This window comes from Camelus ferus, chromosome 9 (assembly GCF_009834535.1).
Source record: "Camelus ferus isolate YT-003-E chromosome 9, BCGSAC_Cfer_1.0, whole genome shotgun sequence".
In the NCBI taxonomy this organism is placed as follows: domain Eukaryota; kingdom Metazoa; phylum Chordata; class Mammalia; order Artiodactyla; family Camelidae; genus Camelus; species Camelus ferus.
The window spans coordinates 27,008,833-27,080,921 of record NC_045704.1 but is presented as its reverse complement, the minus strand read 5'-3'; the positions used below and the strand labels follow the sequence as shown (position 1 = coordinate 27,080,921).

General features: G+C 39.5%; 1 long non-coding RNA gene and 1 other non-coding gene across 2 annotated transcripts; one reads left to right on the top strand and one right to left on the bottom strand.

Moving 5' to 3' along the window:
• Positions 1-34,184: 34,184 nt before the first annotated feature.
• LOC116665727 lies at positions 34,185-54,172 on the top strand. The gene is made up of 3 exons (XR_004322380.1): positions 34,185-34,367; positions 46,145-46,146; positions 54,161-54,172. It is a non-coding gene; the product is annotated as an uncharacterized LOC116665727 (long non-coding RNA).
• Positions 54,173-65,915: 11,743 nt separating this feature from the next.
• On the bottom strand, positions 65,916-65,988 carry TRNAG-ACC. Its single transcript has one exon. It is a non-coding gene; the product is annotated as a tRNA-Gly (tRNA).
• Between the last annotated feature and the right edge of the window lie 6,101 nt (positions 65,989-72,089).

Sequence of the window (72,089 nt, the reverse complement as noted above, 5' to 3'; positions counted from 1 at the left end):
GATTGGGTTATTTGCTTTTTTTCTTATTACTGACATTTATTCATATGAACATTTTTAGTGATTGAATGTTCTTTACTTGAAAAGAATTTTTTTTTTACATTAAGTAGATTCAACTTTTAAAGTTTTAAAATAAATATTATAAATTGTTATAATTAATGCAATATAAGAAGCTTTTCATGAAAATTGAGAAAATTCTGTTTGTCATACTGTAAGATTTTTCTTAAAAAAATTATAACTGTGAAATTAAGATGCCTTGAGGAATCAGTACAGTAACTTCCACTAGCTTTGGAAAACCCAGAAATCAAGTACTACCCCAGACTAGATATGAAAGATTACTAGATTTTTATAGTAACTTTTCTTCTTGAAAATTTATGGTATACATATATGTTTAATACTTAGGTCCTGAAACACCAGTAATCATAAATTGTTCAATTTTATTTGAATCATATTTTCCAAAAATATTTGATCACAGGTGAAAATGAAACCTCAACTAAAATTACTTTAAACAATATAGAGCTTTTTATCTTAACAAGTGAGCAAAATATAGGGCAGTTTCAGAGTTAATTCAGTGGCTCAACAATGACTTCAAGGATCCAGGCTTATTTCATCTTTTGTTATGCCATTGTTATGCCATTCAGAGCCCATTAATTCATTCCATATGTTTTCCCCCTCATAGACACAAAACAGCTGCTACAGTTCCAGACGTTACACATAGACACAATACATTTTTGTTGCAACAACAATAACAACAAAAAGGGATTTAAAAATGTATTTATTTCACCAGAAAAGAAAATTTTCCATATTAGCATAGCAAACCTCTCACATCTTATTGATAAGAGCTGGGTCCCATGCTTCTCCATCATTTATTTTTTTGGGGGGACATGTGACTTAGTTCTGGCCAGTCCCTGAAAAGGTGAATGACATAGTTATGATTGGCTGGTACTAATCAAAGAATCTAAAAAAGAAAAAAAAAACAAGCAAAATATAAATACAAAACAGAAACAGACTCATAGACATAGAATAGAAACTTGTGGTTGCCAAGGGGTGGAGGTTGGGAAAGGCTAGACTGGGATTTCAAAATGTAGAATAGATAAACAAGACTATACTGTATAACACAGGGAAATATATACAAGATCTTATGGTAGCTCACAGAGAAAAAAAACTGACAATGAATTATATATATATTCATGTATAACTGAACAATTGTGCTCTACACTGAAATTTGACACAACATTGTAAAATGATTAAAAATCAATAAAAAATGTTTAAAGAAAAAAAGAACATTCCCCTACCCTACACTGTGAATCCTAGGAGCCATTTGTCATTCATCATTTCCTCTTGTATCTCTACAGTAATTTTTAAATGGAAATGCAGGAAAACCTTGCTAATCCAGTATAGACAGAGCCCCTGGGAACCATCAGAACTCCCAGCTTTCTACAGATTCTGTTTCAGTTAGTGATGAAGCCACATGGAAAACCTAGGCACCTATAGGTTGAAATGGAGACTTCTGGAGTCTCATTCATGTTGTGGGCTCTGGACAGGAGATGATAAAGAGAAATGGAAAATGTAATCAACTTTTGCAGTGATGTCCATTGACTTGCCTGCTTCACCAAAATCTCTTCCATCCAGATTTACCTGGAGGATGTGGAGGATGTCCTCATATCCCCTCTTGATTGCATACATGCAGACACAGGTGGCCCAGCTCAACATGGTCACAGTCATTTGTGAAAGTGGAGTCAGGGCAGGCACTCCAGGATTTCACTAAAGACAAACTGTCCATTTGGCCCTGCATGGGCCAGATGAGCAGAAACACCCTTTTCTCTTGTTGCTGGTAATTTTCCATGTGTGCAATAAATGCAACTTTGTCTATTTTTTTTATAACTGAACTTAATTTTTTTTGTGTGAGTCCTCATTCTTGCAGATGATGGAAATTCCAGTCAGTCAGGGTTTTTGCACTTTTTTGGAATTGAGTCAAGTCCTGAGGGGCTTCTATAGTGTTGAAGGATCAGGTCCTAGCTGTGATCCTTGTCCACTTGGCCTCTTTTGAGCATCTGTCTTCACCTGGGTCCCCTGGAAGCAGACCTGAGACAAAGCCTTGTATGCAGGTTGTTTATTTGGGAGCTGACCCCAGGCCTACCACCAGAAGAGGCAGCCCAGGTCACCTTGCTATTGGAGATCCCTAATTCTGTGGAGTTTCTGTTTTTTTGTTTGTTTGTTTTTTTGTTTTGGAATTTGTCTCATAACAGGGGGGATGGAGGTAGTGATAGATGTTGGACATCACTTTCTTAGGTACCCCAGGATCCAGGTTATCTTGGTGCTTTCTTTTCTCAAAATCAAAAGATCTTTGTTAAGTTTTCAGAGTCAAAAACTGCCCTTTCTGTTTGCTATTATTCTATGCTTTGACTACCTTAGGGTCTAAACTTTAAGATTAAAAAAAAAAGAATTGACTCTTGCTTTGGGCTGGTTTCCTCCTAGGAGCAGACTCTGAGACAAGGATTTAAGTGTGTGTGATTCCAGAAAGTACCATAGAAAAGTGGGGAAGTGTGATTGGGAAGCCAACAAAGTTTGTTATCAAACCAGGAACCACTGTGGGCAACTGGGGTTTACTCCTACTAGAGAATGCTGGAGCCAGTGTAGAACATCAGTCTCGGAGTTACTGAACTTGAGAAGGACAGAAGCTGGGGTATTTATCTACCAGCTCTATTAGTTACTGGAAAAAAAGATACTCCCCCTGCACTTTGAGTCTTCCCTGGTAGACAGCTCTCAGGTAAAGAAATAGAGAGATAGCAGCTGGATGTAGGGCAGGGAGCCCAGGAACAGAAAGGCCTGAAGGGACAAGTGTGCAGCATCTACAGCAACTGCCTCAACAATCTTGTTCTTTCTCATTCATCTGTCCATCCTTCCCTCAGGAAGTTAGCAGAAAATGATCTTCTGTTTGGAAAGGGATACAAGGAAGTTATGTGGGGAAAAAACCCTAGTTAGAATGTCAAAATATTACCCCAGTAATCTTACTTTTTGGGTAGACAAATGTCTTCTTCCATGGACAGAGGCAATGTTTTCATTTGTCTGATTTTAAGGTCTAGAAAGATTTCAGAGTGTTCATGATGCATGAAGGATCAGGATTTTGTCAGGTAGCATGTGGGTAGGTGTGTTCTTAGTTAAGGATAGGTTTACAAGTTAATCTTTCAAGTTTACAAAGGCAGTTCAGCACTGTGGTTGAGAATGAGGCTCAATTCAGTAGGGCCTTCATTTAAGCCCTGGCTTAACTACTCACTTGCCTTTTGAACTTGAGCAAGATACACAGTCCCTCAGAGATTCATATTTTCCTTCTTTAACATGAGAATAATAAAGTGTTTTGAGAATTAAATGAAATTTGATTTGGATAATGCAATGACACAATATCAAGCCCATAGTAGATATTTCAGCAATATTGGATATCAGGGCCCATTTTCAGCTGGAATGTGCTGGTTTTTTATGGTCAGTGTCTCTCCTGATTATTGTTATTAAGGGAGATAAGGGTATGCTATTGACTGCATTCAGTCAATAATTCATATGTTGAAATCCTAGCCCCCAAGGTGATGGTATTACAAGTGGGCCTTTGGGAGGTAATTAGGTCATCAGGTCATGAAGGTAGAGCACTCCTGGATAGGATAAGTGTCTTCATAAGAATAGATAGGAGATAAGAGAGAGTTTGATTGTTCTCTGCTCTCTTTCCATCATGTGAGGATGCAACAAGTGGTCTGCAGTCTGCAACCAGAAGGCAGGACCTCACTGGAGCCTGACCATGCTGGCATCCTTATCTTGAACTTACAGTCCCCATAAATGCGAAAAATAAATTTCCATCATTTATAAGTCACTTGATTTCTGACATTTTATAATATCAGCCTGAAAAGACTAAGACAAGGTAGATTTGACATGGGAGGTCCATCACCCTCGACCTGCTAGCACACTCATTGCCTTGCTTACATTTGTCATCCTGACTTTGTGTTTGTGATAGCTGGACCTCTGGTCCACACAGAGGAAAATTTCCATCCTTTTCACCTGGACCATAGTTGGTGGACTGTATTTGTGTAGAGAGTGGACCTGGAGAGGAAGACTGTTCCTGCTCCCACTTCCTTGACAGCTTGGAGAGAGGTGATTCCTGCCTCTTTTGGTATGGCTGGTACCACTGGACTGTCACAATCCCTGCTGCTGAACTTACCAGCCCATGGGATCATTACTTCTTTGATAAACCCAGGAGCTTGGTCTCTGACATATAGAAGGGTGAGTATTGAAGTTTCTCCATGCTTATTGGTAATGGGTTGTTTCCTTGAGCTACCAGAGTGCTGCCTCCTTTTCTTGTCCAGATTATACCTACTCCTTCCTAAGAAACTCTCCCAAATCCACTATTGGGTAATGATGGCCACGCAGGGGTCTCTGGACCCTGCCCCAACCCCTTGATCAGCATCCATTCCTGGAGATGGTGGGAGCGCATATCTGGTTAAATGTTTTGAACATATTTCCTACATATGTAGTAGGTACCCAGGAAGCTACTGCTGAATTAAATGTTCTATAGATAGTGATCAGCAAGGGTGATTTTTCTAACTTAAGAATACTCTCTTCTAGTCTCCACTGGGAATATCCTTCCCTCTATCTTCTCAAGTTTTCATAGCTCTGCAAATCTTACTCATTTTTTTCATGACCCTGATCAAAAAATAGAAAATAAGAGCTGGATGGGGTCAACTCTAAACTAACTTCCTTACCTGAAAAAAAAAAAAAAGAGGAAGCAGAGTTCTAGGCTCAAGAAGTGACTCACTCAAAGCTACAGGTGCCCACAAAGAATTTCTGACCTTTCTCACCAGTTGTGTGACCATGCGTGTCTGGAAACACTCCTTCTCCCCACACTGAACCCTCCTAGTTCCCAGTTTATTAGGTATTCACTATAGTGAGGACACATCCTGAAGCATTTATGTGGATTATAGCATCCCTAAGTGGTAGGTTCTGCTATCACCCTCATTTTATAGATGAAGAAACTGAGACTTAGAGAGTTTAAGTGCAGTAGCTAATAGGTGATGCTCTTAACTGCTATGCTTTAATTTTTTTTCAGTCATACTCTTCTTTGTGCTATAACCTCTCCAGACTTTGAGAGCAGGGTATCATTTCAGTATCAACTCCCTCCTCTGGCTCAGTAATAGGTGGGCACTTAGTAGGTAATAGCAAATATTTGTTGGATGAAACAATAAACACATGAATACTAAAAGCAGCTGAACTGTGATGTGAAGGTGGGATGTACTCAGAGTTTATATTTTTGGGGGGTGGCAGAGGATAAGCAGATGCCATAGTTTTGTAGGTAAGATAAAAGGCAACTTATGCATGTTCACAGTGAAGCCAGAATGGCTGTCTTTGGGTAAAAGGATATGCTTCTCCAGCCCTGAGCCTATAAATATCATCTTTGCATATTTGCATCAATTTTCCCAAACCTCTACTAAAAACTGCTTGGTATCAATTCTAAATGAGTTTTCTCTTAGTTACTGGACACTTTAGAAGGAGGCTTTCACCAAAATTTGCTGCACAATTCACGGCCAAAAAACGCCATCATCTTTATCTGCATCAGAGGACAAAATTTCCCATTTAATTATCTGAAACTGCAGCTGAGGATCTAGGTAGAGGCTTGAGGGTTTCCACACAGTTGCCACAGACTACCTGCTTGTCTTTTTAAGGTAGTGGTATGACAATTTGAGCAGTCACTGCAGAACTCCTTAGCAATATCACCTCCACTGTGACCTGCCAAAGCTATTTATATGTGAATGAGGGCATAATTCAACATCAACAGTAGCTTAATTTTAGTTCTCTTGGAGAGAAAATCTCTCCCCTTTCAGCCCCCTGCAAAACACCAACTTTGCCAGCAGGTTTTGATTTTACTTAAATAGATGCTCATTGTTAACAGGGTACTTTGATGAGCCCATATCTGCAAGTTCAGCCCATAGACATAAAACATCAGCAAACTATTGTGAGGGAGACCTTTGATTCTAAGAAATTGCCATATTCAGTAGGCAATTGTGCATTTTTTTTCTGTTGCCAGAGATCCTCTATATTTCAGCACAAGTGCTCTCAATTTATACAGAAAAGAATCACTTAAGGACTTCTTGTGTCAACAGCAGCTTTATGAGCATAGAAGGAGTTTAAAGGAAATCACAGCCTGTGTACAATACCTGGGGTAACTCTGCATCTTAGTAGAATATGTGAGTGTTTTTTTTTAAAGCCAAATTAACTGATTGCAGGTGTTCTCTAAATAAGAATGGGTAATACAGGCTGCCTTTGCATTCAAAGTCACTGAATCTTGAAAAACAGAATCCAAATGTTGACCATGGATTTACTAATGGAGACAGTATTACTTGGTTCTCTAATGTAAAACACTGGCCTTTTTCTTCCCGTGTTTGTCTGTCCTTCCTTCCCTCCACCCATCCATTCATCCACTCACCCATTTGTGCACCTATTCATCTACCATCAATTTATCCATCTATCCTTCCTTCCCTCCATTCATCTGTCCTTCCATCCATCCATCCATCCATCCATCATCCAAGCAGTGTGTGTTATGCTGGCGGCTCCTCTTATCCAGGCACTCTTCTGATGGTGGGATGGTGAATTGGACAGACAAGACTCTACTCTCATGAAATCTCATTCTGGGGCATGTGGGTGTGAGGCAGACAAGAAGCAAGTAAATAAATGCATAAATAAGGCAATTTCAGAATGTTAAGAGGTCCATGAATAATAATTAAACTTGTGTGTTAGAGTGAATTGTGAGGTGGGGTGGCTGCTTTAGACGGATTGATGGAGTTTTCAGAGGTGGTAGCCTTTCATCCAATATCAGAATGACAAGAATGACGCATTATTTAAACAAAGAGCTGAGAAAGTATATTCCAAGTAGAGGACAAGCAAATAGTAAGGCCCTGAGGTGATATTGAGTGTAGCTTCTTGAGGAAGACTTACTGAAAGAGTGATCTGAGAAAGGAAGAGTTAAAAATGTGAGTTTAGATATGTCTTCCTGGATAGAGAGGACAACTGAAATAATATGAAAGATTCTCATCTAAGCACTTTCACCCTGAAATTCACTCTTGGAAATGGTTTCTTCTGGCTTTGGCTATTTTACCTCTTGGCCACTTGGTGGCACTGTTGCATCATGTAATTTTGCCATGTCCCCATTCAGATTTCTGTCCGAGAGAGTAGGAATAAAATCCTGCCTTCTGGAGACTGAGGGAACACCATTTCTTGCCATGTTAAGCAACGCTTTGCTACTGTGAAAATTCTTTTCTAATGGGAAAGATTACTTTCATTCCACACCTAGAACTGAGTTGCCATGTCTGCAGGGGACCCAAGACTCTTTGTGATTCTTGGAATCCAAGAGCTTCAAACTTTCTATCTCGGTGAAGCTGCCAAGTGGCTCACCTCACCCCTGAGGCACAGTTGGGTATTTACATTGGTTTTGAGGAGAGAGAAAGGCTGAAAATCTCTCTTCTGGAAAAGCAGGAACAATGGCCACACAGTTAATGACACACCTCCACTTCAGTAACTGTGAGACACTGGGAAATTCCTTCCACTTCCTGGATTTGATAATTATCAATTCATCTTAATATACAGTTTAACATTATGCCACTGTTGCCTTGGAAGGTCTAGAACCACATTCCTGGCACAATCTGCTGTGCTTTGAAAAGCAACTTAATCTCTTTACTCTGCCTTATCAAAATGGGATGTTACAAGACCCCATTAGCCTATGAAGTCAGTGGGCCTGGAGAGGTCCTTACTAAGCCATTTACCAGCTGTGCGATCCTGGGCCAGTCAAGCCACAACTTTAAGCTTCTGCTCTTGGCCTTTGAAAAACGATGGTGCATCTTTTCACAGGGAGAATTAAGCTAATCAATATAGATGAAAGTACCACATTAACTGCCAAGTGCTTTGTTAATGCAAAACATAATTGCCATTATTCCTGATGTATTTCATTTGTATTCTTTCTTATAATTCTCAAGAAGACAGAATAGAAAGCAAAAACACCATGACCAACAAGAAACTAGGAATTGATCATACAAGGCTTTGTTTTTTATTTTTATTTTTTATTGGGTTATAGTCAGTTAACAATGTTTTGTCAATTTCTGGTGTACAGCACAATTCTTCAGTCATACATGAATATACATATATTCACGTTCATATTCTCTTTCACCATATGCTACTAGAAGATATTGAATATATTTTCTTGTGCTATACAGTATAAATGTGCTTATCTATTTTCTGTATAATGGTGAGACTCAGCAACCTCAAACTCCCAGTTTTTCCCTTCCCACCTCCTTCCCCTCTGGCAACCACAAGTCTGTATTCTATGTCTGTGACTCTGTTTCTGTTTTATATTTAAGTCCATTTTTCTTCTTCTTTTTTTTTAGATTTCATATATGAGTAATATCATATGGTATTTTACTTTCTCTTTCTGGCTTACTTCACTTAGAATGATATTCTCCAACACATCCATGTTGCTGCAAATGCCATTATTTTATCATTTTTATGGCTGAGTAGTATTCCATTGTATAAATATACAACAACTTCTTTATCCAGTCATCTGTCAATGGACATTTAGGCAGTTTCCATGTCTTGTCTACTGTAAAGAGTTCTGCTATGAACATTGAGGTGTAGGTGTCTTTTTGAATTAGGGTTCCCTCTGGATATATGCCCAGGAGTGGGATTTCTGGGTCATATGGTAGGTCTATTCCTACTCTTTTGAGGAATCTCCATACTGTTTTCCACAATGGCTGCAGCAAACTGCATTCCCACCAATAGTGTAGGAGGGTTCCCTTTTCTCCATACACTCTCCAGCATTTATTGTTTGTGGACTTTTGAATGATGGCCATTCTGACTTGTGTGAGGTGATACCTCATTGTAGTTTTGATGTGCGTTTCTCTGCTAATTAGTGATATTGAGCATTTTTTCATGTGCCTATTGGTCATTCATATGTCTTCACTGGATAATTGTTTGTTTAGATTTTCTGCCCATTTTGGGATTGGGTTGTTTGGTTGTTTCTTATTAAGTCATATGAGCTGTTTATATATTCTGGAGATCAAGCCTTTGTCCATTTCATCTTTTGCAAAAATGTTCTCCCATTCCGTAGGTTGCCATTTTCTTTTGCTTATGGTTTCCTTTGCTGTGCAAAAGCTTTTAAGTTTAATTAGGTTCCATTTGTATTTTTTTTTTTTTTGCTTTTATTTCTATTCCTTGAGTAGATTGCCCTAGGAGAATATTGCTGAGATTTATGTCAGAAAATGTTTTGCCTATGTTTTCTTGTAGGAGGCTTATTATGTCTTGTATTATGTTTAAGTCTTTGATTCATTTTGAGTTTATTTATGTGTATGATGTGAGGGAGTATTCTAGTTTCATTGATTTACATGCTGCTGTCCAGTTTTCCCAACACCATTTGCTGAAGAGACTGTCTTTATTCCATTGTATATTCATGCCTCCTTTTACAAAGATTAGTTGACCAAAAATTTGTAGATTCACTTCTGGACTCTCTATTCTCTTCCATTGGTCCATATGTCTGTTTTTGTGCCAATACAATGCTGTTTTGATTACTGTAGCTTAATAATATTATTGTCTGAAGTCTGGGAGGGTTATTCCTCCAGCTTCTTTCTTTTTCTACAGTAATGTTTTGGCAATTCTAGGTCTTTTCTGATTCCACAAAATTTTTAATATGATTTGTTCTAGTTCTGTGAAATATATCCTGGATAATTTGATAGGGATTACATTAAATATGTTGATTGCCTTGGGCAGTATGACCATTTTAACAATATTGATTCTTCCAATCCAGGAGCATGGGATATCTTTCCATTTTTTAAACTCTTCTTTAATTTCCTTGGTCATTGTTTTGTAGTTCTCTATGTATAAGTCTTATACCTACTTGGTTAGATTTATTCCTAGATATCTTATTACTTTAGGTACTATTTTAAAAGGGATTGCTTCTTTACTTTCTTTTCCTGTTGATTCATCATTAGTGTAAAGAAATGCAACTGATTTTTGCATGTTAATCTTGTATCCTGCTGCCATGCTGTATTCTTTTATTAGCTCTCATAGTTTTTCTGTGGAGCTTTTAGGATTTTCTATACATAGTATCATGTCACTTGTATACAGTGACAGTTTTAACTCTTCTTTTTCAATTTGGATCCATTTTATTTCTTTTTCTTGCATGATGGCTTTGGCTAAGACTTCCAAGACTATTTGAATAGAAGTGGTGAGAGTGGACAACCTTATCTTGTTCCAGAATTTAGTGGGAAGGTTTTCAGTTTTTCACCATTGGATACTATGCTAGCTGTAGGTTTGTCATAAATAGCTTTTATTATGTTGAGATATGTTCCTTCTATGCCCACTTTGGTGAGGGTTTTTTATCATAAATGGGTGTTGAATTTTATCAAATGCTTTTTCTGCATCTATTGAGATGATCACGTGGTTTTTATCCTTTCTCTTGTTGATGTGATGTATTACATTGATTGATTTGCATATGTTGAACCCTCCTAGTGTTCCTGGAATGAACTCTACTTAATCATGTTGTATGATATTTTTTATATAGTGTTGGATTCTGTTCATTAATATTTTGTTGAGGGTTTTTGCATCTATGTTCATCAGTGGTATTGCTCTGTAATTTTCATTTTTAGTAATGTCTTAGTCTGGTTTTGGTATCAGGGTGATCATGGATTCATAGAATAAGTATGGGATTACTCCCCCTTTTCAATATTCTCAAAGAGTTTGAGAAGGATTGTTATGAGTTCCTCTGTGTATATTTGGTAGAATTTCCCAGTGAAGCCATCTGGTCCTGGACTTTTGTTTGTAAGGGGGTTTTTAATTGCTAGTTTGATTTCATTTCTAGTGATTGGTTTGTTCAAGTGGTCAATTTATTGTTGATTCAGTCTTGGTGGACTGTATGCTTCCAGAAACTTGTCCATTCCTTCTAGGTTATCCATATTGTTTCCATATATTTGTTCATAGTATTCTCGAATAATATTTTGTATTTCTGTGGCATTGGTTGTAATTTCTCCATTTTCCTTTCTTATTTTGTTTATTTGTGCACTCTCGTTTCTCTTCTTTGTGATCTTCGCCAGAGGTTTGTCTATTTCATTTACTCTTTCAAAAAACAGTTCTTGATTTGATTGATTTTTTCTATATTTTTAACCTCTATTTTATTTATTTCCTCCCTGATCTGTATTATTTCCTTCCTTTTCCTGACTTTTGGGGGGGTGCTCTTCTTTTCTTTATTCTTTTACCTTTTAGGCTAGATTGTTTATTTGAGATTGTTCTCCTTTTTTGAGGAAGGCCTGTATCACTATAAATTTCCCTCTTAGGACTACCTTTGCTGCATCCCATAGATTCTGTGAGGTTGTGTTTTCAATGTCGTTTGCCTCAAAGTATTTTTTAATTTCTTCTTTGATTTCATCATTTAATCATTTTTTTTACTAACATGTTGTTTAATTTTCATGCTGTCATTTTTTTTCTCCTTTATTTTTCTGTAGTTGATTTCTAGTCTCATGGCATTGTGGTCAGAGAAGATGCTTGAAATAATTTCTATCTTCTTAAAATTGTTGAGGCTTCTTTTGTGTCCAAGTACATAATCTATCCTAGAAAATATTCCATGTGCACTTGAAAAGAATTTTTATTCTATTTTTGGGAGATGTAATGTTCTGAAAATATCAACCAAATCTAATTGTTCTATTGTATCATTTAATGTCTCTGTTGCCTTATTAGTTTTCTATCTGGAAGATCTGTCCAATGATGTTAATGGGGTGTTAATGTCTCCTACAATGATTGTATTCCCATCAATTTCCCCCTTTATCTTTGTTAGTAATTGCTTTATGTGCTTAGGTGCTCCTATATTAGGTGCCTATGTATTAACATGTGTAATATCCTCATTGTTTATTGCTCCCATAATCGTTACATAATGTCCTTCTTTATCTTTCTTTATGGCCTTTGTTTTAAAGTCTATTTTGTCTGAAATTATTATTGCTCCTTTTGCTTCCTTGTCATTTCCATTTGAATGGAATATCCTTTTCAATCCTTCCAGTCTCAATCTATTTGTGTCCTCCCTAAAGTGGGTCTCTTGTATGCAGCATATTGTAGGTTCTTGTTCAATTATCCAGTGTGCCACTCTATGTCTTTTGAATGGAGCATTTAGTTCATTGATATTTACAGTACTTATTGATAGATGTGTGTTTACTGTCATTTTGAACTTAGTTTTGCTGTTGATTTGGTATTTCCTCTTTGTTCCTTTCTTCTTCCTTTTGTGATTTGATAATTTTACTTTGTATTATCTTGGTTTCTTTTTAGTTTTTGTTACTCTGTTGCAAGCCTTTGGCTTGTGGTTATTCTATTTTGTACATATATTAACCCATTACTGTATCTGTTTGTTTTCAACAGATAATAATATAAGCTCAAACTCATCCTACCAAGAACAAAAAAAAAAAAATATATAAGAAAAGAAAAGAAAAGAAAAGAAAAGAAAAGAAAAGAAAAGAAAAGAAAAGAAAAGAAAGAAAAAGGAAATCTCTATATTTTCTTGTTCCTTCTCTGACCTTTAATGATTTAGATATACTCTTTTACAATTTCATGTTTATTCTGTTGTAATTCATTGCAGTTATTGCCTTTCCAGTTATGGTTTTCTCCTTTCTGTAGCACCCTGCTTCTTTTCTATTTAGAGTAGACCTTTCAATATTTCTTTTAGTATATGTTTAGTATTGCTAAATTCTTTTAGTTTTTGCTTGTCTGTGAAGTTCTTTATCTCTCTTTGTATTCTAAAAGATAGCCTTGCTGCATAAACTATCCTAGATTGCATCTTTTACTCACTCAGGACTTTGAATATACCTTGCCACTTCCTTCTGGCCTGTAGCGTTTGTGTAGAGGAATCAGCTGAAAGCCCTATGGGGTTCCCTTGTAACTAACTCTTTGTTTTTCTCTTACTGCCTTTAGAATCATTTCTTTATTTTAACACTGTCCATCCTGATTATAATATGTCTTGGTTTAGGTCTGCTTGGGTTCTTCTTGTCTGGGACCCTCTGTGCTTCCTATACTTGGATATCTAATTCCTTCTTTAGGTTTGGGAAGTTTTCAGTCATGATTTCTTCAAAAACATTTTCAATCCCCTTTCCTGTTTCTTCTTCTTCTGGGACCCCTATTATGTGTAGGTTGACATGCTTTATATTATCCTGTAGGTCCCTTATATTGTTTTAATTGCTTTTTATTTGTTTTCCTCTCAGCTATTCTGATTGGGTGATTTCTGTTGTCCTGTCTTGTAAGTCACTTATTCATTCCCCTGCATTACCTAGCCTACTTCTCACAGACTATATCTCAGCTCACATCTCAGCAAATAAGTTTTCCAATTTTAACTGGCTCAACTTTATAATTTCAATTTCCTTTTTGACATATTGTCTGTCTCTAAACACAATCTCTTCTAGTTCCTTCAGTACTTTGATCACTCCTTTTTTGAAATCATGATCTAGTTGACTATCAAGGTCTATTTCATTGATCATTCTTTCAGGGGATTTCTCTTATTATTTTAATTGGGAGTGGTTCCTCTGCTTTTTCATTTTGCTTTTATCTCTCTGGCACTATGGATTTTGGAGTATCAGTAATCTGCTGTGTTCCTGGAGGGGTTGGTTTGTTTGTTTATTTATCTAAGGTGAATGAAGAAATAAAATTTAAAAAGAAATTTAAAGAAGAAAAAATTGAAAACAGAGTATAATCAATAACAAAACAAAAAGAATAAAAATCAAATTGACATAAAATTTAAATAATAATAATGAAAATATTTTAAAATAAAATTTTAAAAGGCATTAAAATATTAGTGACATTAAAAATTTTAAAGATAAAAATTAAAAAAGAAAAAGAAAAAAGAGAAGAAGAAAAAAGTGGATGTGTTCCCATGGAGACTGTGTACTCTTAATAATTTTGTTGAGAGATCCTTTTTAAGTATGGGTGGTTACCAATTCTTTCCTCCATGCCTTTTGCCTGTTATCCCTTTGGTTGGGGATGTGGCTGGTGTTCTGGAAGTCAGAGCCTACCCTTGGTGTTGAATGGGGCCTCCTTTTTGTTCTGTGGTTGTTGCTGCTCCTGCCCTGTCCCTGCTGCATGAACTCCACTCGCTGGTTCCAGAGGCCCTCTGGTTGTGCCCCTGTTCAGTGCAGATCCCAGCTCCATGTCGAGTCTGTGTTCCATAGGTGGGCTCACAGAATATGGCCACACCAGCCCTCACACCTTCTCAGTCCTTGTTCCTTTGCCTTGGAGGTGCAAGTTCGTAGAGGCACTGGGGCAGATTGTCCCTATCCACTTGGGGCTATAAGTGAATCTCATTTCTGCCTCTGAGATTGCAGAGCCCCTAGGTTTTAACCTCACCTCCTCCCAGGCACCTTGCAGCAGAGAATATGGTGGCTGTGGCTGAGCCCCACCTCTCTTCTGAGAATGCATCATTAATGGTGTTGTATGTCCGTGAGGACAAAGACTATGGCACCCCTCCCCCCAAGGCACACCAGCAGTGTTACTTTGCTTTTTTTTTTTATGGGTGACTGAGGTTGTACTGCTCTGTATATCCTCCCAACAATGACACACGATGCACTACAGTCCCCTGAGGTTGTCTCTGTACAGTTGCCTGAGTCCTCCACCTAGTTCTGGCCTATCCCACCCCTGCCAGTTTATATCTAAGACTGAGCATCATGGGGACCCTTTGTGCCTACTTAACTTAGTTCTGATGATCCAGGGCTATTTAATACAGATCTGAGACTCAGAGTCTCCTCCTCCATCCCACTGACCTCTCTATTGGAGAGGGGGAGACCCAGAGCATGAGTGCTATTCCTCCTTTGCTGCTCCTTCCCTGTAGGACTGGTCCCACATAATTTTCCTTGTTCTTTCTTCATTTTTCCTTTTCTCCTACCAGATTGGTGGCATATTTTGTCTTTTTTTATGGGTGAAACTTACAAACATTTCTTTTCTTTTTCTTTAACTTTTTTTATTGTGTTATAGTCATTATGTAATGTTGTGTCAAATTCAAGTGTAGAGCACAAATTTTCAGTTATACATGAACATACATACATTCATTGTCACATTCTCTTTCATGTGAGCCAGCACAAGATTCTGTATATATTTCCTTATGCTACACAGTACAATCTTGTTTATTTATTCTACATTTTGAAACACCAGTCTCTCCCTTCCCACCCCCCACCCACATGGCAACCACAAATTTGTATTCTATGTCTATGAGTCTGTTTTTGTTTTGTATTTATTTATTTTATTTTTTAAATTTTTTAGATTCCATATATGAGTGATCTCATATGGTATTTTTCTTTCTGGCTTACTTCATTTAGAATGACATTCTCCAGTAACATGATGTTGCTGCAAATGGTGTTATGTTGTCAGTTTTTATGACTGAGCGGTATTGCATTGTAGAAATATACCACATCTTCTTTATCCAGTCATCTGTCAATGGACATTTAGGCTGTTTCCATGTCTTGGGTATTGTAAATAGTGCTTCTGTGAACATTGGGGTACAAGTGTCTTTTTGAAGTAAGGTTCCTTCTAGATATAAGCCCAGGAGTGGGATTCCTGGGTCATATGGTAAGTCTATTCCTAGTCTTTTGAGGAATCTCTGTACTGTTTTCCACAGTGGCTGCACCAAACTGCATTCCCACCAGCAGTGTAAGAAGGTTTCCTTTTCTCCACAGCCTCTCCAGCATTTGTCATTTGTGGATTTTTGAATGATGGTCATTCTGACTGGTGAGAGGTGATACCTTATTGTAGTTTTGATTTACATTTCTCTGATTATTAGTGATACTGAGCATTTTTTCATGTGCCCATTGATCATTTGTATTTCTTCCTTGGAGAATTGTTTGTTTAGGTCTTTTGCCCATTTTTGGATTGGGTTGTTTGTCTTTTTCCTTATTAAGTTGTAAGAGCTGCTTATATAATCTGGAAATCAAGCCTTTGTCAATTTCATTTGCAAAAATTTTCTCACATTCTGTATGTTTTCATTTTGTTTTACTTATGGTTTCCTTTGCTGTGCAGAAGCTTGTTAAGTTTCATTAGTTCCCATTTGTTTATTCTTCCTTTTATTTCTATTGCTTGGGTAAACTGCCCTAGGAGAGCATTTTTGAGATGTATGTCAGATAATATTTTGCCTATATTTTCTTCTAGGAGATTTATTGTGCCTTGTGTTATGTTAAGTCTTTGGTCCATTTAGAGGTTATTTTTGTGTATGGTGTACGGGAGTGTTCTAGATTCATGGATTTACATGCTGCTGTCCAATTTTCCCAACACCATTTGTTGAAGAGACTATCTTTATTCCATTGTATATTTGTGCTTCCTTTGTCGAAGATTAGTTGACCAAAAGTCTGTGGATTCGTTTCTGGGCTCTCTATTCTCTTCCATTGGTCTATATTTCTGTTTTTATACCAACACCATGCTGTCTTGATTACTGTAGCTCTATGGTATTGTCTGAGGTCTGGGAGAGTTATTCCTCCAGGCTCTTTCTTTTTCTTCAGTAATGTTTTGGCAATTCTAGGTCTTTTGTGGTTCCATATAAATTTCATTACAATTTGTTCTAGTTCTGTGAAATATGTCCTGGGTGATTTGATAGGGATTGCATTAAATCTATAAATTGCTTTTGGCAGTATGACCATTTTAACAATATTGATTCTTCCAATCAAGGAGCATGGAATATCTTTCCACTTTTTTAACTCTAATTTCCTTAATCAATGTTTTGTAATTCTCTCTGTGTATAACTCTAACCTACTTGGTTAGATTTACTCCTATGTATTTTATTACTTTGGGTGCTATTTTAAAGAGGATTGTTTCTTTACTTTCTTTTTCTGTTGATTCATCATTAGTGTAAAGATATGCAACTGATTTTTGAACGTTAATCTTGTAACCAACCACCTTGCTGAATTCTTCGATTATTTGTAGTAGTTTTTGTGTGGATCTTTTAGGGTTTTCTATATATAGTATCATGCCATCTGCATATAGTGACACTTTTACCTCTTCTTTTCCAATTTGGATCCATTTTATTTCTCTCTCTTGCCTGATTGCTGTGGCTAGGACTTCCAAGACTATGTTGAATAGGAGTAGTGATAGTGGGCATCCTTGTCTTGTCCCAGATTTTAGTGGGAAGCTTTTGAGTTTTTCACCATTGAGTACTATGCTGGCTGTAGGTTTCTCATATATAGTTTTCACTATGTTGAGATATGTTCCCTCTATACCCACTTTGGTGAGAGTTTTTATCAGAAATGGGTGTTGAATTTTATCAAATGCTTTTTCTGCATCTATTGAGATGATCATGTGGTTTTTGTCCTTTCTCTTGTTGATATGATGTATTACATTGATTGATTTGCATATGTTGAGCCACCCTTGTGTTCCTGGGGTGAACCCCACTTGGTCATGATGTATAATCTTTTTTATGTGTTGTTGGATTCCATTTGCTAATATTTTGGTGAGGATTTTGGCATCTATGTTCATCAGTGATATTGGCCTATAATTCTCTTTTTTGGTAGTGTCTTTGCCTGGTTTTGGTATCAGGGTGATGGTGGCTTTATAGAATGAGTTTTGGAGTATTCCTTCCTTTTCAATCTTCTGGAAGAGTTTGAGAAGGACTGGCATGAGTTATTCTTTGTATGTTTGGTAGAATTCCCCATCCAGTCCAGGACTTTTATTTGTAGGGAGGTTTTTTTAATTGCTATTTCTATTTCATTTCTAGTGATTGGTTTGTTCAGGTGGTCAGTTTCTTCTTGATTCAGTCTTGGTGAACAGTATGTTTCCAGAAACTTGTCCATCACCTCTAGGTTATCCAGTTTGTTTCCATATAGTTTTTCATACTATTCTCATATGATAGTCTGTATTTCTGTTTTATTTGTTGTAATTTCTCCATTTTCCTTTCTTATTTTGCTAATTTGTTCTCTATTTTCTTCTTCATGAGTTTGGCCAGAGGTTTGTTGATTTTATTTACTTTTTCAAAAAACCAGCTTTTCGGTTGACTTATTTTTTCTATTTTGTATGTCTTTTTATTTGTTTCCTCCCTGATCTTTATTATTTCCTTCCTTTTACAGACTTTTGGTTGTTTTTGCTCTTCTTTTTCTAGTTCTTTTAGTTGGTGGGTTAGATTGTTAGTTTGAGGTTGTTCTTCCTTTTGTGGAAGGCCTGTGTCCCTATAAACTTCCCTCTTAGCACTGCCTTTCCTGTGTCTCATAAGTTTTGTGTGGTTGTGCTTTTGTTTTCATTTGTCTCAAGGTATTTTTAAATTTCAGCTTTGATTTCCTCATTGACCCATTGGTTTTTTTAATAGCATGTTGTTTAATCTCCATGCTTTCCTTTTTTTCCTCTTTTGTTTCTCTGTAGTTGATTTCTAGTTTCATTGCATTGTGGTCAGTAAAGATGCTTGAGATAATTTCCAACTTCTTAATATTGTTGAGGCTGCTTTTGTGCCCAAGTACATGATCAATCCTAGAAAATATTCTATGTGCACTTGAAAAGAATGCATATCCTATTTTGGGGGGTGTAATGCTCTGAAAATATCCACCAAATCTATTTTTTTCTATTGTATCATTTAATTTCTCTGTTGCCTTATTTATTTTCTGTCTGGAAGATCTGTCTAGTGATGTTAATGCAGTGTTAAAATCTCCAACAATGGTTGTATTCTGATAAATATTCCCCTTTATTTCTGTTAGTAATTGTTTTATGCACTTAGGTGCTCCTACATTGGGTGCATATATATTAGTGATTGTAATATCCTCATCTTGTATCACTCCTTTAATCTTTATAAAAAGTCCTTCTTTATCTTTCTTTATGGCTTTTGTTTTAAAGTCTATTTTGTCTGAAAACAGTACTGCAACATCTGCTTTTTTGGCTTTTCCATTTGCATGGAATATCCTTTTCCATCCTTTCACTCTCAATCTATGTGTCCTTCTCCCTAAAGTGGGTCTCTTGTATGCAGCATATTGAAGGTTCTTGCTTTATTATCCAATCTGCCACTCTATGTCTTTTGACTGGAGCATTTAGTCCATTAACATTTACAGTAATTATAGATGAGTGTTTATTGCCATTTTGAACTTATTTTTGCAGTTGATTTGGTATTTCCTCTTTGCTCTTTTCTTCTTCCTTTTGTGGTTTGGTAATTTTCCTTTGTATTATCTTGGATTTTATTTAGTTTTATGACTCCCTTGTAAGTGTTTGGTTTGCAATTACCTTTTTTTGTAAGTCTATTAACCCTTTACTCTAACTGTTTTTATTAAATTGATAGCAATATAATCTCAAACCCATCCTACCAAAAACAAAATATTTTAAAGAAATAAGAAAAAAAATACTTATATTTCCTTGCTTCCCTCTCCCACTCTTACTGATTTAATGTTTTCTTTTAAAATTTTGTGTTTTTCTATTTGTAATTCATGAGTTGTCACCTTTCCAGTTATGAGATTCTCATTTTTGTTGCATCCTGCTTCTTTTCTATTTAGAGTAGACCTTTAATTATTTCTTTTAGCATGGGTTTAGTGTTGTAAACTCTTGTAGTTTTTGCTTGTCTGTGAAATTCTTTATCTCTCCTTCTATTCTAAAAGATAGCCTTGCTGGATAAAGTATCCTAGGCTGCATCTTTTTTTCATTCAGGACTTTGAATATATCTTGCCACTCCCTTCTGGCCTGTAGTGCTTGTGTAGAGAAATCACCTGAGAGACCTATGGGGCTTCCCTTGTAACTCACTCTTTGCTTTACTCTTGCTGCCTTTAGGGTCATTTCTTTTTCCTCGACTTTAGCCATCTTGATTATGATATGTCTTAGTGTGGGTCTGTTTGAGTTCTTCCTGTTTGGGACCCTCTGAGCCTCTTGTACTTGGACATCTGATTCCTTCTTTAGGTTTGAGAAGTTTTCAGTCATGATTTCTTCAAATACCTTTCAATCCCCTTTGTTCTTTCTTTCCCTTCTGGAGCCCCTATTATGCATCAATTGGTATATTTCATATTATACCATAGGTCCCTTTTATTGTTTCATTTTTTAAAAATTTGTTTTTCTCTCATCTATTCTGATTGGGTGCTTTCTGTTGTCCTGTCTTCTAGGTTACTTATTCGTTCTTCTGCATTATGTACCCTGCTTTGTACAGCCTTTAGGTCAGTTCTCATTTCAGCAAATGAGTTTACCAATTCTACTTGTCTCTTCTTTATAGCTTCAGTTTCGTTTTTGACACATTTTCTCTAAACACTATCTCTTTTAGTTCCTTCAGTACTTTGATCAATCCTTTTTTGAAATCTTGATATAGTAGGCCATTGATGTCTATTACATTGATCGTGTTTTCAGAGGATTTCTCTTGCTCTTTTAATTGGGAATGGTTCATCTTCTTCTTCAACTTGCTCATATCTCTTTGGCACTGTGGCTTATGGAGTATCAGTTATTTATTTTTGTCCTTAAGGAATTTATTCATTTATTTATCTAAAGCCTATGCAGGAATAAAACTGAAAAAAAAAAGAGAGAGAGAGGGAGAATTTTAAAAGAATGGAGAAAAAAAAGGTTTGAAAACAGTGTATAATCAATAATTAAAGAGCAAGTTAAAGTAGAATAGCAATTGAGTTGAGACATCATTTAAAAACCTTTAAAATAAAAAAGAGAAAAAATCAGAAAACAATATTGTGACCTGTGTAAAATCGATAACAGGTGATCAAAACCAAGAGAAATAAAAATGAAATGAGGTGAATTTTTATAAGTAATAAAAATTAAGATATTTTAGAAGAAAAATTTTAAAGGGATTAAAACTGGAGACATATACAAGTGTTTTAAAAGTAAATTTTAAAAAGGTAATAGAAAATAGAACAGCTTTTAACAAAAGATAAGAGAGAGAGTTTTAAAAGTAGGGAGAAAAAAGGTTTAAAAACAGTGTATAATCAATAATAGAAGAGCAAGTTGAAGCAGAAGAGCAATTGGGTTGAGACGTCTTTTAAAAACCTTAATAAAAAGGAGAAAAAATCAAAAAAGAATACTTGAAATGTGTGAATAATCAATAACAGGAGATCAAAATCAAGAGAATTAAAAATGAAATGAGGTGGATTTTTTAAAATAATAATAATAAAAAGATTTTAAAAGGAAAATTTTAAAGGGATTAAAACTGTAAACATATACAACTGTTTAAAAAGTAAAGATTAAAAAGGTAATAGAAAATAAAACAGATATAAAAAAGATTTAAACAAAAAAGATTGTGTTCTCCTGGAGAATGTGTGCTCTTAGTGGTTTTATAGAAAAGTCTTTCTATCTTCACCCTGTTTCATGAACTCAGCTTGATGTTTCCAGAAGCCCTCCATTGGCACCTTCATGTATGTTGCTCCCAGTGCCTGTTGTCAAGAAGATTGCGTCTGCTCCCAACACTGGGTCAGTGCTGCTCTCCTTTGAAGTGGGCTGGCAGGTCATTCCCCCTCCCAATGCCACAGTCAGATGCTGCACTCCGGGAGAGGCAGGCGGGTGGATCGCACCCCCTCCCAACACCACAGTCAGGTGCTGTGTTCCTGCCAGGAAGGTGGGTGGCCACCCACTGTCTCCTGGCGCCAGTCACTTCCCAGCTCTGGGACTTTGCCCACTTTGCCTCAGGTCCCCGCTCCATAGGAGGGCTTGGGGAGGATGGCAGAACCACCCCACCCCTGCTCAGTTCTAAAACTCAGCTCCTTGTTTTTCTTGATGATGCAAGTTCTCTCAGGTACCAGAGCAGAAAGATCCTATCTGCCTCAGGCTGTAAACAAGCCTCAGTTCTGCCTAGGAGATTGCAGATTGTATAGATTCAGGTCTTGACTCCACCCCTGCCCAAGCACTGCACACAAGAGGATATGGAGGCTGTGGCTGCACCCCACCTCTCTTCTCCTGAGAAGCACCAGTAATGGTGCCACGGGTCTAAGGAGACAAAGGCTATGGTGCCCCTCCCTTCAGTGCCCACCAGCAGTGTTGCTTTGCTTTTTTTTCCATAATTTTAGGGCCCCAGTTGTTCTACTCTGTATCCCCTCCCAGCCACAACAAGCAGCACCCTGCAGTCTCCCGGGGCTGCATCAGTGCTGCTGCCCCAGTCCTCCATCTGGCTTGGGCAGCCTGTTTTGGCCTCCAGCTGCTGGCTTGCATCTCAGGCTTGGTGTCGCAATGACCCTTTGTGCCCGTTTAACTTGGTTCTGTTGGTCAAGGGGTGCTCCAGGCAGATCTGAGCCTCGGAGGCTCCCTCTCCATCTCATAGGCCTCTCTGTTGGAGAGGGGGAGGTTTAGCGAATGAACACTATTCCTCCTTTGCCACTCCCTCCCTGCACGACCAGTCCTGCACTGTTTTGCTTTTTCTTTTCTTTTTTCCTTTTCTCCTACCAGATTTTTGGCATCTTTGTCTTTCGAAGAGGGCGATGTTCTGTCGGAGGTCGGCAGGTGCTCTTGTTGGTTGAGTGGGTCTGTAGATGTGAGTTTTGGTGTATTTGTGGGAAAGGATGGCTATGAAGCCATCTTGCTTCTCTCCCTCATATTTTGTCTTTTGAAGAAGACAATGTTCTGTCAAAATTCAGCAGGTGTCCTGATTGGATGGGGGTGTCCATGGATGTCAGTCTTGGTGTATTGCTGGGAAAGAGTGAGCTACAAGCATCTTTCTACTCTGCTGTCTTGAAGTCATACAAGTTTAAAGCCAGGAAACCTGCTAGGTGGGGAAGGAGAGGACATAACCTCGATGATTGGTTTCAGCATTCACAGGTGTTGTAAAGTCAAACTTTTGCTCCTTTGTTTTTAAAAGTTATTTCTTATTGAGATATAATTCAGATTCCATAAAATTCACCATTTTGAACTGCAAAAATTAGCATTTTTACATAGGTGTACAACCATCACTATTTTCTAGTTGAAGAACATCAGTATGAAACAAAGCCTCATACACATGATAAAGTCCCACAGATTGCTGAGGTTCTGTCCATTTTCTTTATTCTTTTCCTTTTCTGTTTCTCAGACTGGACAACCTCAACTGATTGATCCTCAAGTGTGTTGATTCTTTCTTCACCTGCCCAAATTTGTTGTTAAGCCCCTCTAGTAATTTTCCTTTCAGTTATTTTACTTTTCAACTCCATAAATTTCTCCTTGTTTCCTTTTCATTGTCTTTATTGATACTCTCTGTTTGATGAGATATCATCCTTATACCTTAATTCATTAACATGATTTCCTTTAAGATTTTTTAATATATTTTAAAATTCTATTTTAAAGCCTTTGTCCAATACTATTTCCTAGGAACAATTTCTTTTTTTTTAATTGAAATATAGTCAATTACAATATGTAAATTTCTGGTGTATAGCATAATGCCCTACACATGCATATATACATGTATTCATTTTCTTTAAAGGTTATTACAAAATATTGAATATAGTTCCCTGTGGTAAACAGAAGAAATTTGGGTTTTTTTAATCTATTTTTATATCAGGTGATTAGCGTTTGTAAATTTCAAACTGCCAAATTTATCCCTTCTCCCCCTCATTCCCCCAGTAACTATAAGTCCTTTACTCTCTGTAAGCCTGTTTCTGTTTTGGAGATGTGTTTATTATTGGTGTCTTTTTTTTTTTTTAAGATTCCACATATGAGTGATATCATATGGTATTTTTCTTTCTCTTTCTGGCTGACTTCACTTAGAATGACAATCTCTAGGATTATCCATGTTGCTGCAAATGGCACTATTTTATCATTTTTTGTTGTTGAGTAGCATTCCATTGTATAAATATACTACAACTTCTTTATACAGTCATATGTCAGTGGATATTTAAGTTGTTTCCATGTTTTGGCTACTGTAAATAGTGCTGCTATGGACATTGAGGTGCATGTATCTTTTTGGATTTAGGTTCCCTCTGGATATATGCCCAGGAGTGGGATTGCTGGGTCATATGGTCAATCTATTTTTAGTTTTTTGAGGGATCTCTATATTGTTTTCCACAATGGCTGCACCAAACTGCATTCCCACCAACAGTGTAGGAGGGTTCCTTTTTCTTCACACCCTCTTCATCATTTATAATTTGTGGAGTTTTGAATGATAGCCATTCTGACTGGTGTGAGGTGGTACCTCACTGTGGTTTTGATTTGCATTTCTCTAATAATTAGCAATGTTGAGCATCTTTTTACATGCCTGCTGGCCATTTGTATGTCTCCATTGGAGAATTGCTTGTTTAGAAGGCAGCCATAATCTTGAAACACTTGCCAGTCAATGTTTTAGACAAACACTCTCCCTCCCTGAAGGCTTTTCACACCAGGCCACTGATCAGGACAGGCCTTTCTAATTGGAACATCTGGGAAACCACCAGACAGCTCCAAATGATGGCAATTCTTTGAGAATGAGATCTTTCCTGCTCCTTTCAGTCTTGGGATTGCAGACTGCTATTTTGAGGCCACCACTGAGCTGGAGAGTGGGGTGAAACTAAGGTAAGTTAAAATGCTACAGTGCTCACAGTTCTCACTGAGATTCAGCTATTTATCTTCTTTAAATATTCCTGGGTTGCTCTAAGCCTTTGGTTACTTTTCAGAGTTCTGAAAAAGTTGATTCTGACAATTTATCAGTTTTTAACTTGCTTTTATTGGAGGAGTGAATTTCCAGAGGTCTCTACTCTGCCATTTTCACTGATAATCACCTACTGTTTTCATTTTGAAGTTGCTGTGAAATCTGTTGGTGATACTGGGGACACATCTACATAGCATCAGAGATCTTTTCAGTTTAGGCCAGTGAGACTAATGTAACACTAATTTTGGCTACAAGACAAAGCCACCAGTATCTTATTATCCCCTAAATGTGGTGCAGAGGAATCTCCAAAACAAAATTGATTTTTACCTCATAATCAATAAGGGAGACATATAACCTTAAATTAAACGATGAGTGGGAGGGTGCTCCAAAGTTAAAATTGTTATTGTCACCAATTAAAAGACAAACATGTCACTCCAGTCCAATGCCGTTATTGGTCCATTCACTCAGTAAATCTCTGTGGAGTAGCTGGTGTCAATTATCATGGCAGGAGCAGTCTAGAGAAGGTGAGGGAGGCAACACAGTGAGCTGGGCTGCCAGGGAGGCCCAGTGCCTCACAAACCTCAAAAGAAGTTTCCTGCAGTATCCCCAACAGACCCCCTTGAATGAGGTTGTTACTTCAAAAGGGAAAGGGAAAAGATTCCAGTTCTTGTCATACTTGAATGATAAGATTATGGGCAGGAGATGGAGCATTGTGTAGTGAAAGATTTTAAAGGATTTATCAGCAAAGGGAAAGTACTCCTCCAAGAATGGGAGGTGGGCTGATCCAAGGGAGAAGAAAGCAGTGGTCTTTATTTGCCCTTTTTCTTCCTCACTTATAGGTAGTCTCTTGATTAACTGATGGCTCTTGCCCCTGGAATGCTTACTCGTGTCTGTTCCCTTAGCTCCTGTCCTTACCCTATGGTGTACATAGGAAAACCAATGGAGGGGTGAGTGCTCAACCAAAATGCTAATTATATTACAATGAATGTTGAGTCATGTCCAATTAACTCCTTCTCACTATTGCACAGTTGTGGCTGTCAGGTTCTAACCGGATTCTTGCTGGCACTCATTTAGAAGAAGTAAAATCCCTTTATACTGGAGGTGAGCATAATGCCATCTTTCAGACCATCTTCCCTCTCCTCCACCTATTTGCCCAGTGACTTCACTTATTGAACTACCTAACAAGGTGGCATTTAGGCTGAAAGGGTTTGGGCAAAACCATTTATTTTGACATATATTCCTGACTCAGGTCTTTTATCCCCACCCTTCCTCCTGGAACTTCCTTGCTTCACATAGCTGGACCCTTTCTCTTCATTCAGATATCAAGGCAGAGAGGCCCTCCTTGAGTACCCAACAAGAGTAACTCCTTCCCCATGGCTCTCCCAATTCTGCCTTCTAATTATCTTCTTAGAACTTATGATCATCTGAAAAAATCTTATGTTATTTGCTTATTTATTGTATGTCTCTTGCTCCCTGTCCCCACCTTCATTTGAATACAGCCCCCCTAAGACCAGACAACTCATTGTCTTATTTTCTCGTCTATTCTCAGGGCTCAGACCTATCCTGCACATGGTTGGTACCCATTAAATATTTGTTGAATGAAGGAATAAACTGGTAGAAGGAACATGTAAGGAATTGATTCCCCATTGCCTAGCTTTCTTTGCTTCCATTGTGCCCCTGCCCTATGCCCTGTACACCCCTTACCCTGACTCTGGGTGAGGCTTGGTTAACTAAGGGAACAGGGCAGTTTGCCAGTCTCAGGAGCTGCACTTCAGAGCAAGTCCTCATGTATAGAGGAACCAAGCAGACACAGGGCTCATTCTTTCTGTGGTGGGAGCCATCCTTGGAGGCACTTCATTGTCATCATGAGGATAGGGTCTAGAAACTCTGAACAGAAAGGTTCTCAGCTCCTCTTTCCTGGACATGGGCTAGCACTTGGAGCAAACAGCCAAGAGGGAAAAGTTACCTACCCCCTTTTCTCTTTTCAAGTAGTCTACATAGTTTTATTATTATTGTTTCTTTTAAATTAATGAAATAATGATAGAGTTGCCAGATTAGGAATGATTGGAAAAGAGGTGGTTTTGAGGGCAAATAAGTAAAACAATACAAGTATACATGAGGAAGAAAACATGATAATGTTTTCTTACCTACTTGGCTGAAAGCAAGTACCAGGTCGTGTCCTGGGAGTAGACAAATGTCTCTTATAGAGAGACCCAGAGGGGAAATGTCATTCTATCACTAAAGCAAAACTTCTCAAGAAGTCAGTGGAGGTTGTGTGTGTGTTTGTGTGTATATAATTGCCTGTGGTACTTCTAGACCTCATAAGTATGGTTCCACAACTCCATTGTCATTACTTGATACTCCTCTGCACTTTCTGGAATAGGGGAAATGAGTAATGGTTAACGTGGTGAGTTGATAGAGGCACCAAAGAGCTTCCAAGATGGAGTCGGAGTGTGTAAAGTGACTTGGGAAAGGACTTCAGGGTTGGTGTGGGCTGCCATGAACTAAAGTTCTGAGAGATGAAACAGGCTTGGAGGAAGAGCAAAATGGCAAATCAGGAGGAATGGGTGTCACTGGGGAAAAGCCAGCCTTTGATGGGGGGAGTCTCTCTAAGATTCAGCACATGGGAGCAGTACATGGGAGTGGGCGATGGCAGTTATGGGTGATGGGTGCTGCAGTGTGACCTACGCAATCAGGTGTAGGGAGTGCATTATTAAATGTGTAAACAAAGGTGAAACCTAAGGTGAAATTTATCTTGATTTCAGGAAAGCTCTCACTCCTCTCCTCATCACATTCTGATTTACAAGCAGTCAATGGAGCCCAGGAAGTACAAGATTTGAAATGAATTTGAATTGTTTTATCCAAAGAGTGTAATGAAACAAATGGTTTTGTATAAAAGCTCACCACCAGAGGACCAGTTTGCCACCTCCACTTGACAGGAATGGATGAGGTCTTGCTGAGGCAAGACATTCTCAGGCTGGGAGGGAGTGATGCTGAGCTGCACAGCAGGGGCAGGACAGCCCAGGACAGATCCATGGACATGTTAGGGAGAGACTGCAGCCTTCCCCTGCTACAACAAACACTACCCGGTGAGTCTGACCTCAGCACTCTACATTCCAAAGGAAAACTGGGTCTAGACACTGAAAAGCTAGGACAGATGAAATTGTCTGCTCTAGGGTAGTGGGTATAATCAGAATGAATGTTAGGAAGAAACAGAGATAATGACAATATTCTTTATGGTATTCAAATTTTAAACTCCAATCTCCAAATGTATACTTTTTTCATTTTCCCCTCTAAGAAGTGTTGTCTAGTGGGAAGTCTCTGAGATATGTGTCAAAAGTAAATCTCATCTGTCCTGTCTCTCTCTTGCTTCTTGATGCAGGCAGGATTTGAAAGTGTTGTGATTCCCAGGAATCAACCCCAAGGGCTGTGCACTCAGATGGCACATCCTGAGAAAGTCACAAACGCTTACCCTGTCTTCGCTGCCATCTATCTCTGTGGAGCAGAATGGCCAAGGAGACAATGGTTTCTATGATGTCAGAATATATCTGGGGACCTGGTGCTAGAAGGCCAGTGGGGTTGGTGCACAGCAAAGGGAGAGAGTCAAGCCTGAGGCCTTAGATAATGGGTTTAGGCAGCCTAAGAAATCTTGTACTGGGAGAGGCACATTTTATTTTATTTTCTAAATTTTTTCATTGTAGGTCCTGGGGATTGAACCCAGGACATCATGCAGGCTAAACACATGCTTTATCACTGAGCTATTATTACTGAGCTATTACCCTCCCCTGGGAGAGGCACTTCTAATTACAAAAGGTACAGTAAGGGAGTTGCTTCCTGTGTGGGGAAGACAGAGGGCAAAGTCAAGGGCCCTTTCCCATATGTGGGGATACTGAATGTCAGTGTCCCTATTTCCTCCTTTTCTACATTCAAATGAATGATATAGGGTTTTCTCTAAGGATGTGGTCAATACAGCTCTTTCTGCCAGGCATGGAGATCAGCAGGTCCCTGGCTAACCTTCTCTACCAAACCATTTCTGCCCCTATCTGGTCAGAATGGGTTAAGATGTTTGCTGGGCTGTTAAAATTACAGTCTCTAATTGTGCATCTTTGTGACAGCAAAGGAATAGTCCAAGGATTCGATGTTACTGCTTAAAACCGTAGATGAAACGAGGTTATAATACAGAGCAAAGAAGCTACTCTTAAGACTCAGGAAAATAGATGATGATGACATGTTTTAAATGGTAACCCAGTGTTGGGAAGTGCTTACTACAGAGCCCGTGACAACGCCTGTATACTCTCAAATGCAGGATTGGTAAAGGAGATGCACCTGGTGGCAGTAATAATAATTCTGATTGAGAAGAGGGTCCACACATATATGTGGAGATGGAAATGGATATACATCTATCTCTATTCATATAAATCTAGCTACACATGCATATGGAGACATAAATAGGTGTCTATAGTTATCCCTGTCTTTGTAGTCATGTTTAGTCTAAAAGATGCTTAAAAGCATTTGTTGAAAAATAAAAACTCATTTTAAGCTAGTTATTTAAATTCATGTACTCCAAGTATGTATCGAGTAATTTTTAAATGTCTTAACTTACTCAGAAACCAAAGAGGTTATTCTTTCCTTCTTGTCTGCTTCTTTGACTGCTTAACATCCTGAAACTACAGGAAACTTCATAGGTCACACTGGAAATGACCTGGCCCCTGGCCTTGGTCTACCTGTGACTGAAACTTCTGTACCTTATCAAAGCCAGGGTCTTTGCACACATCTGCACACATTTATGGATGCTTGTTGTGTTTTGAGGCTTTGGTGGGTCAATCAGGATTTACTAGACTATCTAGTCCAGGGCTGTATAAAAGATATGACCCTCTGAGACATTGTTTTGGAACTTACAGAGGAGCAAAGGCTATTGGATGTGAGTATGTATGACATCCACCACGTGTGTTTGGCATCCTGGGGAGATAATAAGGCTTCCAAGTGCCAAGGGCTGGGCCTGGCAGGGCTTGAACTGCAGTGATAATTCTGTAGGATCTGTAGTTACTTTTGTGTTAAGATCTCCTCTTCCAGTGATGCCACTTCCTTTGCAATTATAATTATTTCTCTGAAAATCAGGGACCTAGGCTTTTATTTTATGAAATAATAAAGCTAATTAGCCACAATAAATCCTGTCTATGCTTCATTTGCTCAGGACTACATCTTGTATATTAGTTTGCCTCTCAGTCAGAGCCTCTTGGCTGTGACATTGACATTGCTACAATCCCCAGGGCCCAAGCTGGGCACCAGCCCCAACTAGAAGGAAAGTGAGATGAATGATGCATTCAAAGTAAAAATCTGCTTCAACCCACTGACTAATCACACACAGAGCTCTGCCCTGGCCTACGCTATCAGGTTTGCACCTTGAAGACAACAGCAGAGTTCTAAATGCTACATTTGGGAATAAAGAACAGTGCTTGACACATAGGACAACAGGGCCTGGAGAAATAATTCAAGGCCATGTTTAAACCCAAGAAGAAAGAGAGTATGGCCACCAGCCAGGCAGACTTACCCCAAATCTCATTGTCTGTGACCAGTCTTGCCATCATTGGGAAGGAATGGCATTGGGAAGGAATCACCTAATGTAGGCATAAACTTCTGGGTACCTTGGCCTAGTGTAACTCTTGGGGGCAAAAGAAATGCAACAAGAATTCAGGTGACTAATAAACTAGAGCCTGCCATGTAAATTAAAAGCAGAAAGTGTATTTTAATTAGACTTGGCTACTGCTTTTACTTGACTTCCAAATATTAAAATTTCCCTTTCATTTCTTGTGTGAGTAATCTTGGCCTTGAGTAATTGGAAACACTAGATCCTTGCTACTCCCATGTACTATCCCTGGAGGGGACTGTGCTTCAGTGACAAATGTTAATGAAATGAGCTGCATTATCTTTCCTTGGCATAGCAAATAAAGAGGGAAAATCATTTATTCCCGGCCTCAGCAAGCAGCCTTAGGGGACCTCCAAGGCCCAGCTCTGACTCAAACTGAATGATTGTAGTGGCGTTACTTTACTTTACTGGCAGACAGAACCACTGCCCTCTCATTCCATTAGCCAAGGCAGAAACATCAAACTTTTATGGAATCCACTGCAACTGAAACAAAATACTCCTTTATCACTGTAGCAAGAGCACTGGGAATTATTTTTCCTCTGGAAAATGAATAACTTGAATGCACCAAGTGGATGATTCAGGATGTTCTTTTTTGATGCCAAATGGTTGAATTTTTACTCCGAGGAGAGGGAAGGTGGAGTTAGAGAACTCTGTTGGATTCCTGAATGTGTCACAAACAAGACCTTCTCAGCATGTACTGAAATTTTCTGTACTTTTGAGATGCTATGGGTCAGGTAACAGGTAATGCCACTGCTCTGCTTTTACTTCCAAAAAATGTCTGTCCTTGGAGGTCCAGCTCACAAGAAACAACTCCTTGTGTCCCTTAGTAAGCTTTTGAAGACCTATTTTCTCAGTTAAGATAGTCCTGTTTGTTTCTTGGTGTTAAAGTGAATCCCATAATTCTTTTTATCTTATTCAAATAATCATCTAGTCAAAGTTGGGGTGAAATGTATACAGGTATAAATCCTGTCGGACAAGAACAAGTTCTCCAAAGGACAGTCCACTGCAAGTGGGGGTGTAGGTGCACTGGCCTGATAAGGGAGTGCCCTGGGGGGCCAACAGCATACTAAGCAGAACTTCTAGAGGATTGATGGTCAGTCTCCTGGACTAGAAAGGGGTCTGGCCAGTCCTGACACCTCCATCTTCTCTAGCCCCAAGGTTAGATCTGCTGTCAGCATCTGCAGGATCTGCCCTCTCAGACAAGGACCCTTGGCACTTGTACTATCCATATTTGTTACATGGGGCCTCCTGGCCTCCAAGTTTCCTTCATCTGCAACAATATCATGCTTTCTTTTTGAGGAATTTTGTCTCAGTCAAGGGCAGTCTTGGTGGGTTTATCAGTCAAGGTGCACTGCCCTTCCCTGGCTGATGAGTGGGTTCTGAGTGCAAGCTCAGAGAATCAGTCAGATCCTCTCTTCAGAGCCTGTAGACTGCCATGGTGCTTGTCCCTTTCTGATCATGGGTTTGCAATCCTCAATTTTGAGAGCTTCACCATATTGTCCCAATAGATATTTTTATTCTGTTTAAATTGGCCACCATTTCTGTTCTTTACAAACTTAAAATCCTGACTGAATCATTGTCTTTCATTTTGATGACTACTGGAAATATTCTGTGTGTAACCATAAAATAAATTGGCCGATTTTAAAAGAAACTTCTCAGAACTTAAATATCCAAGGATATCTCCTTTCAAGGTTTATAAGTCCTGGAATATCACATACTCTATCATCGGCATGTAACAGCAGACACTATGGGTGGTCTATTAACACCCTTATAACTTCCCTGTCTTCATTTGCAGGTTTTTCTAGGTGCTTATTTTTCTCCACAAAGTCATTTACTTGGGGACAGAGCTCTTCTTTCATTATTTCCACTGAAAGAACTTCACTAGTCCAGGGCAATCATGCTAATTCCATTCCCTTTGCTAGTGTCTGGCATAGGAAGGGCAGGGGAGAGACATGTGGGTGGTAAGATATGAAAGAGTGATGATGATTGGCAGTCATCTAGAAAAGGTTTATTGGCTCTTAAAAAGAGACTTATGAAATAAATTTGTCCATTTAAACCTTGGGGCATTGGAGTATTACCATGTGATGCCTGAAACAGATATAGCCCTCTTGGGACCATGAAGGGAGTCAGCTGAAGTCAAGGCTACTAAGATGAGAATGGTAGAATATTAAGGTGGGGAGTATATGGGTCCTTGATAATGCTGTTGTGCCTGAGTTACCCAATTTCTTAGGAATGACCCTACCCTAATTCTGCTTGCTACATAAGACAGAAATCCTCTTACTCTTTAAGCCATGTGAGTTGGGTTTTCTGTTATTTGTAGTCTAAAGCATTATAACTGGCATACAATTTTCACTCAAAATAGATTTAGCATCAAACTTGTGAACTGCATCATTGCCTATTGGCCATTTTGGGGGCTCTTATTCATGAAGATAAGTATGAGCCTTTTGAGAAAGGATTTAACATTGAGAAACAATTAAAAATGTATTCAAAGATTATCCAAACTAGGATAATACTGTGTTTGATTTAATAGAAGAATTAACAATGGAATAATATATTGTTTTCTTTATGAGAAAAAGCTGGCCTGGAAACTATGTCAATAGAATAGGTCCTAAAATACCATGCACAAAGGCCATACCTTTGGAACAAGTGCACAGATTCTCAAGGTGACATCTTTGAAGGACCACACTCATTGACTACCAACATTCATATATTTGTTAAGCATTAAATACCTTAAAAAACTCTGTATACACACTTTCTATTATATGTCATTATATGTCATCTTTTCTATTGTATGTCATCTTTTTCAATTCTTCAGAAACTGGGTTATACTGAAGTCTTGGGACAATAGCTGACATTTGGATCAAGAGCCCATATTCAGATTATTTCATAGAGGGTCATATGGTGCAGGTATGTGGCATGGTTAAAAATGTTGGGACCTTCTGCACCAATTTTAACACCTGGTGGCATACTAATTGAGCACATTAGGGTTGGGAATCAAACAGAAGGTGATAGAGCAGGAATTAAAACTTAATCTGATTGGATGACCTTAGGCAACCCCTAAAGCCTCATTTCTCTCATCTATAAAATGAGATAATAATAGACAGTAGTTGGGAGAACTCACTAGGAAACATATAAAAAGAATTTAGGAACTTGGCTTTCCCCTAGGAAGCACTCAGAAAGCCTGAATCATTGCAGTCAACCCAGGGAGTGCCTGGGAAGCATCTGTGCTTATAGAGAGAGCAAAGCTGTTAGAGACTATTTGGCTTATTCCCATTGCCACTGACTTCCATTACCATTTGTATTTCTTTTAAGGAAGCCAAAGTTCATTGACTACTTCAGCAATGGATACTTCTGATAGTTTCAGGGAATTTTTTAAATTTTTATTTTATTGAGTTATAGTCAGTTTACAATGTTGTGTCAATTTCCAGTGTAGTGCACAAATTTTCAGTCATACATAAACATACATATATTCATTGTCACATTCTTTTTCACCATGAGCTAATACAAGATTTGTGTATATTTCTCTGTGCTATACAGTATAATCTTGTTTATCTATTCTATATATACCTGTCAATATCTACAAATTACAAATTCCCAGTCTGTCCCTTCCCACCCTCCTACCCCCTGGCAAACACAAGTTTGTATTCTATGTCTATGAGTCTGTTTTACATTTAAATTCATTTGTTTTATTCTTCTTCTTCTTCTTCTTCTTCTTCTTCTTCTTCTTCTTCTTCTTCTTCTTCTTCTTCTTCTTCTTCTTCTTCTTCTTCTTCTTCTTCTTCTTCTTCTTTCTTCTTCTTCTTCTTCTTCTTCTTCTTCTTCTTCTTCTTCTTCTTCTTCTTCTTCTTCTTCTTCTTCTTCTTCTTCTTCTTCTTCTTCTTCTTCTTCTTCTTCTCTTTTCTTCTTTTTTTTTTTTTTTAGATTTCACATATGAGCGATCTCATATGGTATTTTTCTTTCTTTCTCACTTCACTTTGAATGACATTCTCCAGGGACATCCATGTTGCTGCAAAAGGCATTATGGTGTCATTTTTATGGCTGAATAGTATTTCATTGTATAACTATACCACATCTTCTTTATCCAGTCATCTGTTGATGGACATTTAGGCTGTTTCCATGTTTTGACTATTGTAAATAGTGCTGCTATGAACATTGGGGTACAGGTGCCTTTTTGAAGTAAGTTTCCTTCTGGAGATATGCCCAGGAATGGGATAATTGGATCATATGGTAGGTCTATTCCTAGTCTTTTGAGGAATCTCTGTACTGTTTTACAGAATGGCTGCACCAAACTGCATTCCCACCAGCAGTGTATGAGGGTTCTCTTTTCTCCACAGCCTTACCAGTATTTATCATTTGTGGACTTTTGAATGATGGCCATTCTGATTGGTGTGAGGTGATACCTCATTGTAGTTTTGATTTGCTTTTCTCTGATAATTAGTGATATTGAGCATTTTTTCATGTGCCTATTGGCCATTCATATGTCTTCATTGGAGAATTTCTTGTTTTGGTCTTCTGCCCATTTTTGGATTGGGTTGTTTGTTTGTTGTTTTTTTTCTTATGAAGTCATAAGAACTGCTTATATATTCTGGAGATCAAGCCTTTGCCAGTTTTGTGAAAAAATTTCTCCCATTCCATAGGTTGTCATTTTGTTTTGCTTATGGTTTCCTTTGGTGTACAAAATCTTTTAAGTTTCATTAGATCCCATTTGTTTATTCTTGTTTTTATTTCTATTGCTTGGGTAGACTGCCCTAGGAGAACATTGCTGAAATGTATCTGAGATAATGTTTTGCCTATGTTTTCTTCTAGGAGGTTTACTGTATCTTGTCTTATGTTTAAGTCTTTGATCTACTTAGAGGCTATTTTTGTGTATGGTGTAAGGGAGTGTTCTAGCTTCACTGATTTACATGCTGCTGTCCAGTTTTCCCAACACCATTTGCTGAAGAGAATGCCTTTATTACACTGTATATTCTTGCCTCCTTTTACAAAGATTAGTTAACCAAAAGTTTGTGGGTTCATTTCTGGGCTCTCTATTCTCTTCCATTGGTCCATAATGTCTGTTTTTGTACCAGTACAATGCTGTTTTGATTACTGTAGCACTATAGTATTGTCTGAAGTCTGGGAAGTCTGATTCATCCAGCCTCATTCTTTTTCTTCAGTAATGCTTTGGAAATTCTGGTTCTTTTGTGATTCCATATAAATTTTATTATAATTTGTTCTAGTTCTGTGAAACATGTCCTGGGTAATTTGATAGGAATTGCATTAAATCTGTAAATTCCCTTGGGAAGTATGACCATTTTAACCATGTTGATTCTTCCAATCAAGAAGCATGAGATACCCTTCCATTTTTTTCAGTCTTCTTTAATTTCCTTCATCAATGGTCTGTAGTTCTCTATATATAAATTTTATACCTGCTTGGTTAGATTTATTCCTAGGTATTTTATTACTTTGGGTGCTATTTCGAAAGGGAATGTTTCTTTACTTTCTTTTCCTGTTGATTAATTGTTAGTGTAAAGAAATTCAACAGATTTTTGTATGTTAATCTTGTAACCTGCTACCTCACTGAATTCTTTCATTAATTCCTATAGTTTTTGTGTGAAACTTTTAGGGTTTTCTATATATAATATCATGTCATCTACATATAGTTACAATTTTATCTCTTCTTTTCCAATTTGGATCCCTTTTATTTCTTTCTCTTGCCTGATTGCTGTGGCTAGGACTTCCAAGATTATGTTGAATAGGAATGGTGATAGTGGACCACCTTGTCCCAGATTTTAGTGGGAAGGATTTCAGTTTTTCACCATTGGGTACTATGCTGTCTGTAGGTTTGTCATAGGTAACTTTTACTATGTTGAGATATGTTCCCTCTATACCCACTTTGGTGAGAGTTTTTATGATAAATGGGTGTTGAATTTTATCAAATACTTTTTCTGCATCTATTTAGATGATCATGTGGTTTTTGTCCTTTCCCTTGTTGATATGATGTATTACATTGATTGATTTGCATATGTTGAGCCACCCTAGTGTCCCTGGGATGAACCCAACTTGATCTTGATGTATAATCTTTTTTATGTTTGTTGGATTCTGTTCGCTAATATTTTGGTAAGCATTTTTGCAACTATGACCATCAGTGATATTGGTCTGTACCTTTCTTTTTTGATAGTGTCTTTGGTTTTGATATTGGCTTTGTAGAATGAGTTGGGGAGTGTTCCCTCCTTTTCAATCTTCTGGAAGAGTTTGAGAAGGACTGGTATGAGTTCTTTGTATGTTTGGTAGAATTCCCAAGTGAAGCCATCCCATCCTGGATTTTTATTTGTAGGGAGGTTTTCTATTGCTAATTCAATTTCATTTCTACTGATCAGTTTGTTCAAGTGGTCAGTTTCTTCTTGATTCACTCTTGGTGGACTATATGTTTCCAGAAACTTGTCCATTTCTTCTGGGTTTTCCGTTTTGTTTCCATATAGTTGTTCATAGTATTCTCATGTGATATTTTGTATTTCTGTGGAATTGGTTGTAATTTCTCCATTTTCCTTTCTTATTTTGCTTATTTGTGCTGTCTCTTTTCTATTATTTGTAAGCCTGGCCAGAGTTTTGTTGATTTTATTTACTCTTTCAAAAAACCAGCTCTTGATTTGATTGATTTTTCTATTTTTTTAATCTCTATTTTTATTTATTTTCTCCCTTATCTTTATTATTTCCTCTCTTTTGCTGCCTTTTGGGGTTTTTTGTTCTTCTTTTTCTAATTCTTTTAGCTGGTAGGTTAGACTGTTTATTTGAGATTGTTCTTCTTTTTTGAGGAAGGCTTGTATCACTTCCCTCTTAACACTGCCTTTCTTGCATCCCATAAATTTTGAGTGGTTGTGTTTTTACTGTCATTTGTCTCAAAGTAATTTTTAATTTCCACATTGATTTCATCATTGACTCATTGGGTTTTTTTTTTTTTAGTAACATGTTTAATCCCCGTGCTTTCATTTTTTTCTCCTTTGTTTCTATGTAGTTGATTTCTAGTTTCATAACATTGTTGTCAGAAATGATGCTTGAGATAATTTCTATTTTCTTAAAATTGTTGAGGCTTCTTTTGTGCCCAAATACATAATCAATCCTAGAAAATTTTCCATGTGCACTTGAAAAGAATGTGTATTCTTTTTTGGGGGGGGGGGTGTAATGCTCTGAAAACATCAACCAAGTCTAGTTGTTCTATTGTATCATTTCATTTCTCTGTTACCTTATTAATTTTGTCTGGAAGATCTGTCCAGTGATGTTAATGGGGTGTTAAAGTCTCTGACAATGATTGTATCCCTATCAATTTCCCCCTTTATCTCTGCTAGTAATTGCTGTATCTACTTTGGTGCTCCTATTTTGGGTGCATATGTATTAACATGTGTAATATCCTCATCTTGTATTACTCCTTTAATCATTATAAAATGTCCTTTACCTTTCTTTGTGGACTTTGTTTTAAAATCCATTTTGTCTGAAATCAGTATTGCTACTCCTGCTTTCTCATCATTTCCATTTGCATGGAATATCCTTTTCCATCCTCTCACTCTCAATCTATGCGTTTCCTTCTCCCTAAAGTGAGTCTCTTGTATGCAGCATATTGAAGGTTCTTGTTTTACTATCCAATCTGCCACTCTACATCTTTTAATTGGAACATTTAGTCCATTGACATTTACAGTAATTAATGTTAAATGTGTGTTTACTGCCATTTTTAACTCAGTTTTCCAGTTGATTTGGTATTTCCTGTATTTTCCTTTCTTTTTCCTTTTGTGGTTTGATAATTTTTCTTTGTATTATCTTGGATTTTATTTAGTTTTTGTGACACTATTGTAAGTTTTTGGCTTGTGTCTACCTTTTTCTGTACATATATGAACCCATTACTACAACTGTTTGTATTAAAAAGATAGTAATATAAGCTCAAACTCCTCCTACTGAGAACAAAAAATTGAAAAAAAAAAACACTCTATATTTGCTTGCTTGCTTCCCTCTCCCACTTTTTTTTAACATTTTTTATTGATTTATAATCATTTTACAATATTGTGTCAAATTCCAGTGTTCAGCACAATTTTTCAGTCATTCATGGACATATACACACTCACTGTCACATTTTTTTCTCTGTGAGTTATCATAACATTTTGTGTATATTTCCCTGTGCTATACAGTGTAATCTTGTTTATCTATTCTACAATTTTGAAATCCCAGTCTATCCCTTCCCACCCTCCACCCCCCTGGTAACCACAAGTCTGTATTCTCTGTCTGTGAGTCTATTTCTGTCCTGTATTTATGCTTTGTTTTTGTTTGTTTGTTTGTTTGTTTTTGTTTTTGTTTTTTAGATTCCACATATGAGCAATCTTATATGGTATTTTTCTTTCTCTTTCTGGCTTACTTCACTTAGAATGACATTCTCCAGGACTATCCATGTTGCTGCAAATGGCATTATGTTGTCGGTTTTTATGGCTGAGTAGTATTCCATTGTATAAATATACCACATCTTCTTTATCCAGTCACCTGTTGATGGACATTTAGGCTGTTTCCATGTTTTGGCTATTGTAAATAGTGATGCTATGAACATTGGGGTGCAGGTGTCATCCTGAAGTAGATTTCCTTCTGGATACAAGCCCAGGAGTGGGATTCCTGCGTCATACAGTAAGTCTATTCCTAGTCTTTTGAGGAATCTCCACACTGTTTTCCATAGTGGCTGCACCAAAGTGCATTCCCACCAGCAGTGTAGGAGGGTTCCCCTTTCTCCACAGCCTCTCCAGCATTTGTCATTTGTGGATTTTTGAATGACGGCCATTCTGACAGGTGTGAGGTGATACCTCACTGTAGTTTTGATTTGCATTTCTCTGATAATTAGTGATATTGAGCATCTTTTCATGTGCTTTTTGATCATTTGTATGTCTTCCTTGGAGAATTGCTTGTTTAGGTCTTCTGCCCATTTTAGGATTGGGTTATTTATTTTTTTCTTATTGAGTTGTATGAGCTGCTTATATATTCTGGATATCAAGCCTTTGGTATTGGTACCAAAACAGACATATAGACCAATGGAACAGAATAAAGAGCCCAGAAATGAACCCACAAACTTTTGGTCAACTCATCTTCGACAAAGGAGGCAAGAATATACAATGGAATAAAGACAGTCTCTTCAGCAAATGGTGTTGGGAAAACTGGACAGCAGCATGTAAAACAATGAAGCTAGAACACTCCCTTACACCATATACAAAAATCAACTCAAAATGGATTAAAGACTTAAACATAAGACAAGATACAATAGACCTCCTAGAGGAAAACATAGGCAAAACATTATCTGACATATATTTCAAAAATTTTCTCCTAGAAGAAATAAAAGTAAGAATAAACAAATGGGACCTAATGAAACTTACAAGCTTCTGCACAGCAAAGGAAACCAGAAGTAAAACAAGAAGAAAACCTACGGAATGGGAGAAAATTTTTGCAAGTGAAACCTCTCCCACTCTTTATGATTTAGATGTCTTCTTTTACAATTTCATGTTTATTCTATTATAATTCATGATAGCTATCACCTATCCAATTACTTTTTTCTCACTTATGTAGCATTCTGTTTCTTATCTTTTTGGAGTAGACTTTTCAATATTTCTTTTAGCATAGGTTTAGTGTTGCTAAACTCTTCTAGTTTTTGCTTGCCTGCGAAGTTCTGTATCTCTCTTTCTATTCTAAAGGATAACCTTGATAGATAAAGTATCCTAGGCTCCATCTTTTTTCATTCAGGAGTTTTAATATATCTTGCCACTCCCTTCTGGCCTGTAGTGTATGTGTAGAGAAATCAGCTGAAAGCCCTATGGGGTTTCCCTGTTTGTTTTTCTCTTGCTGCTTTTAGGGTCATTTCTTTATCCTTAACCATAGCCATCCTGATTATAATATGTCTTGGTGTGGGTCTGTTTGGCTTCTTGTTTGGGACTCTCTGTTCTTCCTGTACTTGGATGTCTGATTCCTTCCTTTGATTTGGAGAGTTTTCAGTCATAATTTCTTCAAATACCTTTTCAATCCCTTTTGCTGTTTCTTCTCCTTCTGGGACCCCTATTATGCATAGATTAGCATGCTTTATATTATCCCATAGGTCCTTTATATTGTTTTCTTTTGTTTGTTTGTTTTCCTCTCAGCTGTTATGATTGGGTAATTTCTGTTGTCCTGTCTTGTAAGTCACTCATTCATTCCTCTGCATTATCTAGCCTACTTTTTACAGTCTTTAGCTGAACTCTTATCTCAGCAAGTAAATTTTCCAGTTTTAATTGGCTCCTCTTTATAGCTTCAACTTCATTTCTGACATATTCTCTGTCCCTTAACTCAATCTCTTTCAGTTTCTTCAGTACTTTGATCACTCCTTTTTTGAAATCATGATCTAGTTGACTATCAAGGTCTATTTCATTGATTGTTCTTTCAGGGGATTTCTCTTGTTCTTTTAATTGGGAGTGATTCCTCTGCTTGTTCATTTTACTTTTATCTCTCTGGCACTATGGCTTATGCAGTATCAGTTTTCTACTGTGGTCCTTAAGGAGTTTATTTATTTATCTATCTAAAGCAGATGTGGAAATAAAACTAAAAAGAAAGAAATTTAAAAGAAGAAAAAAAGGTTTGAAAACAGTATAATCAATAAAAGAAGAACGAATTGAATTACAATAAAAATCGAGTTGAAATGTATTTTAAAATCCTTAAAAGAAGGGAAAAAAATGAAAACTGAGTATAATCAATAACAGGAAAACAAAACCAAAAGAAATAAAAATGAAATTGAGGCAAATTTAAAAAATAATAACAGTAAAAATGTCTTAAAAGAAATTTTTTAAGGGGATTAAAAATAAAGACATATGCAATTGTTTAAAAAGTAAAAATTAGAAATGTAAAAGAAAATAGAACAGAGAGAAAAAGAAAAACAAAATGGATGTGTTCCAGTGGAGACTGTGCTCTTGTTTGTGGAGAAGTCCTTCTTAAGTATGGGTGGTTGCAAAGTCTTACTTTACTTTGGTTAGGGATGTGGCCACTGACCTAATAGTCAGAGCCAGCCCTTGCTATTGAAGGGTCCTCCTTTTTGTTTTGTGGCTGTTGCTGCTCCTGCCCTCACCCTGCTGTGGGAACTCAGCTTGCAGGTTCCAGAGGCCCTCTGTTCATGCCCCTGGTCTGTGCTGCTCCCAGTGCTGGTAGGCAAGTAGGTCATGCCCCCTCCCAACACCACAGTCAGGTGCTGCGCTCTTACATGGTGGGTGGGCGGGTCATGGCCTCTCCTGGTGCTGCAGTCACTCCCCTGCTCTATGCAGCTCCCAGCTCCACCTTGGTTCCACTCTCTGTAGGTGGGCTTGGGGAAAATGGTGAAATAGCACTTGCCCCTGCTTTGTGCCAGAACTCTGCTCCTTGTCCATTTTTCTTAGAGGTGCGAATTCACAGAGGCATCCAGGCAGAACGATCCTATTTGCCTCAGGCTGTAAACAAGTCTCAGTCTCATCTATGAGGTTGCTAAGCCCCTAGGTAGGATTCAGGTTTTGACCCTGCCCCCAACCTGGGCACTAAGCACTGGAGGATATTGTGACTGTGGCTGAGCCCCACTTCTCCTGAGAAGTGCTGGTACTGGTTTCATGGGTTTTTGGAGACGAAGGCTATGGCACCCCTTCCCCCAGGGCACACCAGCCATGTTGAATTTTTTTTTTTTTTTTTGTATTTTATGGAGGACCCAGTTTGTTCTGCTCTGTATACCCTCCCAGCCATGGAGCACAGCACACTGCAATCCCCCAAGGTTGCCTCTGTACAGCCTGACCCAGTCCTCCATCCAGCTTGGGCAGCCTGTCCCATCCCCCACCTGCCGCTTTGCCTCTAGGACTGGGGGTTGTGGAGACCATCTGCTCCTGTTTATCTTAATTCTGTTGGTCAAGGGCTGTTCTGTATAGATCTGAGCCTTAGAGATCCCCCCTCTGTCCTGCTGCGCTCTCCATTGAAGGGGGCAGACCCAGCAAATGAGAGCTCTTCCTCCTTTACCACTCTCTTCCTGCAGGACCAGTCCTGCACTATTTTGCTTTTTCTCCTTTTTTTTTTCTTTTTCTTCTTTCTTTTTTTTCCTTTTCCCCTACCAGATTGGTGGCATATTTTGTCTTTTGAAGAAGGCGATGTTCTGTCAAAGTTCAGCAGGTGCTCTGATTGGCTGGGTGGGTATGTGGAATCAGTCTTGGCGTATTTGTGGGAGAGGGCGAGCTATCAGTGTCCTTCTACTCCACCATCTTGGCCGCTCCTCTCAGAGAATTTAAACGCAATTTATTATAATGTTCTTTGGAGTCATGGATGCCTCAGAATCTGAGAAGAAATGTATCAGGGTCCCGTATGGATTCTTGGGCCTCACTGAAACCTACTGAATCATAATTTCAGGGAGTGGGACTCAGGAGTGTGCATAGGATTTGTAAGTTACCTGTTACAAACAAGGAGACAGAGACTCAGAGACGCCCAAGGGAAAGCGACCCTCCTCCAAAGCCAGATAGTGTTACATTGGTCTTTGGGCTAATTAGTATCAGAGATCTCCTTATTGTTCCCATGACCACCAAAATATCCTAGACCAACAGGGCTCCTGGAGGGACAGGAGAGTAGGAGGGGCATTCAACTTCTGGCCCTTAGGTCTATACCCAGAAGTTTTGCCCTTTATTTTTACTTAAATTTTTTTAATTGAAGTATAGTCAGTTTAGAGTGTTGTGTCAATTTCTGATGTACAGCATAATGCTTCAGCCATACATGAATATGCACATATGCTCTTCATTTAAATAGGCAGAATCACATGGAATTAAGACAGGCTGGGTTCAAATCCAGGGACTGCCACTTACTAGCTAGGTGACCATGGGTAAATGACTTACCCCTAGCTGGGCTTCAGTTCCTCATATGTAAAATGATTATAACAATAGTACCTAACTTGTAGGATTGTTATGAGGATTAAATTAGTTAATATTTATAAAATGTTAAGAGCAGTGTTTGTTATACCATATGAGAGTGTGTCAAATAAATAAAGTAAATTCCACAAACTCTCTAAGCCTCAATAATTCCAGCTACAGATGGAGAATGTGATTTGGGAACACGATTGGCTTTTCCTTGAAACCCCAAATGCATGGAGTGACTCCTACCTTGATCCTGGTTGGTGTGTTGCTAGTTGGACATCCATGGAACCTCTTCTACCACAGGGGCCTGGAACACCTGCTCTACTCCTTGTCCCAGGGAGACAGCACACAGAGGTCAGGTCAGGAGTGGAGGTGCACTTTCTTGGTGGAGGTGGCTGTAATCTGTGTTGTTATAAGACACATAAGAAGAAGAACAGAACTGCTGTCAGAAGCTGATATCCGGGGGACCTAAAACCTTGAGGGGAAGGCTCAGAAAGACTCAGAAAGGTAATGAACATCATACCAAAGCTGTCAGGAAATAACTAAGTTTTCTGCACACCTGACTCCGTGTAGCATTTGACAAGCTCGTGATGCAGTATGGAGGACAAGCATCCTTGACAGCTCACACAGGGCATCTGGGTGCTGCAGAGCCAGGAAGAGGGAGCTTTGGTCTTGTGCTTAAAACTCACTGGGATCCTTGTTAGGGTGAAGAGAGGGTGTATTCAAATATGCACTTTTGGTGTTTAGTGGTGTTAAGTGAGTGCTAAGGGTGGTGAGGGCTCAGGATGAGGACTACTGTCAGGCTTCCTGTAAGAGTCATATTGCAATTTCTATGTATGTTCTGTAAACCTGAGTCAGAGAGGAGAGAGTCTGGGCTCTGTTGGATGTTGTCTCGTAATTGCTGTTAGTTGTTTTAAAGTGACTGGATCTTTTAGTTGTTTCTTACGTCCCTTTTCTGAATACTTGGAGTACAAATGTCCACTGAGACTTAAAGCTTATTTATAGCTATAGAAAAAGTTTTTAATTTTTCTGTCTCCTCTCTATAGAACTGCTAAGGATGGGACTTTTTAATTCATATATTCATTCATTCCTTGAGGTGCACTTGCATTCAACCCATTATAACATCATTTCAATGCAAAACATCACCCAATTCTGTGTCCTGTCTTATTTGGGTTGCAATGGAGAGGCAGTGTGGACACAGTCTTTGCCTTTAAGGAGATAGACTCATGTAGGGGGAACCAGCATATGTGACTAATGAATACAGAGGGTTGAACATGATGTTAGAGGGCAGACAGTGGCTTTCATAACTGGCTCCTGGTCCTACCTCCAGAGCTGTCTCTTCAGAGAGAATTTTCCTGGCCAGCTCATAATTCACACACCCACTCTTTCATCCCATTGCTCTACCCTGTCTCTCATTATCCTGTTTACTTTTTTTAGGGCACTTACATCAATGAGAAATAGTCTTTTTTGTTTATTCGCTTCTGGTCCATCTTCCCAAGTTAGCATTCAGAATCCATGAGAGTAGGACCCCTATCCATGAATCTATGACATCATAGCACATGTCACAGCCCTTGACAGAGTTCAGTAAATATCAGCTGAATGAATGAAGACAGGTTTATGTTTCCTTTATGAGATTTCCAGAAGCAAAATTAACAGTCCCAACCACTGGCCAGGGAGGAGGACCATTACTTATCAGCAAAAAGCGCTTTTAAGACACTGGTCCATTATACACATCAGCAAAAAGGGGGCCACATTGAGGTGGCTGCAGCAGATGACTGATACCTGAGGTCAAGCTGCATTTTCTTACAACAGCTGCAAGATCCTCATTGGTCCTGTATGTGGTCCCCAAGTGCAGCTGGGGGTGTTGATGGCAACACAGCACATTGATGTCCAGTCCTTGGCCTGAAGACTGTCTGTTTATTTAGGCACAGATTGCAATCTCTGCAGACTTAGAGATCTGTCATTGAAAAGAGCTTCTTGTCATGTATTGGCCAGTATAAATATTGGACAATGATATGCCCACAAAATGATAACAGGCAGAGAATGTCAGCTATTGGGTGGAATTTAAGCAGCAAGGAGATCTGATATTGGCAATATCCATTGGCACATTATTGATACGAGCAGGCATGGGAGGTGGGGTTAAGATTACCAAGAAATAGAGGGATATTAGGGCAAAAGCCATTCCTTTAAATGTTAGTAAATATTGCTTGCATCTTTTTTCCTTTGGGAACCAGATGTATGCCTCTAATTACCATTCAGAGTAAGTATGACCTCCTTGGCATTTAGAATGGCAAGGCTAAGACTTTGGTTGGGGGTCTACGTGGATGCATGTGCTGAGGTTTGGAAATGGGCCTTGGGGAATGCTGGTGAGGCTAAAGGAAGGAGAAGGAGGAGACCTAAAAAGGGGTATTTTCTAAAGTTTGAAAGAAAAGTTCTGTGCTACTATGTCTCTGTTCCCGGGGGGAGGGGTTTCATCTTTTTAAAGTCTCCCAATGGTATGTTTCTGTCCACAAAAGTCACCCATCATGTGGATTCTATCCTCATCCACAAATGTCACCAGGAAATTTCTGCATTTAGCCATTTCATATGGTGGTAGTGGGGGGTGTTTCTATATGATTTCAATCCCCTTTCATCTAAAATAATGGAAACTACATCATCATATTATTGAGAAAGCTAACAAAATATATGGATAATGTTTAGCACAATGATAGTAAAGAGAAAAGAGCTCAGTAAACATTTCCTCCTATTAACAATGTTTCATTTGAACACAATTCACTACATGAGAAAGTGTTTAAAAACAAATGTATTCGATACTTTTCCAGCTGTAAGATTCTGTGACTTTGAAGTACAAGACATGTCCATAAAACAATTTGACAGTTTCATGCTTGGGTCCTGGAGTCAGTTTGTGAAATAAGAACTTTACCAAGATGGCACAACAGAAGTGTTGCTACTTCTATACTGCGCCAGTCTAGCATTGGCAGAACTTTTCATGATCAGAAATGCTTATCGTTGTTCAAATTTTCATATGCAACCATTTGGCATGTCAGCGGAATCTTTGCAACTGCTGAAACAAGAAGCTATCTTTCTTCTCATATGATGAGAGCCTAAGAACATTGGTTTCCTTGGTCAGAGGCGTCTCACCTCTAGATATCCAAAGTGAATCACCCAAGAACATGTTGTGTTCAAATTTTCCTTGGACTTTTATTTTATTTATTTTTTAAATTGAAGTATCGTCAGTTACATTGTGTCAATTTCTAGTGTATAGCACAATGTCCCAATCATGCATATATTCATTTTTCACCTTCTTTTTTATTAAAAGGCATTACAAGATATTGAATATAGTTCCATGTGCTATACAGAAGAAATTTGCTTTTTTATCTATTTTTATATATACTGGTTAATGTTTCTAAATCTCAAACTCCCAAATTTATCCCTTCCCACTCCCTTTCCCCCAGTAACCATAAGATTGTTTTCTATATTCCTTGGATTTTATTGCTTCCTTTGAGTTGTCTAAGAGCAAGACAGAAGTGAGGGGAGGTGGGAGTTTATGTCAGCATGGGCGGCCCTGTCTCTGAGCCCACCAGTCAGCCTGAGAAGGACTGGAAAATGTCTGTGGAACAAGTTCATGGAGCTCTGTGTACTTAGCCCAACAGAGCTAACTAGTCTTCTTGACACCCAAGGCCTCAGCTGATTTGGCCCCAGCCTGTGTACCACAACTTTTCCAAATGTGTTGTGTTAGAGAGGACCCCTGATCACTAGGAACTTGAACCCATCACCAACTGGCTTAACCAGATAGGGCATTTATTGGCTTATATAACTGAAAAATCCTAGGACTGTGGCACAGGGCAGCTTATAACATCCTTCTCCCCCCAGATACACAAACTGAAAGCAGAACAGGAGATGTCTCTGAGGAGAGTTACCAGGAGGGTGATGGGTACTGCGCAGGCAGAAGCAGATGCTCCAGGCTCCTTCTGGGCAGGGGAACTGTATCCATCTGACTCTCAGGTCTGTACCAGCTGCCTCCTGAGGCATGGCTCCTGCCAGCTCTTTGGGTCTCTCCTGTAAGGCGAGACTTTGCCCATAACAGTCGTGAACTTTACAGTTTGCCACACGTTTAGTTATTTTGTTTACTTCTTAAAACCATAATGTGAAATGTTTTTATTTTTCCCATTTTACAGAAGAGAAACATTGACGCCCTGAGAGGTTCAATGATTTGCTCTTTTCATTTTAGTTCAGCTCTAATGTGACGGATGAGAAAAGCTGAAACGCGACTGACTCAAAGTAGGCTATTTCAACCTGTTTAAAAACGAATTGAGAAAATCTTTTCAGAGAATTTGCCCTTAAAGCCTCCAGCTCCTTCATCCCACTGTTCCCCTTAGCTCCCTAGTCCTTTTCTTTGGGAAAATCTGACTGATATGGGGATCAGCTTGAATCTTCGGTGCATGGAGGTGTTGTACCATGTGGGGCTCATGTTGGAGGGTTGCACCTGTCGGCCTCCCACACACATGCTTACTTTCCAGGTTGTTCTTGGGAGGAGGCTGTGAAGTTGGGCTGTGAGTGAGGCACAAAGCTCCAGGGAGGCCTGGGGAAGGACCTCAGAGAATGCCAGGAGTTGGGCTGCTGCTCTGTGCCTTGGGCTGTGTGCACACTGAGTGGGATACAGGATGGGAGAAGACTCCTTCCCCTCACTTCCAAAGTTCTTCAGTCAGCCAACAAATGTGCCAGAGACACAACAGGTTTCTCATAATTATGACCAGTGGGTGGGGCAGACATGCCCCAGTGGACCTCCTATGGGGCTGGGCAGAGAAGTTCAGCACAAATCGTTCAGGTTACAAACATTTAATTTGTAAGAGCAAAAGCCACAGCGAGACAGAGAGAGAAAGAGCAATTGCAATAATACTGACAACTGCCTGTGACTCCCAGGGAATGTTTGCCTAGATGAGAAGAGGGCAGGAGCCATGGACCCACTAACTGTCTTCCAGCTCAGGCTGGTCTTAGGTAGATATGAGCATCTCACATCACTGATTGCAACTCTGGTAATTCATGACACTATTTTCCATTTAACATGGTTCCTAAAACACAAGCCAACTGGGGAAGCAGCTCTGTCCCAGTGCTGGAGGGAAGGTTGGCTGGGTGGACTCACTGTGAGTGTGTGGTGTTCTCCTGAGCAGCATCTTTTTAAGAGAGTTTCAGAAGTAATTGCAACCATCCACGGTTTTGCTTTTTGCGTCAACTTTGAAGCCCAACCATAAGGAGAAGCCAAAGAGGCCTCTCCATTTAATGTCATGGTATCTGGAGGCCATCCTTTGTGGAGCCTTCCTCACCCGTCCCTCCTCCCTGGACATCAGCAACACTCATAGCTGTTTGATGTACTTTGTAGGTTTTGTCTCCATCTATCCCCACTCCCAGTCCGGAATGAACTACCCTGAAGAAAAATGCCACATCATCAGTGTTCATAAACTGATAAATATCATCATTTTCAAGGCATGGGCTGAGCCGTGAAGAGCAGTAGAGCTGAGGTTGGTGGGGAAGATCAGGGAGAATGTTGCGCTCCTGCCCTGCACTGTGTTGTCTGCACTCTGCCTTGAGACGCAGCAAGTCTCAGATCACAGCCCACTGGGTCTCTCAGCATCTGTGGGACATCCCTAACCTCTCTCCTGACACTTGAAGCTTACAGAAGCCCTTACCTCAATGCTGGCACTAACCAGCCAGGTTTCACGGGTGAATGAGAAATTCTAGCTGTGCGTGGTAAAGAAATATGCAGGCTTCTCCCACACGCACCTACCTGCCAGGGTGGATGGAAGGTGAGAGGGTGGGAGGGGAGCATTGTGGTCTGTACCCCGTCCTGTGATGGTTACATGCAACTGTTTCATAAGAAAGGGGATGCCAGGATTGGATTAGGTTTTAAATGACTGACATGAAAAGCATACTTAATATTTGTGTATTAAGTCAGCTTTCTGCATGGAGTTGTTCAGCTGATACTTGTTCATGGACATATTTAAGAGCAACTCTGTGGAGATGATTAATAGCTCTGAGGTGTAGCTGGTGGTGGCGGGGATGGGAGGGGGAGGCAGCTCATGGACCACAGGCTCAGACCATCTTTCTATCCACATTTGCCAACCAGTTTCTCCTTTACAATTTCTTGGCTTCCCATCCAGATCTGATTTCCCCTTACTCATACTTTTCTGTATTTCCCTGTCATCTACCCTTCTGGATCAGGGAAACTTGCAGATATGGAGGGTCCAGTTGTACACCCCCACTGCTCCCACACATGCTGGCTTAGCAAGCAGAGTGGCAGAGGGAGAGAATACACATCTGGCATGCAGTCCCTTCTCCATACACGTGGGCCATTATTTCTGAGTTGTCACACTTTACTCATCCTGCCAAAGTTCATTATGATTTCATAGCCCTAGACTCAACTGGGAAATCTCTGTTGGCAGTGAAATGCAGTGTGAGGCAAAGGAGAGGACAGTGGACTGAGAATCTGGAGACTTAGTTTTGTCACACCTACTGGCTGTGTGACCTTGAGCAAGACACCATGTCTCTCTCAGTTGAATATTCCCTATAAGAGAAATGCCCTAGAAGAGAAATGAATGAGATCTTTTTAAGGTCTCCTCCAGGGCTAGTGTTTACAGACTCTATGAGTGACTGTAAAAATCAGATTGTCTCTTTGTATGCGGAGGGTGGTGCCCCGTGGGATTTCTGCATGCAAATGAAGGGCAGGCTTCTGGCTGGGTTTCCCCCTCAACCATCTGGTCCATTACACAGTTTCACAATTTATCACTCTGCAGTATTGCCATGGCCTCAACCTGTGATTGAATCGAGGCATCATTCTTTAAAACAGATTCAAAATCTTTGCCTGGGAATTAAGTCCACAGAGAAAATTGTATTGGTTCAATGAGATGTGATTCAAGAACATGTGACCAGTGACATTTTTCGCTTGGTTCACATATAGCTTTACAAGCTCAGCTGGTTAAAAGGAGATCAAATAAAATATAGGCTTATTGATTTAATCAACTGCGATAAGTGAAAGCAGACTTTCTGAAAGTCAGTTAAGAGTGAAGCCCTTAACTCCCCCCGCCTCCCAGATCCACAGACATGGATGGGAGATGGTGACTGTGCATGTTGTCCAGCAGACTGAATGTCCATATCCTCCTCTGTAGCTTCCAGCTGCAGCACCTGGAAGCCAGTCCTTTGTGAATGGGTGAAAAGTTGATTGAGAAGGAAGGGCTGAGATCTGAAGCTAGCCAGTTCTCTGGAATGTAGCACTTCACAGTTGACCGAAGAACTACTATGAAACTTTGCACTAAGTGTGTGCCTGGGGAAAAGAAACTGAGGACATTAAATTTTATAACTGGCTCTGCATATGACTGCCGAGCTCTCCAGCCCTTCCAGTGGTGAGTTTCCTGTGATCCTTCAAGCCTGAAGAAATCATTCAACCAATACTACTGGGCAGCTTCCAACTAGTTTGGTTTAAGCAGCTGGTTACAATCATGCAGCTGATAAAGCGTCCTTACAGTGCCCAGCCGTCATCCCTGATGTCTCCCCCTCGACCACAGCTTCCCATCCATCAGCCAGTACCACAGGCTTAATTCAAATTCAGATTCTCTTCACTTTTCTCTCTAAAAAAAAAAAGCCTTACTGAGATATTATTTATATACTATACACATATTTAGAGTGTGTAATTTAAAAGTTTTTGATGTTACTTTTTAAAATTGTAGTAAAATATATATAACATAAAATTTGCCATTTTAACCACTTAAAGTATACAATTCAGTGTAATTCATTACATTCACAATGTTGTGCCATCATCTATTTTTTCCCTAAACGTTTTAATCACCCCAAACAGAAACTCTGTAATCATTAAGAAATAACTTCCTGCTCTCCCTAGTCACCTCTAATCTACTTTCTGTCTCTGTGAACTTGCTCATTTTAAGTAGTTTATATAAGCAGAATCATATATATATATATATATATATTTTAGTGTCTAGCTTATTTCACTTAATGTAATGTTTTCAAGGATCATCCATGTTCAGAACTTCATTCCTCACTTCTCTTTCAATCACTACTTGCCAAGCCATTGTGCCCTCTCCTCTGACTGACAGAAAGAGCCTCAGTGACAGATGCTCTCAGTGCCCTACTTGCATGCCCTGGCTTCCCTTTGCAGAGCCTACTCTGCTTACAGGCACACTGGGTCAGAAGTTCTGGGAATGAATGCTGGGGTGACAATATTCTAGCTCCTTCAAGCCTTGGCAGGGAAATCTGAGATGTGTATCTACACTGCCTTCCCAAGTTCCCAGTGGGATCAGGTTCCAGTTGCCCACCTGCTTAAGAACACGCCCTGGATTGGGCGTTGCCTCTTATTTCCTATCTCACTTCTCTCCTTTCCTATCAGTTTTCTGACATCACTCCCCAAATAAACTGCTTAGACTTGATCAAAATCTACTGCTGGGAAACCCAAATGAAGACAACCTCCTACTCCAGCCCTCTGATTCCACTCTCATCTAAATCCACACTTCACGTAGCAGCTGGAGCACTCTTTCAACATGTCAGCCTCCCACTGTGGATCACATGCCCCCAAGGAAACACAACTGTCACCCAGATTTGGGTGTCATGGCAATCACTGTGTTAAAGCACAAGTCAGAGCATGTCACCATTCTGCTTAAAATTTCCCCAAGCACTGAAAATAAGATCCAGATCCCGTACTGAAGAGGACTGGGCATACACGGTGTGGTTCTGACCACGTCTTGGACCTCTGTGCTCCCCAAGGCCTTGCTCACTCTCCATTTCATGAGTTCACCAAGTTCCCGCTCCTCTCAGGGTCTTGGTAACTCATTCTCTGACCCTTTATCTTATCTTGTCTGGGCCAGAAGAGATAGATACTAAAAATACTTAATAACCAGTACAGCTGGGCTGACCCATCAGGAAGGACAGTGGTGTGGACCACACAGACTGTTGCAGCCCCTAGCTGGAGCTTTGTCTCATTTGGGCCTCAGGTCTCCTCCTTAGAAAGCCTTCCTCAACCACCCAATTGAAACTGCCCTTCCCACCATAAACCTCTCTTTTTCGTCCTATCACCCCAGGTTTATACTTCCATAATGCTTGCCACTATCTGCAATTATTTTTATTTTTAAATTTATTTTTTGCCTATTTAGTGGCTCCCCAACAAGAATGTAAGCTCCAGGAGGGAAGACACCTTGCTATTTTGTTCACAACTGGGTTTCCAGTGCCTGACCCAAGATTGTTCCATGGTAAGTGTTCTACAAATATTTGTTAGATGAATAACTGAACGAATGGGTGTCATGGTCCCCAAAATAAAGAAGCCCATGACCTCGACAAGTGGCAAACCCCTCACAGAGTCTAGATCCCATGACTGAGGCCACCTGGAGAAGACATAGGGGCCTGCAAGCTGTCCAAAGACGGTGGCAGGGGAGGAGCATGGACCCTTGTGCAGGTGGTTATGAAAGGTGGATGAGTGTTCAGATTTGTGTGATCTGAGAGTGGTGCCAAGAGCAATGGCAGGGAAGTCAGGTTGCAGAGGAATAGGGAGGAAGGAGAGTGGAGAAAGCAGGCATGACCAGGAGAGGAGCATGTGATGCACAGGGGCTGGTGGAGGTGGCTGAGGGAGGAGGCTTGTTGGTGGCCCACAGGGGAATGAACAGTAAGTGGGTAGGAGCAGAGACTGAAAGTACAAGAGAGTGGAGACTGAGGTGAGGGAGGCTAATGTAGCAATAGGTTGGGATCCGGGCCTCAAAGGGTAGGGTTTGCCCTGGACCAGAAGAATAATGGACACTTTTCCCTAGGAGATGAAAAGAAAGAAATAGAAGTTGGGTAAAGAAACAGGAAGTTTGTGCAGGAGAGGGAAGAGGGAAGGTGCTCTCAGGGTCCTTAGAGTTAAAGGGGGCAGAGTTGGAGGGTTCCTGAGAGCAGAAGGGGGCTTTAAACTTGTCCACCAGGGAAAGATGAGTGTGTAGGGTGTGCAGCTCTTCCCTGGGAGTGGGGAGGCTGGGCCCCTGTCTCCTCTCAGCTGGGACAACCACAAAGGGTATTTACACCCCTGAAAATGAAACTGCTCAGTGGGGTCTCTTTGTTGGGTGGGGGTATGGGGGGGAGCAGAGGGCAGGCTGAACTGCATTTCAAGAAAGGCCTGCAGGCAGGGCTGACAGTCCTTCTGTTGCCTGCAGGGAGGAGAGCAGCCCCACCTCCACCTGCACCTCATGGGAGGGGCCATCAAGGCGCCACTTCTCATATGAATATCATGCCAGGGCCCTAGGTGTATGGGGCAGACCCTCCTGTGTGCGGATGGACACACAAGCTGCCTGCGAATCCCATGTCTCCCTGGCCCTATCTTCAAAATTCCTGGAGGAAAGTTGCTGACCTTTGTCCCAGCCTCCAGCCTCCAGCATCTTTGCTGAACCTCTGGTCTCCTGTGGGTTCTTGGCTGCTGTCATTGTACACATAGAAGCTTGTTTGTTCATTTTTCCAACTTCAGAAAGTTGCAGGAGTCAGCTTGGGCCTCTGGGCCATTTTCTCCAGCTTGGAGAGGCCTCAAAACAGCTAGGCAGATGGGGGAGGCACAGGAGTGATGCCTGGCACACAGCTGGCTCGGACCTTCAGCGTCAGGAGGGGTTCTCCTCCACATAAGGATGTGTCAGGGTTCCAGGCTGCAGGGTGGCTCAGGGAAGAGGTGGTCTGTTTGGTTCTCTGGGCTGGGCTGTGCCGTTAGCTACATGTGGTTATTGAGCACTTGAAATGTGGATAGTCTGATTGAGAGGTGTTCTAAGTCTAAAACACATGCCTAATTTCAAACACTTGATACACAATGTCAAATATCTCATTAATACTGTTTTATATTAATTACATGCTAACATAGCAGTATTTTGGATATATTAGGTAAAATAAAATATACCATTACAATGAATTCCACCTATTTCTTTTTACTGTTTTTAACGTAATTATTGAACATTTAAAATGACACATGCAGTGTGCATTGTATTTTTATTCAGCACTGCTTTAGGGAGGATGTCATCCATGAAGCCATTGGTTGAGGTACCCCTGGGTGAAGCTGAGAAAGCAAGGCCTGACCTAAGCCCTGTGCCTGCAGCTCTGTGTACAGTGAGGAATGAGGTGGTTGGGCTGTGATTGCAGGCATCCCTGAGTGGGTAACAGCAGACAGGGACTGGGCAGGCATCCTGCAGGCTGGGGACAAACAGCTGCCCACTCCCTGGGGTCCTCCCAGCAGAGCACAGTGTAGCTGTGTGCCCCCTTCCAATGCCAGGAAGCTGGCATCTCAGGGTGGTACTTGGTATTCTGCATGGATTTTGTGACTGACACAGCAATTATAGTTTTTCCCATTGTTTATGCCTCTCCAAAAGCACAGCCAAGTGCTTTGAACTAGGGACTGGAAGGCACTCCACTTGGTTTCATTACAACGTGTAATTGTATCCACCCTTTCAGGCCTTCTACACTATTGGTGCCTCGCACAGCTTTAACAATGTGCATTTTTCTCATAATTAAATCACTGATTGAATGAGGAAAAAAAATCACTTTTCTAAACAATGATCCAACATGGCTTGGGATCATTAAAATAAAAGCCCCCAACTTTCTGTCGCTTTACATTTTTCTGTTCTGATCCCAGGCTTTGCAGCTGCCTTTGTGGCTGGCTGACTTGGTCTCTAGCTGAAGGGTGGAGACTCCCACCCTGCCCCTGCCCCTGCCCAAGACTCTGCAGACTCCAGAAGGGGCAGCAACCTCTGCTGGTGCCCTGGGCAGCCCATGGCACTCTCGGTGGCTGGCTGAGTAGGAGGTTGTTCCTGCCGGTTCACACGTCCACAGCCCACATCCCACAGATATTTCTCCTGCTCTGGGCATAGTTGCTCAGAGTTGGCCAAATTTGTGTGTGTGTGTGTGTGTGTGTGTGTGTGTGTGTGTGTGTGTGTGCATGTGTATGTGTGTGTGTAGATATTTTCATTTCAAATGATACAAAATTCACAAAATGCTGAAATTAATTAGCTCCTCTCTGGATCTTCTGATTGAAAAATTAGTGCAACTAGAGCATTTCTCACCCTCACTCCTCCCCCCAGAGTCTCGGCTCTGGCCCAGCTGGCTCCTCAGGTGCCCCAGGGGTGGGCTTCTCCACCTAAAGGTGGGCCAGTGAATGCAGGCCAGGCTTGCTCTGTGCGGGAAGCTGGGCACACAGAGCAAGCTTCTCTGTGTGCCCTGGAAGCTTCTCTCAGTAAAAAGCTCACTCCTCTGGGGCCTTCTCTCCTCCTCCCTCCAGCCTGAGATGTCTTTCTGGTTCACCATTAAGACTAGGGCTTTATTGCAGATTCCCTGGAGGGAACAAACCAGTGTCTGAAATTTACACCATGGAGCAAGTGGCCAATCATAACCTCCCCCAAGGAAGCTTTAGCAGAAGTTGTAAAGATACAAATAATGATAATAATAATAATAATAGCAAACACTTCTATAGCTCTCACCAAGTTCCAAGACTGTTCTTAATGTGTAAATATATTCACTCATATAATATGTCAACTCTATTTATTTAACTGAAATAAAGTTGACTTACAATATTGTGTTACTTTCAAGTGTAAAGCAAAGTGAAACAGTTATATATAATATATATATATTTTTTAGATTCATTTCCTTTAGAGGTTATCACAAATATTGAATATAGTTCCCTGTACTATATCCTTGTTGTTTACCTATTTTACATATAGTGGTGTGTATCTGTTAATCCCATACTCTTAGTTTATCCTCCCCCCTCCCTTTCTCCTTTGGTAACCATAAGTTTGTTTTCTGTGTCTGAGTGTGTTTCTATTTTGTATATAGATTCTTTTTCTTTTTTTTAGATTACGTGTGTGTGATATTGTCTGTCTTACTTTACTTAGGAAGAGATTATGTAGGTCCATCCGTGTTGCTGCAAATGGCAATATTTCATTCTTTTTTACGGCCGAGTAACATTCTATTATATATATATCACATCTTCTTAAACCAATCATCTGTTGATGAGCATTTAGGTTGTTTCTATGTCTTGGCTATTGTAAATAATGCTGATATGAATATTGGGGTGCGTGTATCTTTTTGAATTAGAGTTTTCACTTTTTCTGGATATATACCTAGAAGTGGGGTTGCTAGATCATATAGTAGCTCTATTTTTAGAATTTTGAGCAACCTTTACACTGTTTTCCATAGTGACTGCACCATACATTCCCATCAACAGTATAGGAGGAACATACCAACTCTGAGGTAATTAAAGCCCGCTGTTAAGTAGCAACGCTGAGAGTCAAGTTTGCAGGTTCCCTTAGCCTGTACATTAGGCAGGACATAAAAGCATATGTTAGCTGGAATTAGGGCTCAGGGCCACAGAGCTCCAAAACAAACTGCAAACTCCTCAGTGTGTGTGGAGGTTGGATTCTGTGGGAATGCTGGAGGGGTGTGGTGAGAAGGAAGAGCCTGGTTGCTTATTTGCTAGCAATATTTAGGCCAGAAGAAATGGTGATTTCCCCCTCTTCAAATAGCAAATGTAGGGCACTTAGAAAGCTGTCCTAGAAAGCCAGGTATAAAAATCAAACACTTGAATCCAACTCTTTTAACAGATTTCATGGTTGTGATAATTAGACTGCTGGGAGCAGGAATACAGTGTTTAATTAATGTGATTTGTTTCAAAGAAAAATTCAATTGTTAAAGAAAATACAGTAAGAAATTGAAACTTGAAATTAGCATAAATTAGCATCACCCCCTTCCTTGAGTAGCTTGCCATGCTAGATCTTTTCCTTGGTATTTCCTGGAGGAGTTTAAATACAGTCAGAGTAGGTAGGGAAATGGAGTCCTGTGTGGCTTGGAAGGAATTTTGCAGCCTGCAAGGTGTAGGGATAGGGGTGCAGACATGGCAAGGATCTAACCCCATCCTCAGTTTCCCAGTGGGAACTCTCTTTGTCTCTAGAAGAGGCAGCAACAACAACACATCCATTTAAATTCCAAATGGCATCATCACCCGTGGCTGCATTAGCACCTCAGCATCCCTGTCATCCCAGTTTCCCCCTCACCACCTTCCTACCCCTTTCTAAAAAGATATCCAGAGTGGTATTTCTAAAAGAACAACAAAATAATCTCTTCATAGTCTTCAGGGGGTCCCCACTGCCCTCATGATAACATACACTCCTTAACAGGACTTCTAAGGAGCTTTCTGACCTGGCTCTGTGTGTCTCTTCTGCGTCATCCCTTGTTCCTCAATGCTTGACACATATGCTGGACTCCAGCTCAATCCAGTTTCTCAACCTACAAGGTATCTTTTCCCTTTTCCTTTGTCCTCACTCAATACTGCTGGGATAGCTGGTTCTACCAATGACTATAGTTCCGATATCACCACTTTTCTTTTGCTCCGTGACCACCAGCTGTGTTCATGCCACTCTTATTTCTCACTTGGGCCTCTAGGATAACATCTGAAAGGCTCTTCCAACAATCCTTTCTCCACCAAGCAGCTAGAGCAATCTGTCTGAAGTCTAAACTGGGTCCTGTAACTCCCCATTTAAAGACTCTCAAAAGCTCTGCATGGGCTTAGAATGAAACCCCTGCCTCAGCCTCCCAGCCCCCATGAGGTCAGCCCTGTGGCTTGCTTCAAACTAGTCTCCTTTGCTCTCCACACTCCACACACAGTGTCTTCCTTTCCCTTCTTCCAATGCACCAAGTCCTCTCTGCATTCATAATTTTTCTTCTTTTTGTATGTTCTTACCCCAGGTCTGAGAGGCCTGATGACCTTTATCCTTAAAGCTTTGCCTCAAATTTTCCCTGACCACCGTCTCTCCTCCCTCTCTCTCTCTCTCTCTCTCTCTCTCTCTCTCTCTTTCTCTCTCTCTCTCCCTCTCTCTCATCACAGTATTTCCCACAGTCTGTCCTTAACCACTCTATCTTTGGATTCCTCATTATTTTCTGAAGGCACTCTTGGTGCATAGCTCATAGTGGCCCTCAGCAAATATTAATTGAAGAATGAAGGAATGCTCCCTGCTCTTTCTTCTTCCAGACTCCTGTGCCTGCTGCTGGCCTCTTCCTCCCTCTTTAGGTAGTGGCCTAGACATCATTCCCTTGAGAAGTCTTCACTGATTCCTTCAGCTTCAGTTAGATTTCCCTTGTGTGTGTTCCCATACCAGCTCTCTACCATTGTGTCCTCGCCTGCTTGAATCTCTGCCTATAAGCTCGGTAAGGGCAGGGACGTTGCTGCCTTCTGCTTCATTGTACCTCAGAACCTGCATGATAGCTGGCAAATAACATGAAGCTGTGAATCTAGACCATCGGGCACATGGTCCCTGGTAGGTAATACTGTCTTCTGGTGTTCATTTAAGTTTTATCCCCTGTGTCCTTTGACTTTCACACTTGAGCCACTGAACTCCACTCTTGTCTTCTAAGTGTTCCTTTTCCCCAGAAAGCCTGCTGCAGCAATCGTTTCTTCTTCCTCCATACCTGATTCCTGAGCATTGGCCCCATGAAGCCTCATGGGTACAGTAAGAGCCACAGTAATTAGCTTTGGTCAGGAAAGGGTACCATCCTGGAGTAGGTAGACTGAATCCATCTGTGTATCCAAATTCACCAGGTGCCTTGCTGTGTGATATGAAGAAAGTAAGCCCCTTGGTCTCTCTGCATTTGACCAAGGGATAGTTCTTGGTGGTATTCTTTTGTGTACGAGAGAAAGGGATAGCTCTTTCCTAAGAGATGGGTATGAAAAGGAGACTAGCTCCATGTGGTTTTTGTATGCACCATTTTTGAAGACTTTTGGGGTCATTTGTTTGGTAAAGTCAGAGTTACTGAAAAAGAGTTGATAGCTTTATGGTTATAAGAAATTTTTCTCAGACTAGCATCTTCTTAGGGAACTCCCTCTTTTCCTATTATTCTCAGTTCTTGTGGTCCGGGTGGGACTCTCTCCATCTCCTGGCTACAAGGCATTTACACCTGGCCAATCACGGCATTATCCCTGGTTATGTGACCCAATACAAACCAGTCAGAGCCTTCCCAGCACTTCTGTTGGAACCACTGGGACAGAAGCACTATCTTTTTTTACTAAAATTAGTTTTGTGAGAATGGTGTAAGTCCACAGCTATTAGTGGTCATCTTTGCCACCATGCAGATTAATCTGCTTAGTAGGAATCCATTACTGAGGAAAGTAGAAACAACAAATGGAGAGAGAAACAGAGTCCCTGAGACTTAGAGCCCCTGGATTTATGCCTGAAGATTACATTCCTTTTTTTTTTTTTTTTTGGCTTAGACAAGTTTGAAATGGATTTTTATCATTTTCAATCACAAGAATGCTGACTAATATAAAGGAGGTTTTCTATAAAAAGGACATGACACATAACAAAGCAAAATGTGTCAATTAGTAAACAGATAATTAGGCTAATTCAAAAAAAGAGACTATTTACAAAAGTGTGCATGGGGTTTAAAGAAATCTGGGGCCAGTTGCTTGGGGAGCTTTTATCACCTCTAGATCACAAGAGAGAAGGGAGGGAACAGTTGACAGAAACCTGGATGGAGAGGGTTTGCAGGGAAGCTGTCCTCAGGATGAGTGGTGCGTCTGTTGAGGGATGCTCAGCCCAAGTGAGGGAGCCACAGAATGCATATCCTGACCCCACTCTCCTCCTTTGCTGTGTTTCTTAGCTGGGAAGCAAAGGAGGCAGGAACAGTCCTTCATCAGAGACCTGAGTAGAGATAATGGTGAACAGATCTTACAGCCCATGTGTAAACCTGCAAAAGGGCCAGGGGAACAACTGGCCTAAGTATGAAGCTCTTACACACAGAGAAGATGGAAACAGTGCAGCAAAATCATGAAAAAGTGTGTGGGGCTAGTTGATGAGTAATTAGTATGCAATATTTGTGGATATTTTGTTGGTTTGTCTGGTTGAGTAAAAAAATATATCTATAGTGTGAACACTTGGAAGCATAGCCCCTTCTTGCATAAAATCTTGCAAGGTGAAACATGTTAGTTATGGTTTTACCAATGAGGAAAAATCAAAGTACATATGTGAATTTACTTCCTCTCCTCCTTTTTCTTAACCAGGCAAGTATGCTGAGATTTGTGTTCTAAAATATGGAGAATAAATAATGATAATGTTTAACATCAGCTGAAGTCTTCTTAGGCACTTTCTTTTACAAGCTTTACACATCACAGGGCAGATACTTTTATTTTTCCCTATTTTTCAAGTTGAATAATCTCAGTGGAGTTATAAAACTTGACAGACATCAGTGGTGGAGGTATATGACAAGGAGTCTGAGCTGGTGACCTCTGTTATTTCTTTAAGCTCTGTGGGCAGAGGGCTCTGGCTAGCTCATCTTCCATGTTTTCCAGAAACTAGTTGTGAATCATTCTCCTAGACACACATAAGCACCTTGAGAAACTTGCTAATGGTGGGTTCCAGAAGAGGAGATCCCTTTAGAATCCATAAAGCATACTTATGTCAAGATCATGGCCCATTATATGATGCCATCTCATGACACCATGCCTGACTGACATGCCAGTGGAAAAGGCCCTCTGTAGTCCCTCTCCATTAGAGACCTAATAAAGGGAATCTGTACTGTAGAGCATTTACAGTACCTTGTGACACTGAGTCTTTCAATAAAATAAAGTGATTATAAATTAAGTGGAACTGTTGCATCCTTACAGGGAATACACACACACACACACACACACACACACACACACACTCGACCTGGTTGATAAATCAGTGTAGGATCTATTCAAGCATCACAGGGAAGGATGAATACAGAGGATTTAAATGTGTTGAGACACAGCGAGGTGAACAGTGAGCAGAGGTCCACTTTTTCCTGCTCCTGCCTGTGGCATTCAGAAATGCTGCTGAAATATGGTTCTTTTGACAGCTAATTGAAGTCGTGCTCATCAACAGCATTGCCTATGGAATTAAAATGTGAAGCTAGAAGCTGGCAGTAAGAAGCCTACTATTTGGAACTTTGAGGGAGAGTTTGATTTTTACCCTCTCGTCAGATGTATGCATTTACATTTCAACTTCTGGGAAGAGTAGGCATTTTGCTACTTGCTAGTGCAGATACTAAAACATTGGTGAGCATTCCAGAGAGACCACAGGATGGGATGAAGAAAGTTCTCTACCAGGAACAAAGAGATTTGGAGTCCAACCATGTGTCAGCCGCACAATTTCCTGACCCGGGCCAGCCACCGACTGTCAGTCCTCAATTTCCTTGTCTGTGAAATGGAGATAATTGTAGCTGCCCAGTTCTCCACTGTCAGGGGCTGCACTGGAAATGAAGTGAGGTGATAACTGAGAAAATACTTTGAAAAGACAGGGTGGGACACAAGGTATTATACCTGCTACTCAACCCTGATTTCAGAGAGTAAAATGTTTGAGTAAAATGTTGCCAGCATTGGGGAGCACGATGGAGGTTGGTGATTGAGCAGGCTGGGGCTCTTAGCTGGGCTCTGGGATGGTCCTGGCTGAGCTGTAATTTTCTCTAAACCTCAGTCTCTTTATCAGTAAGAACAGAGTTCATAGGCTTGTGTTAAGAATTTAATAATAACAATAAAGTCTAAATTACTACACTTGCTATATACAAGCTTAAAAACGTAAACAGTCAACAAGTCACTCAGTCTTATTACATTATAGCTTCTGGGTTTCATGTCATGCCTCTCCCTACCCCAAGATTATAAAACCTAAAAATAAAGTTCCTTTCATTACTTGCATGGTTTTTGTGCATTTCGCTCATTAAACCATTCTAGGGCTCAGTTTTGTTTATGGTGCCAGGCATATGATCTAAATTTAACTTTCCTCAAGTGGATGGCAAATTGTTACATGTATTTCTTTACTGTACTGATTTGAAATTTCATCTTTATCATATGTCAAATTCCCACATGGATCTGTTTCTGGACTGCTGATTCTATTCCATTGATCCTTTTTGTTGCTTTCAGTGCCAATACCACACTGTAGGAATTATCATAACTATAATACATTGGACAGGTTCAGTCTCATTTTTTTTATTTTCCTTCTGGAATACTGCCATATTTTCTTTTCCAGAGGAATGACAACATTTTGCCTTTTTCCTGGGGCATACATCTCAGCATGCCATGAACTATCATTGTCCATAAAGTTGGCTTGGGTCCTGCTGTCTTCAAGCTCATCATAGGATGTACCTCACTCACACATCTCCACAAATGTATAAATGAGGTTTGGAAACTGCTTGAATGGAAAATACTCCTTGTAATAGCAGGCAGCTCCTGCCTCTTCTACAGAGAAGATTGTGTTTCTGGTCAAGTTTGCTGTCATGTGCTGGATTTTCAGCAACTCTCCTTTTTGAAATCTGGCTCTTTTCATGGTGCCATTAGCCTGCCCACCATCACCTGTCAGGCTAGGTGCTAGAGACCTAGACTGGGTTCTTGTCAATGCTATTCATGCATCTTACTATATTCCCTGGTTTTTGCATCTACCTTCTGTCCCTGGCTCTGTGTAATACAAAATAGCAAGTGTTGGGCTAGTCACAGGGATTTGTAATTTCCATTTAGTGACTTACTTAATTAAGAGCTGAGAAATGAGTCTGAACTTTCTCATTCTGAGTTGTTTAAAACAACAACATAACAACCACCAAAACTCTTCCATTAGAAATGAAAATTTAAAAAAAAACACTAATTATATGGCTTCCTCTGACCTCTCCTAAAAATATTTTTTGTATACATTGAATTATAGTCAGTTTACAAGGTTGTGTCAATTTCTGGTATACAGCATAATGCTTCAGTCATATATGAACATACATATATTCATTTTCAAGTTCTTTTTCACCATAAGTTGCTATAAGATATTGAATGTAGTTCCCTATGCTATGCAGTGTAAACTTGTAGTTTATTTTATGTGTATTAGTATCCACAAATCTTGAATTCTCAATTTATCCCTTCCCAAACTCTTTCCCTGATAACCATAAATTTGTTTTCTATGTCTACGAGTCTATTTCTGTATTGTAATAAGTTCACTTGTGTGTGTGTGTGTGTGTGTGTGTGTGTGTAGTGTTTTTTTTTTTTTAGATTCCACATATGAGGGATATCATATGGTATTTTTCTTTCTTTTTCTGGCTTACTTCACTTAGAATGACACTCTCCAGGGCCATACATGTTGCTACAAATAGAATTATTTTATCATTTTTTATGACTGAATAGTATTCCAGTGTGTAAATATACCACAGCTTCCTTATGCAGTTGTCTATTGATGGACACTTAAGTTGTTTCTATGTCTTGGCTATTGTAAATAGTGCTGCTATGAACATTGGAATGCATATATCTTTTTGAATTAAGGTTCCCTCTGGATATATGCCCAGCAGTGGGCTTGCTGGGTCATACGGTAAGTCTATTTTTAGTCTTTTGAGGAATCTCCATACTGTTTTCCATAATGGCTGCACTAAACTACATTCCTACCAACAGTGTAGGAGGGTTCCCTTTTTTGCACACCCTCTCCAGCATTTATCAATTGCAGAATTTTGAATGATGGACATTCTGACTGCTGTGAGGTGACAGCTCATTGTAGTTTTGCTTTGCATGTCTGTCAATTAGTGATATTGAGCATTTTTTCATGTGCCTAATGGTCATTTGTATGTCTTCATTGGAGGATTGCTTGTTTAGATCTTCTGTCCCTTTTGGATGGATTGTTTGTTTTTTTTCTAATTAAGTTGTATGAGCTGTTTATACATTTTAGAAAATAAGCCCTTCTTAGTCTCATCTTTTGCAAATATTTTATCCCATTCCATAGGTTGTCATTTTGTCTTGCTTATGATTTCCTTTGCTGTGCAAAAGCTTATAAATTTAATTAGGTCCCATTTGTTTATTTTTGCTTTTATTTCAATTGCTGGGGTAGACTGACCTAGGAAAACATTGCTTTATTGAGATTTATGTCAGATAATGCTTTGCCTATGTTTTCTTCTGAGAAGTTTATAGTGTCTTGTCTTGTGCTTAAGTCTTTAAGTCATTTTGAGTTTATTTTTGCGTATGGTGTGAGGGAGTGTTCTAACTTCACGGAATTACATGCAGCCGTCCAGTTCTTCAACACCATTTGCTAAAGAGACTGTCTTTACTTCATTGTAAGTTCTTGGCTCCTTTGTCAAAGATTAATTGACCAAAAGTTTGTGGGTTCATTTCAAGGCTCCCTATTCTGTTTCATTGAGCCATATGTCTGTTTTTGTACCAATAACATGCTGTTTTGATTACTGTAGCTCTGTAATATTGTTGGAAGTCTGGGAGGGTTATTCCTCCAGCACCATTCTTTTTCTTCAGTAATACTTCGGTAATTCTGGGTCTTTTGTGATTCCATACACATTTCAGTATGATTTGTTCTAGTTCTGTGAAAAGTGTCCTGGGTAGTTTGATATAAATCACATTAAATCTATAGATTGCTTTGGGTAGTATGGCCATTTTAACAATATTAATTCTTCCAATCCAAGAACATGGGATATCTTTCCATTTCTTTAAGTCATCTTCAATTTCCTTAACCAATGTTTTATAGTTCTCTGCATACAAGTCTTTCATTTCTTTGGCCAGATTTATTCCTAATTATTTCATTTTTTTGGATGCAATTTTAAATGGGATTGCTTCTTTACTTTCATTTTCTGATACTTCTTTGTTAGTGTAAAGAAATGCAACTGGTTTTTGTATGTTAATCTTGTATCTTGCTACCTTGCCGAATTCTTTTATTAGCTCTAATCATTTTTGTGTGGAATTTTTAGGATTTTCTGTATATAGTATCATGTCATCCACATTGGTGAGAGTGGGCATTCTTGTCTTGTTCTAGATTTTAGTGGGAAGGCTTTCAGCTTTTCACAATTGAGTATTATGCTGGCTGTAGGTTGGTCAAAAATAGCTTTTATTATGTTGAGATATGTTCCCTCTATACCCTGTTTAGTTAGAGATTTTATCATAGATGGGTGTTTAATTTTATCAAATGCTTTTTCTGCTTCTGTTGAGATGATCATGTGGTTTTTGTCCTTTCTCTTGTTGATCTGGTGTATCATATTGACTGATTTGTGTATGTTGAACCATCCTTGTGTCCCTGGGAAGACCCCAACTTGATCATGGTGTATGACCTTTTTTTGTGTGTTTTTGGATTCTGTTTGCTAATATTTTGTTGAGGATTTTTACATCTATGTTCATCAGTGATATTGGTCTGTAGTTTTCTTTTTTGGTAGTGTCTTTGCCTGGTTTTGGTATCAGGATGATGGTGGCTTCATAGAATGAGTTTGGTAGTATTCCCTCCTCTTCAATCTTTTGGAAGAATTTGAGAAGGATTGGTATGAGCTCTTCTTTGTATGTTTGATAGAATTCCCCAGTGAAGCCATCTGGTCCTGGACTTTTGTTTGTTGAGAGTTTTTTGTTTGTTTGTTTGTTTGTTTTGCTGATTCTATTTCACTTCTAGTTATTGGTCTGTTCAAATGATCTATTTCTTCTTGATTCAGTTTTGATGGACTGTATGTTTCTGGAAACTTATCCATTTCTTCTAAGTTGTCCAATTTATTGCCATATAGTTGCTCATATTATTCTCTTATGATTTTTAGTATTTCTATGGTTTTGGTTGTAATCTCTCCATTTCCCTTTCTTATCTTATTTATTTGTGTTCTCTCTATTTTCTTCTTGGTGAGACTGGGCAAAGGTTTATCAATTTTGTTTACTCTTTCAAAAAACCAGCTCTTGGTTTGATTGATTTGTTTCTATTTTACAACAAAATCTCTGTTGTATTTATTTCTTTCCTGATATTTATTATTTCCTTCCTTCTGCTGACTTTTTGTTTTGTTTTCTTTTCTTTTTCTAATTCCTTTATGTGGTAGGTTAGGTGGTTTGCTTGAGATTGTTCTTTTTTTTATTATTGTGTTATTTAATTATTTTATTTTGGCAGGTGGGAGGGGGGTTTATTTTTAGAGGAGGTACTGGGGATTGAACCCAGGACCTCATGCATGGTAAGCATGTGCTCTACCTCTTGAGCTATACCCTCCCCCTGAAATTGTTCCTTTTTTGAGGAAGGCCTGTATCACTCTGAATTTCCTTCTTACAACTGCTTTTGCTGCATCCCATTGATTTTGTGTGGTTGTGTTTTCATTTTCATTTGTTTCAAAGTGTTTCGTAATTTCTCTTTGATTTCATCATTGACCCATTTTTTTTTTTTTCTTGGAAGCATGTTGTTTATTTTCCATGCTGTCATTTTTTTTCTCCTTTGTCTTTCTGTGATTGATTTCTAGTTTCATGCCATTGTGATCAGGAAAGATGCTTGAAATAATTTCTATCCTCTTACAGTTGTTGAGGCTTCTTTTGTGCCCAAGGATGTGGTCTATCCTAGAGAATGTTCCATGAGCACTTAAAAATAATGTGCATTCTGTTTTGGGGATGTAATGTCCTAAAAATATCAACCAAGTCCAACTGTTCTATTATGTCGCTTAGTATATCCATTGTCTTATTGATTTCCTGTCTGGAAGTTCTGTCCAATGATGGTAGTGGGGTATTAAAGTCTCCTACTATTAATGTATTTCCATCAATTTCTCCCTTTATATCTGTTAGTATTTGTCTTATATATTGAAGTGTTCCTATATTGTGTGCATATATGTTAAAGAGTGTAATATCTTCATCTTGTATTGCTCCTTTGATCATTATATAATGTTTTTCTTTATCTTTGTTCATAGCCTTTGTTTTAAAGTGTACATTGTCTAAAATCAGTATTGCTAGTCCTGCTTTCTTGTCATGTGCATTTGCATGAAATATTTTTTCCAAATCTCTCACTTTCAATCTATGTGTACCCTTCACTCTAAAGTGGGTCTCTTGTAGGCAGCATATTGTAGGCTTTTATTATCCAATCTGCTACTCTATGTCTTTTGATTGGAACAGATTAATCCATTGACACTTATAGTAATTATTGGTAGATGTGTGTTTATTGCCATTTTGAACTTTGTTTTCCAGTTGATCTGGTATTTCTTTGTTTCTTTCTTTTCCTTTTTGGTTGTGTGTGTGTGTGTGTGTGGCTTGATAATTTTCTTTTGTATTAGCTTGGTTTCCTTTTGGTTTCTGTGACTCAATTGTATGCTTTTGATTTGTGGTTAACCTGTTTTTCAAGTATGTTAACCCTTTTTTGTATCTGTTGGCTTTAGACTGGTAGTCACATAGGCTCAAACATGCTAAAAAGAACGAATGGGGGAAAAAAAGAAAGAAAAAAGAAGAAAGTGAAAAAAATTCTATTTTCTTGCTCCTTTCTCCCACCTTTTATGATTTTGATATTTATTCATTCACTTATTTATTATTTACATCTTCATGTTTATTTTCTTGCAACTCATTGTAGTTATCACATTTCCAATTATGGTTTTCTCATTTCTATAGCTTCCTGCTTCTTTTCTATTTAGAGTAGATCTTTCAATATTTCTTTTAGTATAGGTTTAGTATTGCTGAATTATTTTAGTCTGTGAAATGTTTAGTCTCTCCTTCTACTCTAAAGGATAGACTTGCTGAATAGAGTATCCTAGGTTGCAGCTTTTTCTCACTCAGGATTTTTAATATATCTTGCCATTCCCTTCTGGCCAGCAGTATTTGTGTAGAGAAATCAGCTGAAAGCCTTATGGGGTTTCCTTTGTAACTCTTTGTTTTTCTCTTGTTGCTTTATAATAACTTCTTTATCTTTAACTTTGGTCGTCTTAATTGTCATATGTCTTTGTGTAGGTCTGCTTGGATTCTTCTTGTTTGGGACCTTCTGTGCTTCCTGTACTTGGGTGTCTGTTTCCTCCTCCTTTAGGTTTGGTAAGTTTTTAGTCATGATTTCTTCAAATACATTTTCAATCCCCTTTTCCCTTTCTCCTCCTTCTGAGACCCCTATTATGCATAGGTTAGCACACTTTATATTATCCTGTAGTTCCCTTACATTGCTTTGTTGTAATGGCTGTTCTTAGTGTGGACAATTGCCACATATTTCTTCCATGAATGTTTGCTATTATCCCTTTGATTGGGGGTGTGGTTGGTGTTGTGGTGTTCAGCATGTGTTCTGATTGTTGTTGTTGAGCAGGGCCTCCTTTTTTTTTTCTGTGGTTGTCACAGCCTTGACAGGGACCTGGTCTACTCCCCTGTTGCTGGAATAGAGGCTTCTAATCCCATTTCTGAGCTGTGGTATTTAGTAGACAGTGTTGGAGTGCTTCAGCTGGGAAGAAAAGTAGACAGGATATGTCCACTGAGAAATGCCCTCTGGAGTTATCTGTCACTTGTTATGTGGGCTTACAAAGTACTCTTTGTTGTAGCTGCCTTTGTCCCCACCTTAGTTGCAGAAATGTGGCCACCTGCTCTAGTGTCCCGCAGGTTCTGAACCCCAGGAATCACCAGTGCAGATCTGCCAATGTCAGGCACTAGGGCCCACTGTAGCAAGTGTGCAGTCACACACCTGAATCTGTGGTGCACCACAGGGTCAGCACAGACCTCAGCCCTGCCCCCACATATGGTAGGGTACTCTGGTCTGTTGTAAATATCCATATTTGCCCCCACCATGAGCCAAAACTCCACTTACTGCCTGTTTGTCCCAGAGATGTTGGTCCACAAAGGTTCCAGAGAGCAAATCTGCCCTCTCAGCCTGGGGCTGTTAACAAATCTCAGTCCTACCTGTGAAGTTGTAGGGCCTCTGTGTATGGATTTAGCTTTCAACTCCACCTCTGTGCGGCAGTGATGGCTATGATCAAGCTCCACCTCTCTTCTCTTGAGAACACAACAATGGAACCAAGTGGAGAAAGTGGTACACTGTGCAATGGCACAGCTAAATTGCACCCCTCCTCCATACACACACCAACAGTGGTTCTTTCTTATGGGGATCCCAGGCATTTCTGTTCCACACACACCACCAGCCAGAGCTCACACTGCCCTCCAGCCCCCTGAGGCTGCCTCCATGCAGTGGGCCCCAGCTCTCTGCCTGGCCATCTCATCGATCTCCAGCAGCCAGTCTAGGCTTGTCCCTGTTGGCTCGCATCTAGGGGCAGGGACTGCAGGGACACTTTGTGTCAGTTTACCTTAACTCTGTCAGCCAAGCGGTTACCACTTTCCTCTTTGAGCCTCAGAAGCTCTGTTTCTTTCCTTGCTGACCTCTCAGCTGGAGGGGGGCATCCCAGCATGCAGATGCCTTTCTTCTTATGCCACTCTTTCCCTACACTGATTTTTTCTTTTTTCTTTTTTTCTTACCAGATTTTGTGAGAATCCTCCTGTATTTCAAAGTGAGGGACATTCTTCCAGAGTTCAGTAGGGGTTCTGTGCAATTCAGTGGGTTTAGAGATATAATTCTTCGTGTATTTGTGGGAGAGTGTAAGCTGTGAGTCTCTCTACTCTGCCATCTTCACTCAACCCTAACAAATATTTCTGGTAGTGAATCTTTTGTGGTAAACTGCCAGGCTTGTGAGATGAAAAAGACTTTACAGGCTGCACTGGGTCTGGGGTTGTCTCTACCAATCCCAACTTATAAATGGAGTGCCCTTGACCACTTGATTTCAAATATTGATGAGCTAGTCCCTAATAATACTGGGCCTCTTCACATCAATTACATATTTCTCTGAGTATGTAACTTTTACTGGGTGGACGCTAAGGTCAAGATGAGTGTAGACCATTGAGTTGGCCTTGTGGGTCTAAATTCCAGCTCCTGGAATATAATTAGGTAGCAGATACACTCAAAACTTTCAAAAGGTGGCACTTTGTTCTCTTTGTCATTTCTACTAAGTTCAGATCTTCAAAAATTATGCCTTCAGAAAGTGACATCAACAAGATGGCAGAGTAGGAGATACTAGACTTTGTCGCCCAACAACAAAAACTAAATTAGACAGTTATCCATGAATGAAATTAACCCTGAGAGGGTTCAAGAGTCATATTAAGAACCTATAGCAAAATAAATAAATAAAAATTTAAAAGATAAAAAAAACAACTTATTGCAAGACAATGGAGTTTAAAAAATGAAGAATAAACACACAGAAAAATATTGCTAGGGAGATCAGCTTAGAAGAGATGTCTGAAGACAGCTAGGAATGAAGATGACAGGTGGGGGCCTTAGCCATCTTGGTCCCCAGTGGCCTACTCTGCAGAGGACCCCTGGCAGACCCCCTCAACAGCCCTTACCATAGCCTTGAAGTCATGTAGCTTTCACCGCAGAAAACCGTCATGTTCACTGCTGTGAAACCCAGTGACTGTGCCACATGTACCCTCACTTAAGATCCCAGCTTCGTATCCTGGCTTTGTGACTGTTCTACATGCATCTAGACTGTGGCCCCACAGTTGCTCCTTGAGCACTTGCATCTCAGGCACCAGAGCCAACACAGTTGTAGGCTCACTGGTGCTGCAGACCCCAGGACTGCTGTCATCCTGCATGTGCCTGTGCCCCAGATGCTAGCTCCATGGGTTCCTGGCACACATCAGCATGTCTCACACATAACTTCCTCTGTGGGCTAGCCAGTGCCCTGGACTTTGGAGCTACAGTTGCTCCTGAGTGTTTGTGCCATGGTCCCAGGTTCTATGGCTGTTTCAAATGCACCTATGCATCAGTACACAAGTGCCACCAACACTTCAAGGGTGTCCACCAGCTGGATCTGGTTCCAAAAGGTATACCCTCAGCCACAACATCCCCCATGGGTGAAACACAGATTAAGTGGTCCCCAGCAGCCTTTGCCATTGAAGCTCCAAAGCCCATGCTTCTGCTTCAGACTTCTGTAGCCTTGTCCATTGAGGATGCCTGAGAATTTTGCCAATGCTAACCTCAGCTGTCAGAGCTACATGGCCAGAAAACAATTAACAAATTGGCAACAATAAGTCCTTACATATCAATAATTAATTTAAATGTAAATGGACTACATTATCCAATTAAAAGATATATAGTGGCTGAATGGATAAAAATCAAGACCCAACTACATAATGCCTATGAGAGACTCACTTTAGCTTTAACAACACACGTGCTAAAAGGATGGGTATAAGATATTCCATGCAAATGGAAACCAAAAGAGAGCAGGGGTAGCTATATTTATTATCAGTCAAAATAAGTCAAAAACTGTAACAAGAAACAAAGAAAGTCACTACATATGATAAAGGGATCAACTCATCCAGATAATATAACACATATTGTAGTATAACCACTCAATATCAGAGCACATAAATACATTAAGAAAATATTAACAGATCTGAAGGCAGAAATAAATGACAACACAATAATAATAATAGGGGTTACTTCAATTTAAAAAAAGAGAATAAAAAGTACTTTAATAAAAAATAATAATGAGGGACTTTAATACCCTACATTCAACAATAGATAGATCATCTAGACAGAAAATTGATAAGGAAATATTAGACTTGAGATATACCTTAGGCCAAATGGACCTGACAGACATATATAGAATAGTCCATCCAGTAGCAGCTGAATATGCATTCTTCTCAAGCACACATGGAACATGCTTCAGGATAGATCACAAGTTAGGCCACAAAAATAAGTCTTAACAAATTTAAGAAGGTTGAAATCGTATCAAGCATATTTTCTGACCACAATGGTATGAAACTATAAGTTAGTAACACCAGGACAGCTGGAAAATTCACAAATATGTACAAATTAAATAGAATACTGCTAAACAATCAATGGGTCAAAAAAGAAATCAAAAGAAAATAAGAATGTATCTTGAGACAAAAAAAAAAAAAAAAAAGGAAATACAATTTTCCAAAACTTACAGGATTCAGCAAATGCAGATCTAAGAGGGAATTTTAGGGCTACAAATACTGCATTAATAAAAAAGAAAGATCTCAAATGAATGACCTAACTTTATACCTCAAGAAATGCTTTTTTTCTACTAAAGAATATATCCTGGAGATTTTTCATCTCACTTCATAGAGTTTCCTTAGTCTTTTGTATATCTGCATAGTATTCCACTGGTAGATGTGCCTTTGTTTAACTGGTTCCCTACAGATGAATAGTTATTCTTTGAATCTATTGCTGTTAGAAAAAGAAGACCACAAAATCCTAAAGTTAGAAGAAGGAAGAAAAAAAATCAGAGTAGAATTAAATGAAATAGGGACTAGAAAGACAACTGAAAACTGAACAAAATTAACAACTAGTTTTTT